The 72,089-nt window shown below is 33.4% G+C and overlaps 3 protein-coding genes across 5 annotated transcripts; 2 read left to right on the forward strand and 1 right to left on the reverse strand.

Annotated features, from left to right (window-relative positions):
* The first annotated feature begins 325 nt into the window (after positions 1-325).
* On the forward strand, positions 326-33,171 carry LOC131951146 (uncharacterized). 3 transcript variants are annotated; one of them, XM_059313441.1, is made up of 7 exons: positions 326-394; positions 869-1,015; positions 2,800-2,902; positions 3,862-3,992; positions 4,616-4,716; positions 5,749-5,803; positions 6,068-6,133. In XM_059313441.1, exons 2-6 carry the CDS (start codon positions 878-880, stop codon positions 5,777-5,779), a joined length of 504 nt encoding a protein of 167 aa, XP_059169424.1. In that variant the 5' UTR covers positions 326-394; positions 869-877; the 3' UTR covers positions 5,780-5,803; positions 6,068-6,133. The 3 variants fall into 3 exon arrangements, with proteins under 3 accessions (XP_059169424.1, XP_059169423.1, XP_059169422.1); XM_059313440.1 differs by lacking the exons at positions 4,616-4,716; positions 5,749-5,803; positions 6,068-6,133 and adding exons at positions 31,350-31,450; positions 33,064-33,171; XM_059313439.1 differs by lacking the exon at positions 6,068-6,133 and having other exon boundaries at positions 5,749-6,014.
* A 4,365-nt stretch (positions 33,172-37,536) lies between these two features.
* LOC131951138 (uncharacterized) lies at positions 37,537-38,174 on the reverse strand. Its single transcript, XM_059313428.1, has 2 exons — positions 38,114-38,174; positions 37,537-37,886 (listed from the first exon to the last, which is right to left on the reverse strand). The coding sequence occupies exons 1-2, from the start codon at positions 38,172-38,174 to the stop codon at positions 37,537-37,539; spliced, it is 411 nt and encodes a 136-aa protein (XP_059169411.1).
* Positions 38,175-64,639: 26,465 nt separating this feature from the next.
* Positions 64,640-65,275, forward strand: LOC131951139 (uncharacterized). Its single transcript, XM_059313429.1, has 2 exons — positions 64,640-64,700; positions 64,926-65,275. Exons 1-2 carry the CDS (start codon positions 64,640-64,642, stop codon positions 65,273-65,275), a joined length of 411 nt encoding a protein of 136 aa, XP_059169412.1.
* The last annotated feature ends 6,814 nt before the right edge of the window (positions 65,276-72,089 follow it).

The raw sequence follows: 72,089 nt of genomic DNA on the forward strand, positions 1-72,089 counted from the left end.
ATATATATATATATATATATATATATATATATATATATATATATATATATATATATATATATATGCATATTCGCTCTTCAAGTCGTATTTAGTGTAGAAAAATGATTGCCTATTGGTAATTGATGACAAAATTCATGCTTAAAACCTCTAAACGTGTTGCTGTTTGTCTTTCTTCCCTGGTGAGGTGTTGTGTGCGCGTGTGGGCAGGTGTTCACGTTCCCAGTACTACAATACCTTACAACGTGTCCCACACACCGTTAATTAGCCACTTACCTTTAATCCGGGTAACACTGAATAGCCTCTAGGCGTATATTATTACAGTTACACGCTGGTATAAATAGAGAAGATTTTCTAGTTATTTCTTCATCCAGAATTTTTTGCTGCGGACAGTAAAGTAAGATTTTTTTTAAATTAAGTATTTTTAAAGCTTTTTTTCAGGTAGGAGTTTTTAATTAAGTATATTTATTTTAATTTTGCTAATATGTAGATTTTATTATCTTTATAAGTAAAATGTTTGGTATGTTATGTCGCATTAAATGCTCATATGAAGTACTATGTTACCGTAGCTTCAATGAAAACTATATTTCTTATTTTGCTTAGCAATTTAAAAAGCAACATTTAAATTAAATATTTTTACCAATCTTAATAATTTAAAAAGCTAATTTATTCATAGCTTTAAATTTTGTTTGTTCAATTATTATGCTTATCAGTGACAGTCAATGTTTTTATATTTATAGTATTAGTAAAGCAGTGTTTTAATTTTTTTTTTTAAATTGCCTTGTCAATTTAATCGTTGTTTCAGCCAGTTTAGCCATTTCTTTTAATTTCATAAGTTGCTGTTCAGACCCTAAGCTTCCCTTTCCTTTAGCCAGCCACCATGCAGTCCATCCAGTTGTTTCTCGCCATGTTAGCTGTGGCCTATGCCGGTGTGTCCGTGCCTCTGACCACAGCCAACATTGACGCGTTTCTAAAATCTCACAACGATGTGAGGGCGGCTCTCAAGATTCCAGCCCTAGTAAGTTGACCGTCTCTTTATATATTTAGTAAGTTGACCGTTTGATATATTAGTAAGTTGACCGTTTGATATATTAGTAAGTTGACCGTCTCTTGATATATTAGTAAATTGACCGTTTCTTAATATAGTAGTAAGTTGACCGTTTCTTGATATATTAGTAAGTTGACCGTTTCTTGATATATTAGTAAGTTGACCGTTTCTTGATATATTAGTAAGTTGACCGTTTCTTGATATATTAGTAAATTGACCGTTTCTTGATATAGTAGTAAGTTGACCATTTCTTGATATATTAATAAGTTGACCGTTTCTTGATATATTAGTAAGTTGACCGTTTCTTGATATATTAGTAAGTTGACCGTTTCTTGATATAGTAGTAATTTGACCGTTTCTTGATATATTAGTAAGTTGACCGTTTCTTGATATATTCAGTAAGTTGACTGTTTCTACATATATTTAGTAAGTTGACCGTTTCTTGATATACTTAGTAAGTTGGCCTTTGTTGATATATTTACTAAGTTGACCGTTTCTTGATAGATGTAGTAAGTTGACAGTTTCTTGATAGATTTAAAACGTTGATCGTTTGTTGATATATTTAATAATGTGGTCGTTTCTTGATACCTTTTGTAAGTTGACCGCAAACATTCCCAGTTAGTTGACAACAAAAAAGAAGAGATCTGTATTGCCAATCATTGTTCATGTGTTTAGTAATCAGACCAAAAACAATGCCAACTTTATTGTTAACTTTATTGATGTGTTAACACTAGATCTAACATCCAGCTTTGCTTGAGTGGTTTCGCTCAGTGTTAAAGCCCTCGGGAAGATGATGCTCGTCAACTAAGGACAGCAATCCATGTAGTAGATAAAAATCAGAAATCAAACAAGAATGAAGCCCTTGGGTGCTAAGGGCAGCAATCCATGTTGTAGATAAAAAGATATCGAACAAGAGAGAAGCCCCTTGGGCTATGCATTTACCAACTGTGGTTTCCTTTTGGGATCTTCTACAACTGCAGTTAATACCGAACGTATTGCTTAGCATTACCTAATTAACACAGAGAGAGTGAGAGAGAGAGATAGAAAGAGAGAGAGAAAGAGAGAGAGAGAGAGAAAACCTCTAATCTCTTCATTCAATGTCCTGTACTCGACCATAGGACATCACTCTTCTGGATGCATCCATTGTCTCCCTACCCTCTACTAAGCCGTATAAAAACTGCTAATAGTGAAACAGACAGAAAAAAATGTATAACATACCATAAACCAGCACTTTTAAAAAATGAATAAATACATTTTAGCTACACCTTGCTTATGTTGAGCGAGGCTTCGCAGTTACCACCAATTTCAGAGTTCCCACGAAATGTATCTAATGTTGAGACTCGCTATTATTCAATTCAAAACACTACACACCGATCTTTTAAGTGCTTTTATTTCTTCCCGTTTCGACACAGTTCACAGTAATGCCCCTTTAATAGTTGCTATAAAAACATTTCCCGAACAATCGTTCACTCTGCTTTTAAAAACCTGTATACACGCGTCGACCTTGGTATACAGATACATAAATACCCCGGGGGTTAACTCAACTAATAAACACGCTATCCCCCGTGTTCTGTATTATTCTAGCTTAACCTCTAAATAACCCGCAACATTTAGCTCATAAAACCACATACACTTGCGTGAATGTTGGTGTTTTATTGAATACAAATTTGTTACGCTGCTTCATACAATAAGGAATGTCTGTCATAGTAGATTTTTGATTGGAAAACTAAGAGCGTATTTTTTTTTCTCACAAGGTATGGAACACCACGTTGGCCAACTACGCCAAAAACTGGACAGCCCAGTGCGCTTTTAAACACAGCTACGGACCGTATGGAGAGAACCTGTACATGTCTTCACGTAAGCCAAAAGTTTTATAACACCGCGTTTACACTTGCGACATGTATACTGTACATGTCTTGTATACATGTTTTCACGTAGGCCAATAGTTCTGTTACACCGCTTTTATACTTGCAACATGTAAACTATACATGTCGAAAAAACCTTACCATTAACAGAGTAGGTCCCCCCTCCCCCCACGTATACATTTAACGTATGTCGACATTTTATTTTCTAGACAGGTATAGCATATATATGTTGAAATGTATGGTGCATGTGGCAAGTGTACACACGTTATTAAAGTTCATTAGCTGGACACGAGTTCATCTTTTACTGTTGCTGTTGGTAAATCAGATTCTAAGCACTATGCTTTGTGAGTTCTTGAGGCGAGAATGTCGTAAACGAATGTAAATCAGTATGTTCGGGCATAGATATATTTGCTATTAGTTCGAAGCTCAAGTTGATTTTAGCACTTAAGTTTTGTTACTGCGTTTTTCAAGCGACCATGCGTAGATTGAGACTTTCGTGCCTTGGAATGTACATAGATGGAAAATTAATAAACCGTTATTTTTATACAATGCTGCAATCTAAAATGTGCCTTATCTATAAAGACACTATAGATGTTGATGCAGTAGATAATAAGGTAAAGTCAATTTAACTAATTATATATGTAGTATATAATGATGTAGAGTGCGTGTAGTAGTGACTATCCGTCAAATTGAACTCAATCATGTAACCAATAACAACCATCAGTCGATTCGCATTCACAAATGTGAGATTTACACGTACCTCGTTTTTTTTTCAAATATCAAATCTGCGTTACAAAATACAGTTATATTTGCAAGTTTACTTTTATTTGTTTTTAATATGATCTTTATTTCTAACCGATCCTGTGTTGTATGATGTGAATTAGCTTTAAGTTTATTTAAACTGCTATTACTAGTGTTGTGTAGGAAATAAGTAAACCTATCTTCTCCCAGCATTGAGCTCAAACGCCACTGCTTTAGCCTACAAGAGCTCTTCTGCCTGGAAAAGTGAACTGGTCAATGTGGTCGACTTCACCAAATGGTCGTGTATTACAACATCACCAACATGTGGTCACTATTCCCAGGTGAGGTTTTGTCTAAATGTATTAATGAGAGATGTCTGAGTATAACGTGGTTTAGTGGTAACGTGCTCAAATGTCTCGAGTGGAATAACTGGTTTGAATCTTTAAGCCCTTTAGTGTTTCAAATGAATATAACTGACGTCAATGGAGGTTTATGTGGCAGGACATCAAGCTGACCCATGATGCCGTAAGATGACCTTTACTTTATCTGTAATAGGGACAGTCAACATTGAAGTGATTGTGTTTGGATACATTTTTAAACAGCATTTAGTAAGAAATCGTTTAAAGAAAAAAAAACAGTAGCAAGACATTTTTAAACATGGGACGGCGTGGTCTAGCGGTAGAGAGCTAGACTGCTAACCTGGGAGTCTCGAGTTCCCTGAGTCCACCCAACTCTTATGGGTACATAACTTATCTTAGGGAAACAAAGGCGGTTCGGGTCAGTGCTTACTCCACTATCCCTTCTTATGCCAAGAAAAAGATACATATGAAATCGACGTCATCTGCGTAATGAATCGTTAGGTCTATAAGAATCCTTTACTTTTCTTTATGCATATATTTTGGTAAAGTTAGATTTATAAAAGTTAAGATGTAATTATATTGATGTAAAATGTTGTTGTTGACAGATGGTGTGGAAAAAATCAACATCGGTGGGCTGTGCCTTCACTCAGTGCGTCAATGTTACTGGAGCCATGCCTAATCTGGTCTCATGTAATTACTACCCACCGTAAGCACACATTTCATTTAGTTTGATACAGTTAATTACAACCCATCGTAAAACACATTTAATTTAGTTTAATAAGGTAATTACTGTCCACTGTAAGTACACATTTCATTTAGTTTGATAAAGTTAATTACAACCCACCGTAAGTACAAATTTTATTTCGTTTGATACAGTTAATTACTACCCACCGTAAGTACACATTTCATTTAGTTTGCTACAGTTAATTACTACCCACCGTAAGTACACATTTCATTTAGTTTGATACAGTTAATTACAACCCACCGTAAGTACACATTTCATTTAGTTTGATACAGTTAAAAACTACCCATCGTAGAACACATTTAATTTAGTTTAATAAGTTAATTACTTCCCACAGTAGCAACACATTTCATTTAGTTTGATATAGTTAAATATATTTTAAAAAAACAATTATTTTTACAATTTCTTTTCGATCAGAAAACAAATTATAAATGTAAACAGTTTTTTGTAAGCGTGTATGTGTGTTTATGCTTGTGTGTGTGTAGGTGTGTGTGTGTGAGTGCGTACGTGCAACCGTCGGCTGAGAGCGTGTGGCGCGTAAACGTCAGCCTAGTGTGAGCACTAACCTGCAAACACACGGTGTCTCCACACACCCCTAACTAGAGCACAACTGGGCAGAAAGGTTTATTTACAGATAGTTGAAGGCTTTTTGGATTCGGTGACTTGCAAGTTTTTGTAAAGACGTTCAATTCTGGTCTTAGAATAATTGGGCCTGTACAAATAGGCTTGTAGCTCGATAAGTAATACAAAACAAACCGTCTCCTGGCTGAATGAATATATATATATATATATATATATATATATATATATATATGAATGTATATATACATTATCAATTTTGATAGCTATTTAAGTATAAACACTTTTATCATAAGTTATATGATAAAAGATAGCAATATTTTTATAAAAAAATTTTTCAAAATATTTAATAAAAAAATAAAAAAATAAAGATTGATATTTTTTTAAACATTTTTCTTTTGGCATAATTTATTACAGGGGAAACTACATTGGACAGCTGCCCTATTAGTTCTGGCACCCATTGTGACAACTGGTGAGGTCCATTGGTACTTTGATGGTCAAGAGGTCGAAAATTTGAAATTAATTGAAAATTCAAACTGAAAAGCACAATTGTTTTATGTTCTTATCATAACAAAATTACCCTGTCAGAACTTCATAATCAATCACAATTAAAGCTAGTACAATTCGACAGCATTTCTTCAAATTTAAAAGAAGAGAAAATCTTAAGCCCAAATGTTGTTTTACCATAATAAAGTGATATTTTAAAATTTAAACGTTTTGTATTTTAAATGTGCAGGTAAAAGATGGCTTATTGAGAAGGTAAACAATGACGCAATGCAGGTATACTTTAGACTTCAAAGAAAATAAAAATGTAATTAACATAACTTGGCTTCTCATTTCGCATTTATTAAAGTTTAGCTCGTTAATATTCGATTGAAGTATTCCATATAGGTTTAAGACATTGAATTATACATAATACCAATGTAGGGTATGTTTATCTTTCTACCTTTTTACGACATCCCATTATTACCATGTATGTAGCTCTAAAATTTTTGTTGAGCACAATGTAAACGATATCGTCGATTTTGGCAACCATTCTTACCATGACGATGGAAAAAAGGTGAATGATGCAGCGTACCTACGTAGATTTGCTAGCTGAAATGGGAGCAAATAATCATGTTAGTACCGAAGTCTTTACTGAAGCAAAATTAATTACTAAATGTTCCTCTTTTAGCGTTGATATTAAATCAAATAAGTAAAAAATCGTATTTAAAAAATAAACCGTGATTAAGAAAAGTATACATTTGTAAAGAATTCTACAGAGCAGTGTTTCTTTCAGACTTTTTTCTCTGGGGGGGGGGGGTTACTTAATATTTTTGGGATGTTGGGAAGGGTGGACAACATTTACCGGCGTCGGACACTGGTAAAGAAACATTTTTCAATATAAATTCCATTTCGTTCGGAAGGGAGGGGTGGGGGGCGGGAGACTTTTGCGAGAGGGGAGGCGGGGGGGGGGGGGGGGGCTCAGAGAGAAATGCCTGGAAGAAACTCTGCAATTAGACTATTTACTTTCTTATTTTAAATCAATCACCAATTAAACTATCTCTTGGCCTTGCAGGAATGAAACGAAGATATTGTTTGCTTTAACCTTCGTTGAGTTTTTCCTTTATATTTTTAATAATGTTTTAAGACTCCAATATATTGCTTATAGCGTTGGATTTCTCTGTCTTCACATACCTTGCCTCCTTTAACAGCGTGCCTATGATCAGTATCGTAGGCGGGGGGGGGGGGGGGGGGTTAGGGGGTTATAACCCCCCCCCCCCCCCATGGACCCCTAAAATGACTACTTTTTTACGTTAAGCTACAGCTATTGACTTGTGTCAATATTATTAAGGGCTAAAACACTAAACACTTTAGCCTGGGAGCTTCTAGAACAATAATGTATATCATTGTGATGAGAATTGTCTGTAGAATTCAGTTATGAATGTTATTATCGCGCTAAAGTAAAGTATAATAATCTGGAATACAGAAGGCCAAGGGAAAGTTGGCCAAGTTTAGATCAGTTAAGGAGTGTCGAAAGGGAGGGGTGGGCTACGTGGTTAGGCCTTTGTTGTCTAATATAATTGTAGTGCAATCGGAAAGCGTCTAGAAATGAAAAACAAACAAAGGAATTGATTATTATTCGCATTGAGGTTCTATAATGTGTATGTTTTTACTACTTCAAACCATTTGAAATTCATTTCACTTAATTTTTTAAAAGATAAGTAAACTGAAAGTGATAAAGATGGCAGAGGGAGGAGTAGGCAGGGGTGATGGGAGGGGGGTAGAACCTTCAAAATGACAATCTTTTACGTTTAGTTACAGCTATTGACGACGATGGACTTGTGTCGCTATCATTCGGTACTTAAACAACAAACACTCAGGGTCGCAATAGGAGAATGGAAAGCTGAACAAGGTTATCAGTTAAGGGGTGTAAAAGGGGGTGAGGGTGGGATGAATATTGGTACGTATCAATTATAAAATACTACCGGACGCACATCTTGCAGGAAGGCGTGGGCTTGACCCACAATTGTTGACACAAAACTTTGTGTTGGTAGGCTATATATTAAATTGGTTAAATATAGATGTAAAGCCAGGAACCTACAGTAGTCAATTTAGACAGATTAGAAGACCAATAATAATTTGCTTTCTTCTTCGAATAGTCGTGTTTTAATGTGTTTCTTTTAACTACTTCAAGCAATTTAAATTCATTTCAATGATGGCGGAAGGAAAAAGGAAATTAAAAACTACTTAATTAACTGATTTCTTTACAAAGAAAAATAAAACTGAAAATGATAAAAATGAAGATGGTACTATTGCTTTTCAAAGTATATTACATCAAGAAATTTCCATAAATTCAGCACCTTCGACTGTTTCTTACGCAAATAATATCGGCAATTTTATCAAAGGAGTTATAACAGAAGATACACGGTTGTATTTATTAGAAAACATCTGGCGTCCTGATGAACTTTTAAAATTTCCAGCAAGCGGACAAAGAAATTTAAAGTTTCAATATTTGTGGCTACTTAGGTGGAACTGGTTGACTTATTCCAAATTACTTGATGGCGCATTTTGCAAATATTGTGTTTTGATTAGTTTGAATTATCGTAGTGTAGGTAGTCAGCCTTCGGATAAGCTATCAAAAAGTTCAAAAAGTTTCAAACTGGAAAAAGGCAACAGACAAGTTTAATGAGCCATGAGCACCAGCAATGTGAGTATCATAAAAGAGCAATTTTACTTTCCCAAAATCGTAAATCGGTGATGGAGAAAATAAACCGGGAGTGATCTCCACTAAACTTTCTCGAATATTCTTATATAAAATAACAGGGGATGGGAACTCGGGCTATAGACATGATTTTTAATCCATTTTAAATACTTAAAGATTTAAAAATAGAATAAAATCTCGTAGACAAATTAATTGCACACCAAGTGAACGCCAAATAAAAAAACGCATAATAGTGCGCAATATTATAAGTACTTTTAAAATTTACATTAGTTTTATGAGAAATCGGAAGTAGCGTAAATTACTACTTCCGGTCAATGGAAATTACTCAAAATTTAATAGAAGGTAGAGAATTAGATTTTTTACTTACATGTGAAATTTCATTTATCTATCTGAAATAGTACTAAAGTTATAGGCTTTTGAAAAATTCAAAGTAAAAAAAGTACCACTTCCGGTTATCGGAAATCGCTCAAAAGTTGATACGGATCTACTATTTTGATAAAATACTTATATATGAAATTTCAGCAATCTAGCTTAAACAGTACTCAAGTAATCGTGTTTAAACACACACAAAGAACGGAAGCGAAATATGACGTCACATTTAGCATAGAGTAGAAAATATTATCAAGCCGGTGAGTGCTCACAGTAATATGACGTCATTGATTCTCGAGCCTCACCCCCGCGTAAGAACGTCTGAGCTCCCCCCCCCCTCCCCAACTCAAAAGAAATTTCTTCATCGATTCTCTATAATAAAATTACCGCCTAATTAATGTGTCTAATCTAAAAAGTGATTTGCTTGCAGTTTCTTTCATGCAATTCTTCGGGTAGTGGCTAAGCGCGACACCAGTGTTTCTTTCAGACCTTTTCCTCACCGGAGGGGGGAATTTTTCTAATCTAAAAAGTGTTTAGCGTGCACAGTTTTTTTCATGCATCTCTTCCGGTTGGGGCGAAGCCCCGCCCAGGTTCTTCCTTTAGTTTGTATGATCTACAAATGCGACCAATGTTTCTTTCAGACTTTTTCCTCCCCGGAGAGGGGTGGGGGTACTTGAAATTTTCGGGGGTGGGGTTAGAATTTTTGGGGAGGGGGCGGACACTGAAAAAAGTATATAATTATTTTTCGTTGTATCTTTCCTCAACGGGCCATTTTTCTCGTATATATATATATATATATATATATATATATATATATATATATATATATATATATATATATATATATATATATATATATATATATATTTATATAATAAATTTTGATAATTATTTAAGTATTTACATTTGATATAAGATAATATTTTTATTAAAGATTTATTTTAAAATAATTAATAAAAATAAAGAAATAAAGATTGATATTTTTGTTTAAAAATTTTCTTTTGAAAATAATTTATTACAGGGGCAACTACATTGGTCAGCTGCCCTATTAGTTCTGGCACCACTTGTAACAACTGATGAGGTCCATTCGTACTTTGATGGTCAAGAAGTCGGAAATGTGAAATAAAGTGTAAATTCAAATTTAAAAAGCCGCATTTTTTTATGTTCGTTAAAAATCCGAACAAATTAACCTGATGGATTTAGAAGATTAAAATTAAATATGTATCAAACGTATCGACACATATAGGATAACTTCAAAATCAATTATAATTAAAGCTAATCCTTTTCGATAGCATTCCATCAAATTTAAAAGAAGAGAAACTATTAAGCTCAAACGTTGCTTTACCATAATAAAGTGGTATTTTAAAATTTAAACGTTTATTTTTAAAATGTGCAGGTAAAAGAGGGCTTGAGAAGGTAAACAATGACGTAATGCAGGTATACTTTAGACTTTAAAGAAAGTTCATTCTTAACCCGAAAATAAAAATGTAATTAACATAAATTGGCTTCTGATTTCGCATTTATTAAAGTTTGGCTCGTTACTAATTCGATTGAAGTATTCCATATAGGTTTATTTAAGACATTGAATTATACCTAATGCCGATGTAGAATATGTTTATCTTTTTACTTTTTCACGACATCCCATCATTACCTGGTAGGTGGCTCTAAAATTCTTGTTGAGCACAATGTAGACGATAAAGTCAGTAGAGCTGTTGGTACAACCCACTATGTTGACAAGTTGATAAAAAAGTTTACCGAAGTTAGAGGGTGCTTCATCAGTCAGAGAGTATGACGCGTATTCGGGGATGTATATCGGCAGTGAGAGAAAGGTTATCGTGAATATGTAGACTGCGCATACAGCTAAGAGCATACGGGGGTTCTGTTGCTATTTTTAGATTTCGAGGTTAGTTTCCTTCGTTTTGTTGATGTTATTTGTATTTTTATTGAGATAACTATACACCCAACATCGGTGAAAATTGGAGGGATGATTATACTAGAATATACTAAAATGTTTTGTATGATTTCGACTGATGGTAGATGTTCGTAGAAAAATGTTGACCTTTTAATAAGACCCACAGAAACGTTTCTGCGTGTATCTGTAGTATAGTCCAGTTCAAACCAAAATGTTGTATAGAAGCAAATGGAGAAGAAATAAGCCTCAAGTGAGATGACAGCTATCCACGTACGTTTAGGTGTTATGACGCGTTTAAAACTTAAAGGAAGAAATATCACAACGAGTCTTTCAATTGTAATCAGCATGGGCAAGACGAGGCTCATCAACCCAACAGAGTAGTCCAGGAAGTTGAAGACGCTGAAGAAGAAGAAGACGACACTCGCCTCTTGGACGTTGAAGCCGAGGACCTCGTGGTCGTTGACCGCCTCGTAGAAGATCTTAGGCACGCTGTTGAAGGAGATGAGGTATGTGATGTCGGAGAAGGCTAAGGCGACTAGTAAAATGTTGGAGCACTTGTGTAAGCCGTGCTTGATGAGGACTGTGATGCTCATGACGTTTCCCGTGATGCCGAATATAGCGATAGTCGGGGTGACGATGAACATGAGGATTCTGATGATGTGACGTGTGAGTTCGTCGCTTATCAGAGGTGGTTCAACGGTGGATACGTTAAGAGATACCATATCCAACAAATCATTGGATACGCATTAACACAGATTACTTGACGTTTGAATTTAGAACGTTGCACTTAAAAATTATTTTCACATACATAAACGTAATACTTAGAGGGACTTTAAAACTGTTGAAACTATTCAACGTGGTTTTATTTAAACAATTTTTTTTTAAATTTTAGTTAAAGATCAAGTTAAAATACCGATGCAGAATTGCTTTTTAACTGCTATAAAATTACAAATTACCCGTCGCCACGTTTTCAATGCACTTCGAATGGTGTTTTTAGAAACCTTTTTTTTTGCCATATATATAAAACCCATCTCAGCAAATAAAACATAATTAAAAGGTCAATGCAAACTCTCAACAGCGTTCAATAGCTAACGTGATCTTCATTTCACTATGCTGGAAACATAGTATTAATTTGCGATCGAAATTATAATTGTCAATAAAATGTTGTAATTAAAATACCTACCTAGTAAAGGAGGCGAAAATTTTAAAATAAAAACAATCGAAATTACAATTACTTCGTATGGTGTTGGTTTAGTTTTTATTCTATCTGCCAAGATAAACAAATAATTTCTGCTCGGTACAAAACATTTCCTTCATCTAATTAAAATTCTGATCTGTAAATTTTCATTTTAAATTATTTGTAATGAGCTTGCTATTTGTAGTTCTGTTTTAACTGAGTAGGAATTTAATGTGTTATATTGAGCTTATTACCAATAGGGAGTGGTTGGTAAAGGATGGAATTTTAAAATTGTATTTGGATAAAGAAAGTGTGTTCATGCGAGTAAATTAATACTACCAAAGCTACTCAACTAGCAGCAAAAAATCAGGAGGCGACAATGTCACAAATACGTGTTCATTCTACTGATAAACAGGTTGAATTATTTTTCTTAACAAAAAATTGATCACATGCATGTAATCAGATGACTACAATGCTTGCAATAATTTAATCTTCAAATATGTGTTCAACATTGTTATTGACACTGCGCTAGCAAACGATAATGTGTCACGGAACGAATTGTAGTCACATTTATTTTCATTTATTTATTTATTCAATTACGGTAACAATAGCAAGCAACGGAGGCCATCTTCACATTTGCTGTTTTAAGATAAACAAATAAAACAACAATTTAATACCAGCATTAAAAAATCCCGTGCTCCAACAAAGTGAATCTTTTGTAAATGTACCAACTCGGGAACAAAACAAAACAAAAAGCAAAAGAAAACACAAACACAATGCAAACACAAACAAAAATACAATCTTTTATTCTTGCTACAGAAAAGGTCCTGCTTCTTTGTGTAAATTTAGCAAATAGCGCTATCTGCATCATACATTTTTTAGGATGCTTTGTGGCTCTTTGGATTATTCTGCGAGCCTTATGGCGCCTAAGTTAGTTTTAAGGAGCCAGGGGCCGTATGCTTCGCTTCTGCTGTTGTGTAATCGTGTGGCCCCCTCTACGTCCCTGACACACGGGCGGTCACCAAAGTGTGTTCTACTTCAATATTTCGATACATAATTAACGTACACTTACGTTTTTAATGTGGTAGTTTCACGATATTTATGATCCAAGTGCAGGCATTCTATACATTTAAATAAGTATGTTTAAAAAAAAAACATATGTCACTAGTCTAAAGTTTGGTAACGCATTAATGAAACTTTTTTAACATATTTCTTTAGACCTTTTATTCCCGCGGAATCTCGTTAAATCATCATGTCTGTCAATTATTAAGATAATAACTTTACTTTTTCGTTTTTCTGCTTTTTTCTTCCAATTAGGATTTACTCATTTTTATTTTCTCGCAAACGAAGTAAAGAGGAAGTGTTGTAATGGCGCAAAAAAAAAAAAATTAGAGATATTTACAAAACCAAGAGACTGAAAAATATAGTTTTGTAATTTTGTTCGTATGTCTGTGTTTGTAAGTGTGTTTGTGTGCATGTGTGTCTTTAAACACGATAACTTAAGTACCGTTACAGCTTCATTGATAAAGTTTCATCTTTACGTATTGTATCAAATGTGTTGATCTATATCAACTTTTCAGCGATTCCCGGTAACCGAAAGTGGAACTTACTCTACTTTAAATTTTTAAAGCCTATAAATTGCGTACTGTTTCAAACAGATACATACATTTTCATACGTAAGTACAATATCTAATCTAAATTCACTGGTTTCTTTAAAATTTGGGTAATTTATGATAACCGGAAGTAGCAATTTATGCTTATTCCGATTACTCCAAAACGCATTTAAATTTATAAAGTTCTAATAATATTCCGCACTATTATATAGAGATTATTTGGCTTTCACTTGGCGCGGAATTATGTTTTCTACGAGATTCTATTCTCTTTTTTAAAAAAAGTTTAAGTAATTAAAAAATGGATTAAAAACCAAGTGTATATCCCAAAGAGCCATCTCCCGTCGTTTTATATAATGCTTGAGACAGTTTAAGGGAGATTACTCCTGGTTTATTTGTAACAAATTCTTGATAGCATGATTATAAACGTTTGTTAATGTTGTCTATCTTATAAATTCTTAAATTTCCAACTGATAAGCTAGTTTAGCTTTGTATAACAAACTTGAAAATTTCAAAAATACTACTTTATGGTACATCTAAACGTGTTGTTAATCTAAATTTAAAATAAAACGTACGTGATCTCCCTTAAACTTTCTGGAATATCTAAAGCTGGCAAATAGCTGTTTACGACAAATTAACGTAAACAATAATGAAAAAAATAGCAACTACAGCAAAATTTAAACAGATATTTTTATTCACTTAGAGCAATTTTTACAATACTTTTTTTTATCAAACATTGTAAATTGCTGATTACTTGACTTTCACTTTGGTAGACGATAACTTATTTTTGGATTCATCTACACCTCAATGGCAACCCAAGTTAGACCTGCATAGTTAAATTGGCTGTCTTCCCAGGTACTACAGACAAGTTCCATTCCAGTTGCTGTGACGTTTCTTGCATAAAACGAATACCTAATTTGTTTGGCGTTCCACATATCTAAACCATTTAAAATCACCGTGACAATAGGTGGATTTTTGAAAGGCTTAGTAAATGTGACTGCCTGGGCATGAAGACGAGCTTTTCCAGATGCTTGGTAGTTATCAGAATTCCCGCAAGAATAAGATCCTTGTTCAAGCAGAGGTGGTTCGAGATCATTGAGCAGAGTTGTGACCAAGCCACACAACTGATTTGAAGCAGACTCCAATCCTAAGACATCACCATAATAAAATAATATTAACTTAGTTATACACAACTGAGTATAATTTGTAATATTTTATTATCTTATATCTTTACAATTTTGTAAAAAAAAAATAATCACTCATGTCGATAAAATTTACATAATAATAAACGTTAACTTTGCTCATTGTTATTAGAAATTCGTTGGATTGTGAAGAGTTTGTGTTTATTTTTCTGTTGACAATTCAATGCTTACCATTACTTGACGATATCAGTGCTAGTAGAGTACACAGAGATATTGTAATTTTGGAGTTCATTCTTGAATTCAATCTACAATGCAACAACACAATAAAAAACTACTTTATTACTTTTTGTTGAATAAAATCTTGATTTTTAAAAGTAACGTAGTTTACATATTAAAAACAGACCCGATAAACTTTATATTGTATATATGTATGTATATATATATATATATATATATATATATATATATATATATATATATATATATATATATATATATATATATATATCTTCTAGTCACCGTTGGGCAAAAATAGTTGCAGATATTAGGGAGTTCGCGAACTGTAGACTAAATCCTCGCAACACTTAGCTTTGTCTAATAATATTATTCAGTGGCTAATGCATATACGACCGTAGATGTTGAAGAACACTTTTTAAATGAAGTTCACCATCGTTTGTTTTTCAAGATGTTGAATAAACAGACAAGTTCGTGTCCGCAATTGCTTGAATTTGTGAAATATATTCATTCATATAGCAAATACGATATTATGGAGAAAACAAATGCGCTTTCTGAAACTGAATGATTAAAATAGGAAAACGGCTATGGTGTTTTTACTGATGGTGCGCCATCTATGTTTGGGTCAAAATCGTGCTTTTAGAATACAGATTTAGCTCCCTAACCAAGGGGAATCAAGTGCATGATTCACCGGTATGCCCTCGCCAGCAAGACTCTTTTGGTTCCATAGTTATTAAAAGTCGTATATAATGTTAAATCTGTCTTTTTAAAGAACTTAGCCAATACATGAATAAGATAAAATATTTTGCTTTTCTACACTGCAGGACGCTGGATGTCAAAAGGAAGTATTGTGATTCAAGTTTTTGAAAGATAAAATCAAGTTGTTCTTGGAAGTGCAAGGGAAAAAAGTCTTTTCGATATACAATAACAAAATGGTATGGTTGAAGAGTATCATACCAAGCAAATATATTTGAACATCAACATGCAAAATGAACGAATATTTTTTCGTTTCATGAAAATCTAGGGTCCTTTTTATCAGAGATACACAATTGACGAAGAAAAATAAATCTTAGAACTTTTCACTTTAAATAACTAGTTCTAATATTTAGAATGCGCTGAATTTCTACATATTATAGTAATTGTGAACGATGCAAATTGCCAAACAAGTAAGTCTATAAATAGTTTTTATTATGTTTAGTTCAAAGTGTTAAAGGTTCCACCAATCACAATCAAGTTTTTTTTTTGTCAACATATCAACGAATTAATCATAAACGTACGTGCTAAAGTACAACATGTTTTTTAGCCTGTTCGCTTGAAAATAAGTGTTTCATTTTTCTTCTGAACTTGCATTTTAGTTTGCATTGTAATACTGTTTCTATTTTCGTTTCTGTTTCCGTTTTGTTTCTGTTTATGTTTCTGTTTCAGTGGCGTAGCTACCGTAAAGCTATCGTAAGCAAGGCATAGGGACCCAAGGCATTTAGGAGCCCCTTTCCCTCTTAAACAATTAAAACTTTTACATTGCAATTTCATTATTTGTTTTGTATAAATAATTTTAAAAAGAAAATGAAAATCCAGTTTCTTTTCTATTATAGAAATGATTAAATGTCCCTATGTTATAGCAATGTGCGAGAATTTTTTATTTTCCTTACGTTATGCGAAAGAGTAAAACCTGTGGCAACTATAACAATTAATCTTTTAAAAACACCGAAAACACCGATTTCGGACTATCCCTTCATATACTGACGTCACAGGTGACCTACTCAACTCTACTTCACCTGCCCAGTGTCCCGCCAAGTCTCAGACATGTTTTTATCGTTTAAAAAACGATTCCAGCCTAGCATGTCTCTGACCACACTATCCTTTCATATGCTTAGGACAAAGAAACAGATGAACTCTACTTCACCTGCCCTGTATCCTGCAAGTTCAGATAGGCAACTTTATCATTCACATCTAAAAAAAAAAATTGAAAAAAAAATATCATTGATATATTGGTCTAGAACAGGGGTCTCCAAACTTTTCAGTCCGAGGGCCGCATTAACTATCAAATTTCAGTTCTGGGGCCAGTTTCTTCTGGGAATGTCTTTAATTTTTCTGAGCAAAGTTCCTCAGCCATCACCAACAAACGTTTTTTCCGTGGACTAAAATATCTCCGCTGGCCGGATGAGAGGACATCGCGGGCCGCATCCGGCCCGCGGGCCGTAGTTTGGAGACCCCTGGTCTAGAACCTGTGCCACCCGCATGAGAGCCGACTACACTACCAACTTAGCTATTTACTCGTGACGTCACAAATGAATTTTTATACTATACTTTGAGTCTCCTTATGCAACTTGATTTACGCGCATAGATCTAGATCTAGATCTAAGTCTAGTAGTAGTAACTTTCAAATTAAATTTTATCTTAAATTAGCCAAACAAAGATTTATATAAAATAATTAAGGCCTGAAATAGATTCTAGATGTATTAAGGCCTGAAATAGATTCTAGATGTAGATTTTACATTAAGTCTAGATCTGCAATTTACATTGAGTCTAGTGACCTAGGTCTAGGCTAGATCTAGATCTAGGCTAGATTCATAACTTTCCTTCGACAGCTGATCTTTAGATCTAGAGAAATTTATTGTAAAACTAAATGAAAAAAGACAGTTGAAAATTGATATAAGTGTTGGAACGTAATAAATACAGCAAACGGACGTATTGTTAAAGTTAAAGCCGACAGAAAATTAGCTTTAGAACGCGTTAAACATTGGAATGGGAACACAATCTTCTTCGATAGGCCGCCATTATCGATGTAAAAAAATAAACACATCATGTGACGTCACTGTTTCCGTCGAGTCTAGTGGCTATTCAAATCTTTTTTAAAAATTGTGGTTAATATACGTATGAATAAATCAATAAATTAATTAACGTCTTTAAATAAATTTGTGATTAACAGTCTGTCTGCATTAAAAAATTATTTTCTACCTACATACTATTTTACAGCTCTCCAGATAGAGTAGAACATATCACAATAGTCAATCAGCCAAACAAACAAACAAACAAACAAAAAAATAAATATTCAAACATGTTAACAAACTTGACTTTTAGTAGTATATATATATATATATATATATATATATATATATATATATATATATATAAATATATATATATATATATATATTAAAAAAACAGAACACCGCCACGTAAAATTATTGGTCTATACTTACATAGTAAAGAAGAACTTTTTACCAACTCTTCAATTATGTTCAATGACAACGACAACTAACATAAAATTGCACACTTTATATACAAACAAAACAAACAAAAAACTGTACCCTAAGTGCTGATTAATTGCACGTCCTTTTAATCTAGCTAACAATCTGGTTTTTAAGTTACCCTCATCCACTTTAGATGAGTCATCAAATGAGCAAACCATTTAATAACAGACGGTGTAGTGTTGAAGCAATTTTTGCAATGTTGCAATTTATAACGAGCAGTTTGCTTTTTTAGTGTTGTTATTTACTGATTTTTTTTAAAAAGCTTTCGTTTATAGTTGCAACTTTTGTAAAGTTCTAATTGTTGTTTCTTATTTTAAAAACTTAAAATCATTTGTTTTTCGCATAACGAACTTCATTTTACTTTGGTTAATATTTGTTGTTCTTCAATATTTACTTCTTGAAGTTGAATAAACATAGTTTTGTAATTTTGTAAACATGTCTCTGTGTGTTTGCGTGTGTGTGTGTACGTGAGTGTGTGTGTATGTCTGTAAACACGATAACTTGAGTACCGTTATAGCTATATGGATAAAATTTTATATAAGAGTTATATATTAAATGTGTAGTTCTGTGTCAACTTTTCAGCTTTTTTTTTTCGGTAACCTGAAGTGGAACTTATTATCCTTTAATTTTTTTTTCAAAAGCTTGAGTATTATTTCATATAGAGAAATGCAATTTCACATTTCACATGCAATTTCTATTTCTCTGCCTTCTGTCGAATTTCCAGTAATTTTTGTTGAACGGAAATAACAATTTACGTTATTTCCATTGTCTCAAAAACGTGAATAAACCATTAAAGAACAACTAATATTTCGTACTCATTGTTTGATGTGTACTTGGAGCAAAATTCTTTTTTTTCTACGAAGTTCGATCTATTTTTAAAAAAGTTTTAAGTAATTATTAAAATAAATTGAAATCAGATCTCTAACGCGTGTCGCCATTTCCTTTTACTACATTTTTTAACTTCATTTTTGTTTTTGAGAAATATATTGTTTAATACAGTGGCGTAGTGTGTGTCACCTGGTGCGGCACTTACTATATATATATATATATATTTATATATATATATATATATATATATATATATATATATATATATATATATATATATATATATATATATAATTTATATATATATATATACATATACATATATATATATATATATATATATATATATATATATATATATATATATATATATATATATATATATATATATATGTATATATACACATATATGTACATACATGTATATATATACACACACAAACATACATATATATATATATATCTATATATATGTCTATATACAAATATATATAAACAAGAATATATATATATATATATATATATATATATATATATATATATATATATATATATATATATATATATAACAAATGTCGATATTCCGCACCAGCAATATGAGGCAGCTGGTACTGAAATAACCCACATGAGTCGGTTACACTTCAACAAGCTCTTCTTTTGATGTCGTTTACACGCAATTCAAAATCTAACTTTAACTATCCATAGTTTCAACATTTGGCGACTGATAAAAAATGCAAGGTAGATGCAAAATTTATTTATGTTAATAGAACCACGTGTCACAATCGGACACGAAAATTTTAGTGCACTATGTCTATGTCTATGTCTATGTCTATGTCTATGTCTATGTCTATGTCTATGTCTATGTCTATGTCTATGTCTATGTCTATGTCTATGTCTATGTCTATGTCTATGTCTATGTCTATGTCTATGTCTATGTCTATGTCTATGTCTATGTCTATGTCTATGTCTATGTCTATGTCTATGTCTATGTCTATGTCTATGTCTATGTCTATGTCTATGTCTATGTCTATGTCTATGTCTATGTCTATGTCTATGTCTATGTCTATGTCTATGTCTATGTCTATGTCTATGTCTATGTCTATGTCTATGTCTATGTCTATGTCTATGTCTATGTCTATGTCTATGTCTATGTCTATGTCTATGTCTATGCCTATGCCTATGCCTATGCCTATGCCTATGCCTATGCCTATGCCTATGCCTATGCCTATGTCTATGTCTATGTCTATGTCTATGTCCTTGTCTATGTCTATGTCTATGTCTATGTCTATGTCTATGTCTATGTCTATGTCTATGTCTATGTCTATGTCTATGTCTATGTCTATGTCTATGTCTATGTCTATGTCTATGTCTATGTCTATGTCTATGTCTATGTCTATGTCTATGTCTATGTCTATGTCTATGTCTATGTCTATGTCTATGTCTATGTCTATGTCTATGTCTATGTCTATGTCTATGTCTATGTCTATGTCTATGTCTATGTCTATGTCTATGTCTATGTCTATGTCTATGTCTATGTCTATGTCTATGTCTATGTCTATGTCTATGTCTATGTCTATGTCTATGTCTATGTCTATGTCTATGTCTATGTCTATGTCTATGTCTATGTCTATGTCTATGTCTATGTCTATGTCTATGTCTATGTCTATGTCTATGTCTATGTCTATGTCTATGTCTATGTCTATGTCTATGTCTATGTCTATGTCTATGTCTATGTCTATGTCTATGTCTATGTCTATGTCTATGTCTATGTCTATGTCTATGTCTATGTCTATGTCTATGTCTATGTCTATGTCTATGTCTATGTCTATGTCTATGTCTATGTCTATGTCTATGTCTATGTCTATGTCTATGTCTATGTCTATGTCTATGTCTATGTCTATGTCTATGTCTATGTCTATGTCTATGTCTATGTCTATGTCTATGTCTATGTCTATGTCTATGTCTATGTCTATGTCTATGTCTATGTCTATGTCTATGTCTATGTCTATGTCTATGTCTATGCCTATGCCTATGCCTATGCCTATGCCTATGCCTATGGCTATGCCTATGCCTATGCCTATGCCTATGCCTATGCCTATGCCTATGTCTATGTCTATGTCTATGTCTATGTCTATGTCTATGTCTATGTCTATGTCTATGTCTATGTCTATGTCTATGTCTATGTCTATGTCTATGTCTATGTCTATGTCTATGTCTATGTCTATGTCTATGTCTATGTCTGTGTCTGTGTCTGTGTCTGTGTCTGTGTCTGTGTCTGTGTCTGTGTCTGTGTCTGTGTCTGTGTCGGTGTCTGTGTCTGTGTCTGTGACTGTGTCTGTGTCTGTGTCTGTGTCTGTGTCTGTGTCTGTGTCTGTGTCTGTGTCTGTGTCTGTGTCTGTGTCTGTGTCTACGTCTACGTCTACGTCTACGTCTACGTCTACGTCTACGTCTACGTGTACGTCTACGTCTACGTCTACGTGTACGTGTACGTGTACGTGTACGTGTACGTGTACGTGTACGTGTACGTGTACGTGTACGTGTACGTGTACGTGTACGTGTACGTGTACGTGTACGTGTACGTGTACGTGTACGTGTACGTGTACGTGTACGTGTACGTGTACGTGTACGTGTACGTGTACGTGTACGTGTACGTGTACGTGTACGTGTACGTGTACGTGTACGTGTACGTGTACGTGTACGTGTACGTGTACGTGTACGTGTACGTGTACGTGTACGTGTACGTGTACGTGTACGTGTACGTGTACGTGTACGTGTATGTGTACGTGTACGTGTACGTGTATGTACTTTGAATAAAATTGTGCTTTTACAATTATAACATATACCATATTATCTTTAACATAAGTCCGTATCAAGTTCTCCATATATCGCTGAACATACTCATATAATAGAACTATGATAGTATTTTGCGAACAAAATGAGAAGTGCGCACATGGTGCTTCCTTCCGACTGTTTTTCTCCCCTTCTAGACCGAAACGAGGGAGCGAATTTTTATAAATAAATTAAAACTATATGAAATTAGTAAGCTTTAGGCCTACTATCCTACTACTCCGCAGTATTATACCCACGTTATCATGTTTATTTGGTGCGAAATAGTTTTAGTCTTGCAACTTTAGTGCATTAAAATTTTAAAGTACGGATAAAAATGTATAAAGTAAACCGAGAGTGATTTTCTTTAAACGTTCTTGAATATTCTTATATTACACTACTGGGGAAGGAAATTAGGGATATAGACATGATTTTGTATCCATTTTTCATTATTTACACTTTCTAAAATATAAGAGAATCGAAGAATTTCCTATGAAATGAATATTATTAGTACTTTATGAATTTATTTTTGTTTTTTTTTTTGCGAAATCGGAAATAGCGTAAATTTCCTTTTCCGTTCAACGGAAATTAATCACAATTTTTGAGAAGGCAGAAACTTTGATCTTTTTCTCATGTGAATTTTCTTTTATGTATTTGAAACAGTACCTGATTTATAGGCTTTTTAAAAACTCAAAGTAGAAAAAGTCCCACTTCCGGTTATTGGAAATCGCCGAAAAGTTGATACTAAAAATTTAATTTAATAATTATATATGAAATCTCATTAACCTAGATAAAAAAGTACTCAAATTATCAGGTTCACAGATACACACAGATACACACACATACATACACACACTAAAATACGGAAATAATTTCAAAACTATGTTGTTCCGACTCAGCGAGTTGTAAAACGTCAAGATTTGTAAAAAATCGCGATTTTGTTTGCATACTTCAGACATTTCAGACATTTAAAATAGAGTAGGCCTATTATGATAGTGGAAGTAGGAACTGCATGTGGTTGGTGGGTTGGACAAAATGATAACGTTTATGCTAATAGTGGTGGTACGATTCATTTGTCTGGAGCCAATATGTCGGGAGTCTATTTGTTGTGAGCCAATATTTTAAGTGTCCATTTAAAGGGAGCCTAAACGTTAGGAGCCCACTTGTCGGGAGCCTAAATTGTTATGAAGCATTTCCTGAATATAGATTGGTGCGAGTGAATAGTGGTGCGCTAGTATGATGAACGAATGGTTGATGTGGCGTATATAGTTTGATATTGACGTGTTTGTGTAGAGACTGGTTACTGTGCATGGAGTGAGAGTGAGTCCTATCTTTATCATCTTAGTGAACGGGACATAAGAAGAGGAAACCTTTATGCATCTAGTTGATTAGTCGTCATCTCTGTTGTCTAGATGAGTAATCGTTTAATGATTGCTCACAGATATAATATATTAATATGGTAGTGGTATTCGCATATGTTATTGAATCAAGCAGCTCAAACCTCTCTAACAGCCACAACCTTTATATAGCCAGTCAATATGACGGGAGCCAATTTGCAGGGAGCCCTTTTGACGGGGTTATTTTGACTGGTTCGTTTTGCCGGGTGTCGTTTTGTGGGGTCCTGTTCTGACCGGGTTGTTTTGTCCTGAGCTGTTTTAACGGTGCACCCCATGCATGCTATGGTCCTTAAAACATATTATTTTTCACCTGACTCATATGTCTTGGGCCTAAACGGGGAAAAATGATATATTTAAAAAGTATATACTTGCTTGAGAGATATATCCTAATATATAAAAGATCAAGTGCGCGATTCTCTCCCTCTCTCTTTCTCCGTCCAAAAACTATATTCACATGCTAAAATATCAGTATCTGCAGCGATATATGGAGAACTTGATACGAACTTTTGTTAAAATAATATGTTAGGTGTTTTAAGTGAATAAACTGAAACTTATATAAGTAAGAAAATAACAAATAAAGACATTCATATGAAGAAAAAAAATTTACTTATGAAACCGGAAAAGTGTTTATAGTTATGACGAGTACGTAAAAAACAATGCCATTTGTAATATGTCAATATTAAAGCTATTTGCTTACCATCCATGGAGTCATGCGAACTACGCACTCACACTCAGTAGTTAGTATTCACTTCAGTCCGTGTATGTTCGCTTCTGTATTAAGGTCGCTTCATTCCAGTCCTGGAAAGGTTGCTTTAACCAGTTTTAGCTAGGTCGCTTTAGTCCAGTCCTGGAAAGGTCGCTTCAGTCCAGCCCTGGTTAGAAAGCTTCAATCCAATGCTTGTTAGGTCGCTTTAGTCCAGACCTGGAAAAGTCGCTTCTGTCCAGTCATGGAAAGGTCGTTTCAATCCAGTCCTGGAAAGGTCGCTTCAGTCCAGTCCTGGAAAGGTCGCTTCTGTCCAGTCCTGGTAAGGTTGCTTCAGTCCACTGCTTGTACGTTCTCCTTAGCCCTAAATAACTTACTCCATTACAGTCGAACATAACACTATCAGTTACATTGCAAGCGTCATCTTAACGGTCCATCAACCACAGTTATGCTACGCACTCAGATGCAGGATCAGAAGCTTTTTATTATGCTGGTACTTTGTTTTAAATCCACAGCAAATATTGATCTACCACTTTTGTGTTCACTTACATGAAAGAGAGAAACAACAACAGCTTTATTGTGCTGCAGAGTATTTGAATAAGTGAATGGGGGAATCTAAAACTTTGCCTACGTTGAATCACCATCGCAAAGTCTCTTCACGTGCAAATACTACAAGCTTATTTCCACATCTAGCTGTATAGTTTTAACCTGCACCTAACACTACACAAACTCTCCTGTACGTTAGCCTTTACTCTATCACATAAAGTCTTTTTCAATGTAGCCGTTAACTGTCTCCTACTAAGTTACTCAATAGCTCCTACTGACTATCCTTAATTGAAAAATCCATTTGCTTACTTCAGTCAAGTAAATCGAACAACCCAATTATTACAATTTATTTCATAAACCGAATTGTTTCTCGGTGAATGGCGATGATTAAATGGTCCATTGGCAACAAACATAATGTAATGGGTCGTCGAAGGAAATACGATATAAAGATTTTGGAATCAGGGATTGGACGAAAAAATGTCGACTTTTTGTGTTACATAACAAATTCTCAATGCCTAAAGGATTAACTAACCATCTCTACTGTGGCGTCTAAACTACCCACCAAACACTTTTTACATATAGCAATAAATACACTTTCAGTTATGGAAAGACCAAAACAACCACCAGTTTGAGGACCGTTTATTGTTCAGCGTGTGGGTTGCATCTATTAAATAAACGTTAATTGAAATGATCGAACGCCTACTCGGCTGTTTCGCCCGCACCGCCCAAGTGTACATAACATAGAGAAAGCATTGACGTAACTTGGAGATGCGACAGACAGACAGACAGACAGACAGACGGTCAGATCAACAGAGAGGCAGGCAGGCAGGCAGGCAGGCTGGCTGGCTGGCTGGCTGGTTAGCTGGCTGGCTAGCTAGCTTGCTGGATGGATGGATGAATGTATGGCTGACTGACTCACTGAGTCATTGACTGACTGACTGACTGACTGACTGACTGACTGACTGACTGACTGACTGACTGACTGACTGACTGACTGACTGACTGACTGACTGACTGACCAACTGACTAACTGACTGACTGACTGACTGACTTACTAACTCACTAAGTAATTGACTACCTGATTGACTGACTGACTGACTGACTGACCTTCTGACTGTCTGACTGACTTACTGACTTACTGACTGACAAACTGACAGACTGACTGACTGACTGACTGACTAACTGACTGACTGACTGACTGACTGACTGACTGACTGACTGACTGACTGACTGACTGACTGACCCTCTGACTGACTGACTGCCAGACTGACTGACTGACTGACTGACTGACTGACTGACTGACTGACTGACTGACTGACTGACTGACTGACTGACTGACTGACTGACTGGCTAAATGATTGACTGACTGACTGACTGACTTACTGACCGTCTGACTGACTGACTTACATCTGTTATATAAATTATAAACCTCACACTAATATATGTGTATAATAAATATTTAAACTTAGCTTTACCAATCATGAAGGCAATCCTGTTCTCTTTGGTGTCGCTTTCTATTGTCCAGGCAAGCCGCACTGTGACCCTGTTGAATGACGACATCAACGCTTCTCTGAAGGCTCACAATAATGCTCGAGTAGTTGCCAGGGCACCAGCTCTGGTAAATTAACGACTTTGTGTTTGGTGTATTGACAGCGATTGTATGATGCCCCATCTTTAGATTGTCTGTTAACAGCCCTAGTGGCTTCAAAGGCTCCAGCTTTGGTAAACTTAAAACTTTGTGAAAAATTAATAAGTTTGCCATGATTTTGTTTGTGTATTGCCAGTCCTTGAAATTTGTATATGGTTTTATTAAAGTATTCGAAGCCACAGCGTGTACAACTAGTATTTACTTGTATGTTGCAAGCCATAGCAAGTTGGCCATGGTCTTTTTATGCTAACTACGGTATGTCGCGAATTCGCGACATCATACACTATTGGACCAATTTTTAAAAAGTGTAGTTCGTGTCCTTTTACTATTTTTACGGACACAATTTTCTGTAGATATCCATGCATTCAATAGAATATCGCAAACCAAACTTAACAAATGACCATGCAAGGAGATGTAGACTCGCTTGTAAAATTCAGGAAAACTACAGTTTTAGTTGTTCAGGCATAGAGTTATATTACCCTACTGTAGCTGTTCACTGTATAATTTGTATACATGGGTACTTTTAAGCATTGCTGTCAAAAAGTTTTCGATGCGTTTGAGTCAAGAGAGTGTGACGTCATAGATGTCGACTTAACAAAGTAACTTTTGGTATGGATATGACCGTCTGGATGTACCCAATACACTATGATTGGTAGTAGTAAGGCAAATAAACCTGTGTGCATATGCTAAGCGCCAAATTGGTATGTCACGTTTTAGTAAAAGTCAGTGTAAAAGGGCTAACTAGTGTTTCAAACCCGATAAGTTCAACCTGCGTTTTTACCGTGCTTAATGTCTTTAAAAAGTAACAAGCGCAAACGTAGACGTAAATGTTAACGTAAACATTAACGTAAACTTAAACGTAAACGTAAACGAAACGAAAACAAAAACGCTATCTCGAACTCAAACGAAAACTCAAATTCAAACTTAAACATTGTTTTTTAATTAAAAATTTGCCATTGTGAAATATTACTTACAATTAATGCTAGCCATAACACACTATGAAGATTTAAAAAAAAATTCAGTAGTGTATTTAAAACAAACACTAGTCATTTGCTTCTATTATTGTAAATAAAAGAAGGATCAAAGCTTACATTGAAAAGGCATGACTCAAAATATTCACATCGTTTGATAGTAGGCTGTGTCCGGCCATCTCGTCTGGCGGGCTTTTATATTATTGTCTTTAGAAGGTTTTTTTTGTACCTAGCCACTGTTTGTCATTTGACATTTTACGAGTCATATATTTAAAGAATAGTTGTAGGCAGCCGTACGTAAATTTTTATTATATGTAAGGAAATTATCTTTGCAAAATCGCATTGTTTTAACCTTATTTAAAACTATTTTCTTAACAGCAATGGGACAAAACACAAGCTATCTTTGCAGAACAATATGCAAGAAGTTGAGTACGTTTTCTTTGAACATTAATAATATCAAGCGAGAACTGATTTATTTCTCCAGGTTAATTAAAAAAACAAAGCTGAGTGATATCCCTGAAACTACATTTTCTCTCAATCTCTATTTTTAATCAAATTTTTTTTACCAAATTATGAGATCAATATTTTTGGAAATATGTTCAGAACTTTAATCGTAAACGAATAGTTCAAGCTGTACAAAAGAAAAACCGAAAACATAAGTTTAAACAACACCGAAATTTTAACCCAAAAAAATGAAACATTACCCATACACTGCATCCTAACTAGAGGTTAAATTAAATTAAAAACGGAAATTTATTTGGTGACGGAAATTTAATTGTAATGAAAAAGGCAATTTAAAGTTGTTAGGGAATAAATCCTTAACAGTACTTAATAAAAAAAATTAAACCCGAAATTGAACTAAGAAAGGAAATTAACCAGAACCGGAAATTTAACCAAAAAAGAATTTTAACGGAAAATGGAACTGCATCCTGACCTATAATTTCACTAACTCTGGAAATTAAAACAAAATTTTAAAGGAAAGTAAACTTTATCGAGAGATGGAAATTTGACTGGACAATAGACATAAGTAGAATTGTCTATTTAAAAAAATCAGCTTTAAAATTATTTAATATAGCTTAAATTTAAAAAAAAAGGTTGCAATAATATTATACGTTGCCATTAGATACGCTTAATATATCCTTCAATTTTAGAATAGGAAGATAAAAAAACTATTTCATGAATATATTTTATTAATGTTTTTATTTAATTATTTAATAATATATTTGTTCATTTAATAGTAGTATTGTGTAAATTAACCCTATACTACATACCGTTGCAGTTTTGCGACAATACTTTAGAAGTAACTTATTACTATCTAATTTAATCTTACTTATTTTCTTCGTTATATTTATAAGGTTTCATGATTTGCTGTTCAGAGCTTAAGCTTCCCTTTCCTTTAGCCAGCCACCATGAAGTCCATCCAGTTGTTTCTCGCTATGTTAGCTGTGGCCTATGCCGGTGTGTCCGTGCCTCTGACCACAGCCAACATTGACGCGTTTCTAAAATCTCACAACGATGTGAGGGCGGCTGTCAAGATTCCAGCCCTAGTAAGTTGACCGTTTCTTGATATATTAGTACGTTGACCGTTTTTTGATATGTTAGTAGGTTGGATATACTTAATAAGTTGATCTCTGATGATATATTTAGTAATTTGACCTTTTCCTGAAATATTTAGTTAGATAAACGTTTCTTGAAATACTTAGTAAGTTGACCGTTTCTTGATATACTAAGTTAGATGGCCTTTCATGATATATTTAGTAAGTTGACCGTTTCTTGATATATTTAGTAAAATTACCGTGCGTTGAAATATTTAGTATGTTAACCGTTTGCTAATATATTTAGGAAGTTGATTGTTTGTTGATATATTTAGTAAATTCACCGTTTGTTGATATATTAAGTAAGTTGACCGTTTCTGGATAGATTTAGTAAATTGACCGTTTCTTGATAGATTTAGTAACTTGACCGTTTCTTGATAGATTTAGTACGTTCATCGTTTGTTGATGTATTTATAAAAATTTGATCGTTTCGTGATACCTTTTAAGTTGACCGCAAACATTCCCAGTTACTTGACAACCAAAAAGAAGAGAGCTGTATTGCCAATCATTGTTGACGTGTTTAGAAATCACACAAAAAACAATGCTAGTTTATTGTTAACTTTATTGATGTGTTATCACTAGACCTAACATCTAGTTATGCTCGAGTGGTTTCGCTCAGTGTTAACACAACATTCCCCGGTTCAAGCCCTCGGGCTGTTGAGGCTCGTCAACTAAGGACAGCAATCCATGTAATAGATAAAAATCAGAAATCAAACAAGAGTAAAGCCCCTTGGGTGCTAAGGACAGCAATCTATGTCGTATATCAAAAGATATCGAACAAGAGTGAAGCCCCTTGGGCAATACATTTACCAACTGTGGTTTCCAGTTCACAGTGATCCCCCTTTGCTAGTTGCTATAAAAACATTCCCTGAACAGTCGTTAACTCTGCTTTTAAAACTTGTATACACGCGTCGACCTTGGTATACAAATACATAATCACCCTGGGGGTTAACTCAACTAATAAACACGCTATCCCCCGTGTTCTAGATTATTCTAGCTTAACCTCTAAATGACCCGCAACATTTAGCTCATAAAATCTCTTACACTTGCGTGAATGTTAGTGTTTTATTAAATACAAATTTGTTACGCTGCTTCATACAATAAGGAATGTCTGCCAGAGTAGGATTTTGATTGGAAAACTAAGAGCGTAATTTTTTTTCTCACAAGGTATGGAACACCACGTTGGCCAACTACGCCAAAAACTGGACAGCCCAGTGCGCTTTTAAACACAGCTACGGACCGTATGGAGAGAACCTATACATGTCTTCACGTAAGCCAAAAGTTTTGTAACACCGCGTTTACACTTGCAACATGTATACTGTACATGTCTTGTATACATGTTTTCACGTAAGCCAAAAGTTCTGTTACACCGCTTTTATACTTGCAACATGTAAACTATACATGTCGAAAAAAACCTTACCATTAACAAGTAGGTCCCCTCCCCATTTATACATTTAACGTATGACGAAATATTTTTTTTCTAGACATGTATAGTATATATGTTGCAATGTATAGTACATGTGGCAAGTGTACACACGGTATTAAAGTTCATTAGCTGGACACGAGTTCATCTTTTACTGTCACTATTGGTAGATGAGTGTATATGCTATATGCTTTATGCGTACTTTAAGCGAGGATATCGTAAACCAATGTAAATCAGTATGTTCGTACATTGTTGTATTTACTATTCGTGATCTTTGTAACAAGACTTGTCCGAAGCTTAAGTCGATTTTAGCACTAAAGTTTTGTTACTGCGTTTTTCACTCGACCATACGTAGACCGAGACGTTCGTGACTTGGAACGTACATAGCCTTTATGATACAATGATAAACCGTTATTTTAAAATATTGCTGCAATATAAAATATGTCTTATCTATAAAGGCACTATATATATATTAAAATGCAGTAGATAATAGGGTAAAAATCACTTAAACTAATTGTGTATGTCGTATCGAATGATGTACAGAATGGAGTAATGACTATTCATCAAATTGAACTCATTAATGTAACCAATAGCAACCATCAGTCGATTCGCATGCACAAATGTGAATTGTACACGTACCTAGTTGTTTTTTAAATATCAAATCTTCGTTACAAAATACAGTTATATTCGCAAGTTTGCTTTTATTTGTTTTTAATATGATTTTATTTCTAACCGATCCTGTGATGTATGATTTGACTGTACTTAAACTTTTTAAAACTGCTAGTACTAGTTTTATGTAAGGAATAAGTAAACCTATCTGCTTCCAGCTATCAGCATTCCAGTCGTTTAAAGAAAGAAATATTCAAAAAACATGGGACGGTGTGGTCTAGCGGTAGATAGCTAGACTGCTAAACCGGGAGTCTCGAGTTCCCTGAGTCCACCCAACTCTGGTGGGTACCTAACTTACGTTAGGGAAATAAAGGCGGCTGGGCATAGTGCTGACCACACTATCCCTTCGTATGTCGAGAAAAGGAACGTATGAAATCTACTCCATCTGCCCCAACCATCGTTAGGTCTAAAAAGGCTTCTTTACTTTTCTTTATAAATATATTTTGGTACAGTTAGTTTTATAAAAGTTAAGATGTAACCATACTGATGTACAATTGTGTTGTTGGCAGATGGTGTGGAAAAAATCAACATCGGTGGGTTGTGCCTTCACTCAGTGCGTCAATGTAACCGGGGCCATGCCCAATCTGGTCTCATGTAATTACTACCCACCGTAAGTACACATTTCATTTAGTTTGATACAGTTATTTACTTCACACCGTACGTACGCATTTCATTTAGTTTGATACAGTTAACTACTACCCACCGTAAGTACGCATTTCATTTAGTTTGATACAGTTAATTACTACCTACAGTAAGTACAAATTTAATTTAGTTCAATACAATTAATTAATACCCACCGTAAGTCAGTAGCGAAGCGAGGGGGGGGGGGGGCGGGGGGAACATATGTCCCCTGGCGCCGACCTTAGGGGGCGCCAAAATGGGTTGGAAAAATAAATTGAAAGGTTGAGGGGGTGGGGGGTGCAAATCGAAATCTCGAGGGGGGGTGCAAATCGAAAAGTTTGTCCCCGGACGCCGGAAAGGGTCGCTACGCCTCTGCCGTAAGTATACATTCCATTACGTTTGATACAGTTAATTATTATCCACCGTAAGTACACATTTCATTTAGTTTGATACAGTTAATTACTATCCACCGTAAGTACACATTTCATTTAGTTTGATACAGTTAATTACTATCCACGCAGTTAATTCATTTTGATAAGTTAAACTTATAAAATCTAATGTTTTCAATAGTTGTCTTGGATTAGAAGACAATAAATGTAAACAGTTTCAGTAAGTGTGTGTGTGTGTGTGTGCATATGCGTGAGTGCGAGTGTGCGCGTGTGTGTGCGTGTGTATGCGTGTGTACGTGTGACTGTCGGCTGAGAGTGTGTGGCCTGTAAACGTGAGCCTAGTGTGAGCACTAACCTGTGAACACACGGTGTCTCACACACCCCTAACTAGGGCACAACTGGGCAGAAAGAAAACGTTTATTTATAGATAGTTGAAAGCTGTTTGGATTCAGCGACTTAACATGTTTTTGTAAAGACGTTCGATTCTGGTCTTAGAATACGTGTGCCTATAAAAAAAGGCTTGTAACTCGATAAGTAAAACAGAACAAACCATCTCTTGGTTGCATAAATATATATATATATATATATATATATATATATATGTATATATATATATATATATATATATATATATATATATATATATATATATATATATATATATGTAGGCCTCGGGTAAAAAAATAACTTTTATATATATATATATATATATATATATATATATATATATATATATATATATATATATATATATATATATATATATATATATATATATATATATGTAGGCCTCGGGTAAAAAAAATAACAAACCATCTCTTGGTTGCATAAATATATATATATATATATATATATATATATATATATATATATATATATATATATATATATATATATATATATATATATATGTAGGCCTCGGGTAAAAAAATAACTTTTATATATATATATATATATATATATATGTAGGCCTCGGGTAAAAAAATAACTTTTATATATATATATATATATATATATATATATATATATATATATATATATATATATATATATATATATATAATCAATTTTTATAGTTATTTAAGTATTTACATTTGATAAAAGATAGCAATATTTTTATTAAAAATAATTATTTCAAAATATTTGATAAAAATAAAGAAATAAAGATTTATATTTTTATTTAACATTTTTGTTTTGGCATGATTTATTACAGGGGCAACTACATTGGTCAGCTGCCCTATTAGTTCTGGCACTACATGTAACAACTGGTGAGGCCCATTGGTACTTTGATGGTCAAGAAGTCGGAAATTTGAAATAAAGTGTAAATTCAAATTTTAAAACAGTATTGTTTGGTGTTCTTTAAAATCCTAACAAAATTACCCAGATGGATTTAGAAGATTGAAATCGAATATGTATTAAACGTATCGACACATATTGGATAACTTCATAATCAATCATAATTAATTCTAATCCCTTTCGAGAGCATTCCTTCTAATTGAAAAGAAGAGAAACTCATAAGCTCAAACGTTGTTTTACCATAATAAAGCGATGTTTTAAAATTTAAACGTTTATTTTTTAAAATGTGCAGGTAAAATATGTCTAATTGAGAAGGTAAACAATGACGTAATGCAGGTATACTTTAGACTTTAAAGGAAGTTCATTCTTAACCCGAAAATAAAAATGTAATTAACATAAATTGGCTTCTGATTTCGCATTTATTAAAGTTTGGCTCGTTACTAATTCGATTGAAGTATTCCATATAGGTTTTTTCAGACATTGAATTATACCTCATGCCGATGTAGAATATGTTTATCTTTTTACTTTTTCACGACATCCCATCATTACCTGGTAGGTGGCTCTAAAATTCTTGTTGAGCACAATGTAGACGATAAAGTCAGTAGAGCTGTTGATACAACCCACTATGTTGACAAGTTGATAAAACAGTTTACCGACGTTAGAGGGCGCTTCATCGGTAAGAGAGTATGACGCGTATTCGGGAATGTATATCGGCAGTGAGAGAAAGGTTATCGTGAATATGTAGACTGCGCATACAGCTAAGAGCATGCGCGTTGTTCTGTTGCTATTTTTAGATTTCGATGTTAGTTTCCTTCGTTTTGTTGATGTTATCTGTATTTTTATTGAGATTATTATACAACCAACAGCGGTAAAAATTGGAGGGATGATTATACTAGAATAAACTAAAATATTTTGGATTATTTCGACTGATGGTAGATGATCGTAGAAAAATGTTGACCTTTTAATAAGACCTACAGAAACGTCTCTGCGTGTGTCTGTAGTATAGTCAAGTTCAAACCAAAATGTTGTATAAAGGCAAATTGAGAAGAAATACGCCTCAAGTGAGATAACAGCAATCCAGGTTCGTTTAGGTGTGATGACGCGTTTAAAACTTAAAGGAAGAAATATCACAACAAGTCTTTCAATTGTTATCAACATAGGCAAGACGAGGCTCATCAACCCAACAGAGTAGTCCAGGAAGTTGAAGACGCTGAAGAAGAAGAAGACGACACTCGCCTCTTGGACGTTGAAGCCGAGGAACTCGTGGTCGTTGACCGCCTCGTAGAAGATCTTAGGCACGCTGTTGAAGGAGATGAGGTACGTGATGTCGGAGAAGGCTAGGGAGACCAGTAAAATGTTGGAACACTTGTGCAAGCCGTGCTTGATGAGGACTGTGATGCTCATGACGTTTCCCGTGATGCCGAATATAGCGATAGTCGGGGTGACGATGAGCATAAGGATTCTGAAGATGTGACGTGTTAGTTCGTCGCTTATCAGAGGTGGTTCAACGGTGGATACGTTAAGATACTATATCCAACAAAGCATTGGAAACGCATTAACACAGATTACTTGACGTTTGAATTTAGAACGTTGCACTTAAAAATTATTTTCACATACATAAACGTAATACTTAGAGGGACTTTAAAACTGTTGAAACTATTCAACGTGGTTTTATTTAAACAATTATTTTTTAATTTTAGTTAAAGATCAAGTTAAAATACCGATGCAGAATTGCTTTTTAACTGCTATAAAATTACAAATTTCCCGTCGCCACGTTTTCAATGCACTTCGAATGGTGTTTTTAGAAACCTTTTTTTTTGCCATATATATAAAACCCATCTCAGCAAATAAAACATAATTAAAAGTTCAATGCAAACTCTCAACAGCGTTCAATAGCTAACGTGATCTTCATTTCACTATGCTGGAAACAAAGTATTAATTGGCGATCGAAATTATAATTGTCAATAAAATGTTGTAATTAAAATACCTACCTAGTAAAGGAGGCGAAATTTTTAAAATAAAAACAATCGAAATTACAATTACTTCGTATGGTGTTGGTTTAGTTTTTATTCTATCTGCCAAGATAAACAAATAATTTCTGCTCGGTACAAAACATTTCCTTCATCTAATTAAAATTCTGATCTGTAAATTTTCATTTTAAATTATTTGTAATGAGCTTGCTATTTGTAGTTCTGTTTTAACTGAGTAGGAATTTAATGTGTTATATTGAGCTTATTACCAATAGGGAGTGGTTGGTAAAGGATGGAATTTTAAAATTGTATTTGGATAAAGAAAGTGTGTTCATGCGAGTAAATTAATACTACCAAAGCTACTCAACTAGCAGCAAAAAATCAGGAGGCGACAATGTCACAAATACGTGTTCATTCTACTGATAAACAGGTTGAATTATTTTTCCTGAAAAAAAAATTGACCACATGCATGTAATCAGATGACTACAATGCTTGCAATAATTTAATCTTCAAATATGTGTTCAACATTGTTATTGACACTGCGCTAGCAAACGATAATGTGTCACGGAACGAATTGTAGTCACATTTATTTTCATTTATTTATTTATTCAATTACGGTAACAATAGTAGGCACGGAGGCCATCTTCACATTTGCCGTTTTAAGATAAACAAATAAAACAACAATTTAATACCAGCATTAAAAAATCCCGTGCTCCAACAAAGTGAATCTTTTGTAAATGTACCAACTCGGGAACAAAACAAAACAAAAAGCAAAAGAAAACACAAACACAATGCAAACACAAACAAAAATACAATCTTTTATTCTTGCTACAGAAAAGGTCCTGCTTCTTTGTGTAAATTTAGCAAATAGCGCTATCTGCATCATAAATTTTTTAGGATGCTTTGTGGCTCTTTGGATTATTCTGCGAGCCTTATGGCGCCTAAGTTAGTTTTAAGGAGCCAGGGGCCTTATGCTTCGCTTCTGCTGTTGTGTAATCGTGTGGTCCCTTCTACGTCCCTGACACACGGGCGGTCACCAAAGTGTGTTCTACTTCATTATTTCGATACATAATTAACGTACACTTACGTTTTTAATGTGGTAGTTTCACGATATTTATGATCCAAGTGCAGGCATTCTATACATTTAAATAACTCTGTTTAAAAAAAAAACATATGTCACTAGTCTAAAGTTTGGTAACGCATTAATGAAACTTTTTTAACATATTTCTTTAGACCTTTTATTCCCGCGGAATCTCGTTAAATCATCATGTCTGTCAATTATTAAGATAATAACTTTACTTTTTCGTTTTTCTGCTTTTTTCTTCCAATTAGGTTTTACTCATTTTTATTTTCTCGCAAACGAAGTAAAGAGGAAGTGTTGTAATGGCGCAAAAAAAAAAAATAGAGATATTTACAAAACCAAGAGACTGAAAAATATAGTTTTGTAATTTTGTTCGTATGTCTGTGTTTGTAAGTGTGTTTGTGTGTATGTGTGTCTTTAAACACGATAACTTAAGTACCGTTACAGCTTCATTGATAAAGTTTCGTTTTTACGTATTGTATCAAATGTGTTGATCTATATCAACTTTTCAGCGATTCCCGGTAACCGAAAGTGGAACTTACTCTACTTTAAATTTTTAAAGCCTATAAATTGCGTACTGTTTCAAACAGATACATACATTTTCATACGTAAGTACAATATCTAATCTAAATTCACTGGTTTCTTTAAAATTTGGGTAATTTATGATAACCGGAAGTAGCAATTTATGCTTATTCCGATTACTCCAAAACGCATTTAAATTTATAAAGTTCTAATAATATTCCGCACTATTATATAGAGATTATTTGGCTTTCACTTGGCGCGGAATTATGTTTTCTACGAGATTCTATTCTCTTTTTTAAAAAAAGTTTAAGTAATTAAAAAATGGATTAAAAACCAAGTGTATATCCCAAAGAGCCATCTCCCGTCGTTTTATATAATGCTTGAGACAGTTTAAGGGAGATTACTCCTGGTTTATTTGTAACAAATTCTTGATAGCATAATTATAAACGTTTGTTAATGTTGTCTATCTTATAAATTCTTAAATTTCCAACTGATAAGCTAGTTTAGCTTTGTATAACAAACTTGAAAATTTCAAAAATACTACTTTATGGTACATCTAAACGTGTTGTTAATCTAAATTTAAAATAAAACGTACGTGATCTCCCTTAAACTTTCTGGAATATCTAAAGCTGGCAAATAGCTGTTTACGACAAATTAACGTAAACAATAATGAAAAAAATAGCAACTACAGCAAAATTTAAACAGATATTTTTATTCACTTAGAGCAATTTTTACAATACTTTTTTTTATCAAACATTGTAAATTGCTGATTACTTGACTTTCACTTTGGTAGACGATAACTTATTTTTGGATTCATCTACACCTCAATGGCAACCCAAGTTAGACCTGCATAGTTAAATTGGCTGTCTTCCCAGGTACTACAGACAAGTTCCATTCCAGTTGCTGTGACGTTTCTTGCATAAAACGAATACCTAATTTGTTTGGCGTTCCACATATCTAAACCATTTAAAATCACCGTGACAATAGGTGGATTTTTGAAAGGCTTAGTAAATGTGACTGCCTGGGCATGAAGACGAGCTTTTCCAGATGCTTGGTAGTTATCAGAATTCCCGCAAGAATAAGATCCTTGTTCAAGCAGAGGTGGTTCGAGATCATTGAGCAGAGTTGTGACCAAGCCACACAACTGATTTGAAGCAGACTCCAATCCTAAGACATCACCATAATAAAATAATATTAACTTAGTTATACACAACTGAGTATAATTTGTAATATTTTATTATCTTATAACTTTACAATTTTGTAAAAAAAAAAATAATCACTCATGTCGATAAAATTTACATAATAATAAACGTTAACTTTGCTCATTGTTATTAGAAATTCGTTGGATTGTGAAGAGTTTGTGTTTATTTTTCTGTTGACAATTCAATGCTTACCATTACTTGACGATATCAGTGCTAGTAGAGTACACAGAGATATTGTAATTTTGGAGTTCATTCTTGAATTCAATCTACAATGCAACAACACAATAAAAAACTACTTTATTACTTTTTGTTGAATAAAATCTTGATTTTTAAAAGTAACGTAGTTTACATATTAAAAACAGACCCAATAAACTTTATATTGTATATATGTATATATATATATATATATATATATATATATATATATATATATATATATATATATATATATATCTTCTAGTCACCGTTGGGCAAAAATAGTTGCAGATATTAGGGAGTTCGCGAACTGTAGACTAAATCCTCGCAACACTTAGCTTTGTCTAATAATACTATTCAGTGGCTAATGCATATACGACCGTAGATGTTGAAGAACACTTTTTAAATGAAGTTAAACTTCACCATCGTTTGTTTTTCAAGATGCTGAATAAACAGACAAGTTCGTGTCCGCAATTGCTTGAATTTGTGAAATATATTCATTCATATAGCAAAAACGAGAAAACAAATGCGCTTTCTGAAACTGAATGATTAAAATAGGAAAACGGCTATGGTGTTTTTACTGATGGTGCACCATCTATGTTAGGGTCAAAATCGTGCTTTTAGAATACAGATTTAGCTCCCTAACCAAGGGGAATCAAGTTCATGATTCACCGCTATGCCCTCGCCAGCAAGACTCTTTTGGTTCTATAGTTATTAAAAGTCGTATATAATGTTAAATCTGTCTTTTTAAAGAACTTAGCCAATACATGAATAAGATAAAATATTTTGCTTTTCTACACTGCAGGACGCTGGATGTCAAAAGGAAGTATTGTGATTCATGTTTTTGAAAGATAAAATCAAGTTGTTCTTGGAAGTGCAAGGGAAAAAAGTCTTTTCGATATACAATAACAAAATGGTATGGTTGAAGAGTATCATACCAAGCAAATATATTTGAACATCAACATGCAAAATGAACGAATATTTTTTCGTTTCATGAAAATCTAGGGTCCTTTTTATCAGAGATACACAATTGACGAAGAAAAATAAATCTTAGAACTTTTCACTTTAAATAACTAGTTCTAATATTTAGAATGCGCTGAATTTCTACATATTATAGTAATTGTGAACGATGCAAATTGCCAAACAAGTAAGTCTATAAATAGTTTTTATTATGTTTAGTTCAAAGTGTTAAAGGTTCCACCAATCACAATCAAGTTTTTTTTTTGTCAACATATCAACGAATTAATCATAAACGTACGTGCTAAAGTACAACATGTTTTTTAGCCTGTTCGCTTGAAAATAAGTGTTTCATTTTTCTTCTGAACTTGCATTTTAGTTTGCATTGTAATACTGTTTCTATTTTCGTTTCTGTTTCCGTTTTGTTTCTGTTTATGTTTCTGTTTCAGTGGCGTAGCTACCGTAAAGCTAGCGTAAGAAAGGCATAGGGACCCAAGGCATTTAGGAGCCCCTTTCCCTCTTAAACAATTAAAACTTTTACATTGCAATTTCATTATTTGTTTTGTATAAATAATTTAAAAAAGAAAATGAAAATCCAGTTTCTTTTCTATTATAGAAATGATTAAATGTCCCTATGTTATAGCAATGGGCGAGAATTTTTTATTTTCCTTACGTTATGCGAAAGAGTAAAACCTGTGGCAACTATAACAATTAATCTTTTAAAAACACCGAAAACACCGATTTCGGACTATCCCTTCATATACTGACGTCACAGGTGACCTACTCAACTCTACTTCACCTGCCCAGTGTCCCGCCAAGTCTCAGACATGTTTTTATCGTTTAAAAAACGATTCCAGCCTAGCATGTCTCTGACCACACTATCCTTTCATATGCTTAGGACAAAGAAACAGATGAACTCTACTTCACCTGCCCTGTATCCTGCAAGTTCAGATAGGCAACTTTATCATTCACATCTAAAAAAAAAAATTGAAAAAAAAATATCATTGATATATTGGTCTAGAACAGGGGTCTCCAAACTTTTCAGTCCGAGGGCCGCATTAACTATCAAATTTCAGTTCGGGGGCCAGTTTCTTCTGGGAATGTCTTTAATTTTTCTGAGCAAAGTTCCTCAGCCATCACCAACAAACGTTTTTTCCGTGGACTAAAATATCTCCGCGGGCCGGATGAGAGGACATCGCGGGCCGTAGTTTGGAGACCCCTGGTCTAGAACCTGTGCCACCCGCATGAGAGCCGACTACACTACCAACTTAGCTATTTACTCGTGACGTCACAAATGAATTTTTATACTATACTTTGAGTCTCCTTATGCAACTTGATTTACGCGCATAGATCTAGATCTAGATCTAAGTCTAGTAGTAGTAACTTTCAAATTAAATTTTATCTTAAATTAGCCAAACAAAGATTTATATAAAATAATTAAGGCCTGAAATAGATTCTAGATGTATTAAGGCCTGAAATAGATTCTAGATGTAGATTTTACATTAAGTCTAGATCTGCAATTTACATTGAGTCTAGTGACCTAGGTCTAGGCTAGATCTAGATCTAGGCTAGATTCATAACTTTCCTTCGACAGCTGATCTTTAGATCTAGAGAAATTTATTGTAAAACTAAATGAAAAAAGACAGTTGAAAATTGATATAAGTGTTGGAACGTAATAAATACAGCAAACGGACGTATTGTTAAAGTTAAAGCCGACAGAAAATTAGCTTTAGAACGCGTTAAACATTGGAATGGGAACACAATCTTCTTCGATAGGCCGCCATTATCGATGTAAAAAAATAAACACATCATGTGACGTCACTGTTTCCGTCGAGTCTAGTGGCTATTCAAATCTTTTTTAAAAATTGTGGTTAATATACGTATGAATAAATCAATAAATTAATTAACGTCTTTAAATAAATTTGTGATTAACAGTCTGTCTGCATTAAAAAATTATTTTCTACCTACATACTATTTTACAGCTCTCCAGATAGAGTAGAACATATCATATTAGTCAATCAGCCAAACAAACAAACAAACAAACAAAAAAAAATATTCAAACATGTAAACAAACTTGACTTTTAGTAGTATATATATATATATATATATATATATATATATATATATATATATATATATATATATATATATATATATATATATATATATATATATATATATATATATATATATATATTAAAAAAACAGAACACCGCCACGTAAAATTATTGGTCTACACTTACATAGTAAAGAAGAACTTTGTACCACAACTTCAATTATGTTCAATGACAACGACAACTAACATAAAATTGCACACTTTATATACAAACAAAACAAACAAAAAACTGTACCCTAAGTGCTGATTAATTGCACGTCCTTTTAATCTAGCTAACAATCTGGTTTTTAAGTTACCCTCATCCACTTTAGATGAGTCATCAAATGAGCAAACCATTTAATAACAGACGGTGTAGTGTTGAAGCAATTTTTGCAATGTTGCAATTTATAACGAGCAGTTTGCTTTTTTAGTGTTGTTATTTACTGATTTTTTTTAAAAAGCTTTCGTTTATAGTTGCAACTTTTGTAAAGTTCTAATTGTTGTTTCTTATTTTAAAAACTTAAAATCATTTGTTTTTCGCATAACGAACTTCATTTTACTTTGGTTAATATTTGTTGTTCTTCAATATTTACTTCTTGAAGTTGAATAAACATAGTTTTGTAATTTTGTAAACATGTCTCTGTGTGTTTGCGTGTGTGTGTGTACGTGAGTGTGTTTGTATGTCTGTAAACACGATAACTTGAGTACCGTTATAGCTATATGGATAAAATTTTATATAAGAGTTATATATTAAATGTGTAGTTCTGTGTCAACTTTTCAGCTTTTTTTTTTCGGTAACCTGAAGTGGAACTTATTGTCCTTTAATTTTTTTTTCAAAAGCTTGAGTATTATTTCATATAGAGAAATGCAATTTCACATTTCACATGCAATTTCTATTTCTCTGCCTTCTGTCGAATTTCCAGTAATTTTTGTTGAACGGAAATAACAATTTACGTTATTTCCATTGTCTCAAAAACGTGAATAAACCAATAAAAAACAACTAATATTTCGTACTCATTGTTTGATGTGTAATTGGAGCAAAATTCGTTTTTTTTCTACGAAGTTCGATCTATTTTTAAAAAAGTTTAAGTAATTATTAAAATAAATTGAAATCAGATCTCTAACGCGTGTCGCCATTTCCTTTTACTACATTTTTTAACTTAATTTTTGTTTTTGAGAAATATATTGTTTAATACAGTGGCGTAGTGTGTGTCACCTGGTGCGGCACTTAATATATATATATATATATATATATATATATATATATATATATATATATATATATATATATATATATATATATATATATATATATATATATATATATATATATATATTTATATATATGTATATATACACATATATGTACATACATGTATATATATACACACACAAACATATGTATATATATATATATATATATATATATATATATATATATATATATATACATATATATATATATATATATGTCTATATACAAATATATTAAAACAAGAATATATATATATATATATATATATATATATATATATATATATATATATATATATATATAACAAATGTCGATATTCCGCACCAGCAATATGAGGCAGCTGGTACTGAAATAACCCACATGAGTCGGTTACACTTCAACAAGCTCTTCTTTTGATGTCGTTTACACGCAATTCAAAATCTAACTTTAATTATCCATAGTTTCAACATTTGGCGACTGATAAAAAATGCAACTATGTCTATGTCTATGTCTATGTCTATGTCTATGTCTATGTCTATGTCTATGTCTATGTCTATGTCTATGTCTATGTCTATGTCTATGTCTATGTCTATGTCTATGTCTATGTCTATGTCTATGTCTATGTCTATGTCTATGTCTATGTCTATGTCTATGTCTATGTCTATGTCTATGTTTATGTCTATGTCTATGTCTATGTCTATGTCTATGTCTATGTCTATGTCTATGTCTATGTCTATGTCTATGTCTATGTCTATGTCTATGTCTATGTCTATGTCTATGTCTATGTCTATGTCTATGTCTATGTCTATGTCTATGTCTATGTCTATGTCTATGTCTATGTCTATGTCTATGTCTATGTCTATGTCTATGTCTATGTCTATGTCTATGTCTATGTCTATGTCTATGTCTATGTCTATGTCTATGTCTATGTCTATGTCTATGTCTATGTCTATGTCTATGTCTATGTCTATGTCTATGTCTATGTCTATGTCTATGTCTATGTCTATGTCTATGTCTATGTCTATGTCTATGTCTATGTCTATGTCTATGTCTATGTCTATGTCTATGTCTATGTCTATGTCTATGTCTATGTCTATGTCTATGTCTATGTCTATGTCTATGTCTATGTCTATGTCTATGTCTATGTCTATGTCTATGTCTATGTCTATGTCTATGTCTATGTCTATGTCTATGTCTATGTCTATGTCTATGTCTATGTCTATGTCTATGTCTATGTCTATGTCTATGTCTATGTCTATGTCTATGTCTATGTCTATGTCTATGTCTATGTCTATGTCTATGTCTATGTCTATGTCTATGTCTATGTCTATGTCTATGTCTATGTCTATGTCTATGTCTATGTCTATGTCTATGTCTATGTCTATGTCTATGTCTATGTCTATGTCTATGTCTATGTCTATGTCTATGTCTATGTCTATGTCTATGTCTATGTCTATGTCTATGTCTATGTCTATGTCTATGTCTATGTCTATGTCTATGTCTATGTCTATGTCTATGTCTATGTCTATGTCTATGTCTATGTCTATGTCTATGTCTATGTCTATGTCTATGTCTATGTCTATGTCTATGTCTATGTCTATGTCTATGTCTATGTCTATGTCTATGTCTATGTCTATGTCTATGTCTATGTCTATGTCTATGTCTATGTCTATGTCTATGTCTATGTCTATGTCTATGTCTATGTCTATGTCTATGTCTATGTCTATGTCTATGTCTATGTCTATGTCTATGTCTATGTCTATGTCTATGTCTATGTCTATGTCTATGTCTATGTCTATGTCTATGTCTATGTCTATGTCTATGTCTATGTCTATGTCTATGTCTATGTCTATGTCTATGTCTATGTCTATGTCTATGTCTATGTCTATGTCTATGTCTATGTCTATGTCTATGTCTATGTCTATGTCTATGTCTATGTCTATGTCTATGTCTATGTCTATGTCTATGTCTATGTCTATGTCTATGTCTATGTCTATGTCTATGTCTATGTCTATGTCTATGTCTATGTCTATGTCTATGTCTATGTCTATGTCTATGTCTATGTCTATGGCTATGGCTATGGCTATGGCTATGGCTATGGCTATGGCTATGGCTATGGCTATGGCTATGTCTATGTCTATGTCTATGTCTATGTCTATGTCTATGTCTATGTCTATGTCTATGTCTATGTCTATGTCTATGTCTATGTCTATGTCTATGTCTATGTCTATGTCTATGTCTATGTCTATGTCTATGTCTATGTCTATGTCTATGTCTATGTCTATGTCTATGTCTATGTCTATGTCTATGTCTATGTCTGTGTCTGTGTCTGTGTCTGTGTCTGTGTCTGCGTCTGCGTCTGCGTCTGCATCTCCGTCTGCGTCTCCGTCTGCGTCTACGTCTACGTCTACGTCTACGTCTACGTCTACGTGGACGTGGACGTGGACGTGTACGTGTACGTGTACGTGTACGTGTACGTGTACGTGTACGTGTACGTGTACGTGTACGTGTACGTGTACGTGTACGTGTACGTGTACGTGTACGTGTACGTGTACGTGTACGTGTACGTGTACGTGTACGTGTACGTGTACGTGTACGTGTACGTGTACGTGTACGTGTACGTGTACGTGTACGTGTACGTGTACGTGTATGTGTATGTACTTTGAATAAAATTGTGCTTTTACAATTATAACATATACCATATTATCTTTAACATAAGTCCGTATCAAGTTCTCCATATATCGCTGAACATACTCATATAATAGAACTATGATAGTATTTTGCGAACAGAATGAGAAGTGCGCACATGGTGCTTCCTTCCGACTGTTTTTCTCCCCTTCTAGATCGAAACGAGGGAGCGAATTTTTATAAATAAATTAAAACTATATGAAATTAGTAAGCTTTAGGCCTACTATCCTACTACTCCGCAGTATTATACCCACGTTATCATGTTTATTTGGTGCGAAATAGTTTTAGTCTTTCAACTTTAGTGCATTAAAATTTTAAAGTACGGATAAAAATGTATAACGTAAACCGAGAGTGATTTTCTTTAAACGTTCTTGAATATTCTTATATTACACTACTGGGGAAGGAAATTAGGGATATAGACATGATTTTGTATCCATTTTTCATTATTTACACTTTCTAAAATATAAGAGAATCGAAGAATTTCCTATGAAATGAATATTATTAGTACTTTGTGAATTTATTTTCGTTTTTTTGCGAAATCGGAAATAGCGTAAATTTCCTTTTCCGTTCAACGGAAATTAATCACAATTTTTGAGAAGGCAGAAACTTTGATCTTTTTCTCATGTGAATTTTCTTTTATGTATTTGAAACAGTACCTGATTTATAGGCTTTTTAAAAACTCAAAGTAGAAAAAGTCCCACTTCCGGTTATTGGAAATCGCCGAAAAGTTGATACTAAAAATTTAATTTAATAATTATATATGAAATCTCATTAACCTAGATAAAAAAGTACTCAAATTATCAGGTTCACAGATACACACACATACACACACATACATACACACACTAAAATACGGAAACAATTTCAAAACTATGTTGTTCCGACTCAGCGAGTTGTAAAACGTCAAGATTTGTAAAAAATCGCGATTTTGTTTGCATACTTCAGACATTTCAGACATTTAAAATAGAGTAGGCCTATTATGATAGTGGAAGTAGGAACTGCATGTGGTTGGTGGGTTGGACAAAATGATAACGTTTATGCTAATAGTGGTGGTATGATTCATTTGTCTGGAGCCAATATGTCGGGAGTCTATTTGTTGTGAGCCAATATTTTAAGTGTCCATTTTAAGGGAGCCTAAATGTTAGGAGCCCACTTGTCGGGAGCCTAAATTGTTATGAAGCATTTCCTGAATATAGATTGGTGCGAGTGAATAGTGGTGCGCTCGTATGATGAACGAATGGTTGATGTGGCGTATATAGTTTGATATTGACGTGTTTGTGTAGAGACTGGTTACTGTGCATGGAGTGAGAGTGAGTCCTATCTTTATCATCTTAGTGAACGGGACATATGAGTCCAGTGTCAGAATAATGATAAGAAGAGGAAACCTTTATGCATCTAGTTGATTAGTCGTCATCTCTGTTGTCTAGATCAGGGGTCTCCAAACTACGGCCCGCGGGCCAAATGCGGCCCGCGAAGTCCTCTCATCCGGCCCGCGGAGATCTTTTTGTCCAAGGAACAATCGTTTGTTGTTGATGGCTGAGAAACTTTGCCCAGAAAATTCAAAGACATGCCTGGAAGAAACTGGCCCCCGAACTGAAATTTGATATTTAATGCGGCCCTCGGACTGAAAAGTTTGGAGACCCCTGACATACACATACACATACACATACACATACACATACACATACACATACACATACACATACACATACACATACACATACACATACACATACACATACACATACACATACACATACACATACACATACACATACACATACACATACACATACACATACACATACACATACACATACACATACACATACACATACACATACACATACACATACACATGCACATACACATACACATACACATACACATACACATACACATACACATACACATACACATACACATACACATACACATACACATACACATACACATACACATACACATACACATACACATACACATACACATACACATACACATACACATACACATACACATACACATAAGTAGTATATTAGGTCCCTTTTGGAGCGAATTCTTGGCGGAGGAGCTGGTGGGGATGCGCAAAGACATATAGTAAAATACTCGGGAGCAGGATGCGCGGGTGGCGCAATGACATATAGTAAAATACTCCACCAGCTGCCGCAGGGTGGTGGAGCAGGATGCGCGGGTGGCGCAATGACATATAGTAAAATACTACGCCAACTGGGGTTGGCGGAGGTGGAGGTGTGACGTAATCTCCGTTGACATTGTGACGTAATCAGCGATATTATGACGTAATTATTGACCTTGTGACGTCATCATTGACCTAGTTACGTAATTTTTATACATTTTTTAATGAGTTTTAATGAGTTTTTTAAATTTTTAATTAATTTTTTATTCAAGAGTTACGTAATTTGATTATTTGTTTACTTTTTAATTAATTTTTATTGACTAGTTACGTAATGTGATTTTAATTACTTTGTTTATATTGTGTAATTTTTTATTGACCTAGTTACGTAATTGGATTTTAATGAGTTTTAATGAGTTTTTTAAATTTTTAATCAATTTTTATTGACTAGTTACGTAATTTGATTATTTGTTTACTTTTTAATTAATTTTTATTGACTAGTTATGTAATTTAATTACTTTGATTGTTTAATTAGTTTGTTTACTTGTTGTTTAATTTAATTACTTTGTTTATATTGTGTAATTTTTATTAACGAGTTACGTAATTTGCTTATTTGTTTGAAATTCATTTTAATTAATTTGATTTTAATTACTTTGTTTATATTGTGTAATTTTTATTAACGAGTTACGTAATTTGATTATTTGTTTACTTTTTAATTATTTTTATTTTGTTTATTTTTAATTTTATTTTATTTTATAATTAGTTAAATTATTATTAACTTGTTACGTAATTTGATTTTAATTACTTTTGTTTATTTATTTATTTGATATATTTCTTTTCTTTGTTGTTTAATTTGTTGGTTTGTTTATTTACTTGTATGTATGTTTAATAGTAAACGGATAGGAGTGTTGGTGGATGAGAGGGGGAGTAATGATGGGGTTTGAGGGTAGGGGTGCGTTAGCGTGTACTTTGTGAATAACATACATTAACAACACCTGTTACTCGCTAATGGCACCCGGCACGTAGCGATTCACCAGCAAAGTTTTTCTTTTTGTGAGGGACCGTACATTGTCCGAGTTAATTTTGGTCACACCCATTGGACCATCATCAACTTGATAGCCCACCTAATTAAATTTTTTGACACCCGTCATTGATTTATGTGGGTTCGCGAAGCGATCCCACCGGGAGGTATGGTAATTAACGCGAAGCCAGCGTTAAGTGTGGGAACATCTGTTACCACGTTAATCGATTTTACCGATCGCGTTGTTAGCTCCGCGAAGTACATAGGTCATTATGCAACAGCTGTTGTGCGACAGCTGGTGGTGTAATTAGGCCGATCAACCGGACATTACCTTGTTGGTTTTCTAGTACGCGTATGCTACACGTATATACACACACACAAACACACACACACACACACACACACACTAAAATTAGAACAAAAGTCTTCTTATATTTTATTTGTTTATTAACGTTTTTCCAATTCATCAAAGGCTTTTAAAATTTCATCCTGTAAACTTAATAGGCGCTCAAAGCAGACGCGACTCATACTAACACCAGAATTTGTAGGAAAATTAAGATCGGTCCCATCTATAAGCTCTCTAAGATTTAAAGTGTTTTTGTTCATGAATTGGCTGACAATCGCCAATTTAAATCCGGTGTGATTCATCGTTCGTATTTCCGTCACTTTATTGTTACCTCTGGCCACAAGTATCCAATCTTCATTAGACATCTTGAAATAATCTTTTATAATTAGTTCCAATAATTTGAAGTGTTAAACGTAATATAATACGATCATTAATATATTGACGATTCGCTAACGCCGAAAAGGGTTGTAATATAACTTTTAAATTTGCACCGCGCGTTTAATCGAAAGAGCTAAGTAGTTAACCGCAAAGCTACCGTTAAGTGTGGCGACAGATGTTACCAAGCGGGTGGTGGTAAGGTGGTGGTAAGGTGGTGGTGGTGGTGGTGGTGGTGGTGGTGGTGGTAAGGTGGTTGATTTTTTAATTAGTTTAATTTTTTAAATTTTAATTATTTTAATTTATTATTTGTTTGAAATTGAGATACATGTACACACACACACACACACATACGCGCGCGCGCGCGAAATTCATACTAGGTCGATAAAGGCGGAGAGAACTTATAGGTATTCATTATCATGGTGACAACAAAAGCGATCCTTATTTTATTTACATGAAAGCGTGTTTTCCAAAAAGTGTCGCCATACCGTTGTCATTTTCGCAGCGGGGTTTATTTTAAGTGCACCTCGTGCACGTTTGTTTACATTTTAAAAGACGTGTCCCGTGTCTTCCCCACATGTCTTCCCTAACAGAGAAACGAGAGGAAAGACAACTGTTCTAAAATTAGAACAGCCTTGTTTACAGCCACGAGTAGCGTCCCTTGTGAAAAAACTCGCGTCAGAATCCTTAACTAAACATTCAATTTCTTTAACAAGTTAAAAAATAATTTAGGAAGACAAGGGTTAACAACATTAGACGCCACCGTTTTTGTTTCCTGTGACGACAAGGCACAATACACTTTTGTATTTTATGTCTCAAGTAGAGGGGTGGGATATTTTTTCTTTGTAAGAGTCTTGTAAACAATAGGTAGAGGAAGCGATTACTAGGTAAGAGGGGAGAGATCGTGACTTGCATCGCGATATTTGAAAACATGGCGATGTTTAACCTCAATCAAAAAAGGCAATGAACCTAGAAGGAAGACGAATATATATCTTAGTCTTGCAGCAGATTACCTTCCCATGTTCGCTTTAGTATTACACTTTTCATCAAACTTCTTTTTGACTTGAACGTCTTTAATTTTTAAGAAAGTTTACTTATACATAATTCATTACGTCTAATGACAATTTTTTATTTTTACCACTCAATGTATTTTGTTTTTCTATATCTTACATTGTCATCTTAATTTTTGATCACCTTAGTAAAAATTTGCTTAAGATTATAAACTTCAAGTTTTAAAAAAAAAAACAACAACGTCGTGTCAAATGACACACCGTTTAAAATGTCTACATTTAAAGTTCACCAAAATAATGACGTAAAAACTAAATATGATATGACATTAGCATACATATCATTCAATCTAATCACTCTAAAGTACAAATCAATAATTTTTATTGATTAAGGGGCTGGGTGAGGGGCTGGGTGAGTTATTTTTATCACTATTTGCCCTTCCCCTTCTGTTTGTCCTCAACCCTTTTCCCCTTCTCCCATCCAACCTTGCGTCATCACACTAACCTCAATACCAACCGCTAGATACACAGACCATAACACTACCCATTCTATTCCATTTAAGAGACAAAGGCTGTATGACAATCCTAAAGACAAATATTTATTCAACTAATATCACAACCCCTAGACACTACTCCAACAGACTGGGCTATGTAACTTGTAGACGCCACTCCTCGTTGAATATCTCTTGCACCCTACCTACATCGACAACTTTGTCCGCCGCCCTCACCCCCGTCCCTAAACACCCGCTTGATAAACAGACCGTACCTCTACCCACACTATTACTTGTACAGACAAAGTAACAGACAAACATTTATCCCCCTTCGTTTACTGTCACAAGTGACAACGTTCCCATCCAACTCCGAAACATACTTCGCCGAATTTCGAAACCAGCCTCGTTGAAAACTCCCCTGACCCTAGTTTAACTTTGCCTCACCAATTCCAAAACAGTCCTGTACCAAACATCAATGTACCAATTTTGTTGAAAACAAAGACCGTCCCACTCTAGTGTAAACTCTACCCCGACCAACTCCGAAACAGAGATGGTCCCCGTTTGAAACCTGCCTCGGTGAAAACAAAAACCATCCCACCGTAGTATTGACTCGGCCACTAACACTTCCAAAACATGCCTGTACTAACTTTGAAACCACCCTCGGTGAAAACTTCACCGACCCTAGTATGGACTCTACGCCTACCGATTCCAAAACATGCATGTTCCGAGTTCAAAACCAACCTTCACCGACACTAGTATGAACTCGGCTACCAACAATTCCAAAACATGCATGTTCCGAGTTCAAAACCAACCTTCACCGACACTAGTATGAACTCGGCTACCAACAATTCCCAAACATGCATGTACCAACTTTCCAACCTGCCTCAGTGCTAACAAAATTCCCCGACCCTAGTATGAACTCGACTGCCAACAATTCCTAAACATCCCTGTACCAACTTTGTAACCTGCCTCGGTGAAAACTTCACCGACCTTAGTATGGACTCTACGCCTACCGATTCCAAAACATGCATGTTCCGAGTTCAAAACCAACCTTCACCGACACTAGTATGAACACGGCCCCTAACAATTCCAAGGATGCATGTACGAACTTTGAAACCACCCTCGGTGTAACCAAAACACATCCGTCCCTAGTGTAAACTCTACCACATCCAACTCCTAAACATGCATGGTCCGAGTTCAAAACCCAACCTTCACCGACACTAGTATGAACTCGGTTACCATCAATTCTAAAACATGCATGTATCAACATCACTCTGTGTTAACAAAACTCCCCCGACCCTACTATAGACTGGACCCCTAACAATTCTAAAACATACATGGACTAGCCTCGAACCCTGGCTCGGTGAAAACGTCACCGACTCGTGTATAAAATCTGTCCCAACCAACTCCAAACTTTCCCTGCGCACCCGAATAAAAATAACTCACCCAGCCCCTTAATCAATAAAAATTATTGATTTGTACTTTAGAGTGATTAGATTGAATGATATGTATGCTAATGTCATATCATATTTAGTTTTTACGTCATTATTTTGGTGAACTTTAAATGTAGACATTTTAAACGGTGTGTCATTTGACACGACGTTGTTGTTTTTTTTTTTAAAACTTGAAGTTTATAATCTTAAGCAAATTTTTACTAAGGTGATCAAAAATTAAGATGACAATGTAAGATATAGAAAAACAAAATACATTGAGTGGTAAAAATAAAAAATTGTCATTAGACGTAATGAATTATGTATAAGTAAACTTTCTTAAAAATTAAAGACGTTCAAGTCAAAAAGAAGTTTGATGAAAAGTGTAATACTAAAGCGAACATGGGAAGGTAATCTGCTGCAAGACTAAGATATATATTCGTCTTCCTTCTAGGTTCATTGCCTTTTTTGATTGAGGTTAAACATCGCCATGTTTTCAAATATCGCGATGCAAGTCACGATCTCTCCCCTCTTACCTAGTAATCGCTTCCTCTACCTATTGTTTACAAGACTCTTACAAAGAAAAAATATCCCACCCCTCTACTTGAGACATAAAATACAAAAGTGTATTGTGCCTTGTCGTCACAGGAAACAAAAACGGTGGCGTCTAATGTTGTTAACCCTTGTCTTCCTAAATTATTTTTTAACTTGTTAAAGAAATTGAATGTTTAGTTAAGGATTCTGACGCGAGTTTTTTCACAAGGGACGCTACTCGTGGCTGTAAACAAGGCTGTTCTAATTTTAGAACAGTTGTCTTTCCTCTCGTTTCTCTGTTAGGGAAGACATGTGGGGAAGACACGGGACACGTCTTTTAAAATGTAAACAAACGTGCACGAGGTGCACTTAAAATAAACCCCGCTGCGAAAATGACAACGGTATGGCGACACTTTTTGGAAAACACGCTTTCATGTAAATAAAATAAGGATCGCTTTTGTTGTCACCATGATAATGAATACCTATAAGTTCTCTCCGCCTTTATCGACCTAGTATGAATTTCGCGCGCGCGCGCGTATGTGTGTGTGTGTGTGTGTACATGTATCTCAATTTCAAACAAATAATAAATTAAAATAATTAAAATTTAAAAAATTAAACTAATTAAAAAATCAACCACCTTACCACCACCACCACCACCACCACCACCACCACCACCTTACCACCACCTTACCACCACCCGCTTGGTAACATCTGTCGCCACACTTAACGGTAGCTTTGCGGTTAACTACTTAGCTCTTTCGATTAAACGCGCGGTGCAAATTTAAAAGTTATATTACAACCCTTTTCGGCGTTAGCGAATCGTCAATATATTAATGATCGTATTATATTACGTTTAACACTTCAAATTATTGGAACTAATTATAAAAGATTATTTCAAGATGTCTAATGAAGATTGGATACTTGTGGCCAGAGGTAACAATAAAGTGACGGAAATACGAACGATGAATCACACCGGATTTAAATTGGCGATTGTCAGCCAATTCATGAACAAAAACACTTTAAATCTTAGAGAGCTTATAGATGGGACCGATCTTAATTTTCCTACAAATTCTGGTGTTAGTATGAGTCGCGTCTGCTTTGAGCGCCTATTAAGTTTACAGGATGAAATTTTAAAAGCCTTTGATGAATTGGAAAAACGTTAATAAACAAATAAAATATAAGAAGACTTTTGTTCTAATTTTAGTGTGTGTGTGTGTGTGTGTGTGTGTTTGTGTGTGTGTATATACGTGTAGCATACGCGTACTAGAAAACCAACAAGGTAATGTCCGGTTGATCGGCCTAATTACACCACCAGCTGTCGCACAACAGCTGTTGCATAATGACCTATGTACTTCGCGGAGCTAACAACGCGATCGGTAAAATCGATTAACGTGGTAACAGATGTTCCCACACTTAACGCTGGCTTCGCGTTAATTACCATACCTCCCGGTGGGATCGCTTCGCGAACCCACATAAATCAATGACGGGTGTCAAAAAATTTAATTAGGTGGGCTATCAAGTTGATGATGGTCCAATGGGTGTGACCAAAATTAACTCGGACAGTGTACGGTCCCTCACAAAAAGAAAAACTTTGCTGGTGAATCGCTACGTGCCGGGTGCCATTAGCGAGTAACAGGTGTTGTTAATGTATGTTATTCACAAAGTACACGCTAACGCACCCCTACCCTCAAACCCCATCATTACTCCCCCTCTCATCCACCAACACTCCTATCCGTTTACTATTAAACATACATACAAGTAAATAAACAAACCAACAAATTAAACAACAAAGAAAAGAAATATATCAAATAAATAAATAAACAAAAGTAATTAAAATCAAATTACGTAACAAGTTAATAATAATTTAACTAATTATAAAATAAAATAAAATTAAAAATAAACAAAATAAAAATAATTAAAAAGTAAACAAATAATCAAATTACGTAACTCGTTAATAAAAATTACACAATATAAACAAAGTAATTAAAATCAAATTAATTAAAATGAATTTCAAACAAATAAGCAAATTACGTAACTCGTTAATAAAAATTACACAATATAAACAAAGTAATTAAATTAAACAACAAGTAAACAAACTAATTAAACAATCAAAGTAATTAAATTACATAACTAGTCAATAAAAATTAATTAAAAAGTAAACAAATAATCAAATTACGTAACTAGTCAATAAAAATTGATTAAAAATTTAAAAAACTCATTAAAACTCATTAAAATCCAATTACGTAACTAGGTCAATAAAAAATTACACAATATAAACAAAGTAATTAAAATCACATTACGTAACTAGTCAATAAAAATTAACAAATAATCAAATTACGTAACTCTTGAATAAAAAATTAATTAAAAATTTAAAAAACTCATTAAAACTCATTAAAAAATGTATAAAAATTACGTAACTAGGTCAATGATGACGTCACAAGGTCAATAATTACGTCATAATATCGCTGATTACGTCACAATGTCAACGGAGATTACGTCACACCTCCACCTCCGCCAACCCCAGTTGGCGTAGTATTTTACTATATGTCATTGCGCCACCCGCGCATCCTGCTCCACCACCCTGCGGCAGCTGGTGGAGTATTTTACTATATGTCATTGCGCCACCCGCGCATCCTGCTCCCGAGTATTTTACTATATGTCTTTGCGCATCCCCACCAGCTCCTCCGCCAAGAATTCGCTCCAAAAGGGACCTAATATACTACTCACATACACATACACATACACATACACATACACATACACATACACATACACATACACATACACATACACATACACATACACATACCTAGACCTAGACCTAGACCTAGACCTAGACCTAGACCTAGACCTAGACCTAGACCTAGACCTAGACCTAAACCTAGACCTAGACCTAGACCTAGACCTAGACCTAGACCTAGACCTAGACCTAGACCTAGACCTAGACCTAGACCTAGACCTAGACCTAGACCTAGACCTAGACCTAGACCTAGACCTAGACCTAGACCTAGACCTAGACCTAGACCTAGACCTAGACCTAGACCTAGACCTAGACCTAGACCTAGACCTAGACCTAGACCTAGACCTAGACCTAGACCTAGACCTAGACCTAGACCTAGACCTAGACTAGACCTAGACCTAGCCCTAGACCTAGACCTAGACCTAGACCTAGACCTAGACCTCGACCTAGACCTAGACCTAGACCTAGACCTAGACCTAGACCTAGACCTAGACCTAGACCTAGACCTAGACCTAGACCTAGACCTAGACCTAGACCTAGACCTAGACCTAGACCTAGACCTAGACCTAGACCTAGACCTAGACCTAGACCTAGACCTAGACCTAGACCTAGACCTAGACCTAGACCTAGACCTAGACCTAGACCTAGACCTAGACCTAGACCTAGACCTAGACCTAGACCTAGACCTAGACCTAGACCTAGACCTAGACCTAGACCTAGACCTAGACCTAGACCTAGACCTAGACCTAGACCTAGACCTAGACCTAGACCTAGACCTAGACCTAGACCTAGACCTAGACCTAGACCTAGACCTAGACCTAGACCTAGACCTAGACCTAGACCTAGACCTAGACCTAGACCTAGACCTAGACCTAGACCTAGACCTAGACCTAGACCTAGACCTAGACCTAGACCTAGACCTAGACCTAGACCTAGACCTAGACCTATACCTATACCTATACCTATACCTATACCTATACCTATACCTATACCTATACCTATACCTATACCTATACCTATACCTATACCTATACCTATACCTATACCTATACCTATACCTATACCTATGCCTATGCCTATGCCTATGCCTATGCCTATACCTATACCTATACCTATACCTATACCTATACCTATACCTATACCTATACCTATACCTATACCTATACCTATACCTATACCTATACCTATACCTATACCTATACCTATACCTATACCTATACCTATACCTATACCTATACCTATACCTATACCTATACCTATACCTATACCTATACCTATACCTATACCTATACCTATACCTATACCTATACCTATACCTATACCTATACCTATACCTATACCTATACCTATGCATTTATCTATACCTGTCCGTTTGTGACAGGTGGTTCTATTAGCATAAATACATTTTGCATCTACCTTGCATTTTTTTACAACTCGCCAAATGTTTCAGCTATGGATAATTAAAGTTAGATTTAGAATTGCGTTTAAACGACATCAAAAGAAGGGCTTGTTGAAGTGTAACCACGCATGTGGGTTATTTCAGTACCAGCTGCTTCATATTGCTGGTGCGGAATTTCGACATTTGTTATATATATATATATATAAATAAATAAATATATATATATATATATATATATATAAATATATGGTTTGAATGGGAAAATTTATATATATATATATATATATATATATATTTATATATATATATATATATATATATATATATATATATATATATATATATATATATATATATATATATATATATATATATATATATATATATATATATATATATATATATATATATATATATATATATATATATATATATATATATATACATATGTATGTATGTATATATATATACTTTTTTACGGGGGGGGGGGGGTGGCAATATTAAGTGCCGCGCCAGGTGACATACACTACGCCACTGTATTAAAATATATCATTCTCAAAATTAGAGATCTGATTTCAATGCATTTTAATTACTTAAATTTTTTTAAAAATAGATAGAACTTCGTAGAATAAAGAATTTTGCACCAAGTAAACACAAAACAATGAGTGCGAAATATTTTTTGGAATTTATTGGTTCATTCACGTCTTTGAGACAATGGAAATAACGTTCAACAGAAATTACTGGAAATTCGACAGTTGGCAGATAAATAGAAATTGCATGTGAAATGTGAAATTGCATTTCTCTATCTATATGAAATGATACTCAAGTTATAGGCTTTTGAAACAAAATTGAAGAAAAATAAGTTCCACTTCAGGTTACAGAAAAAAAACAACTGAAAACTTGACACAGAACTACAAATTTAATATAAAACTGTTATATAATACATATGTATGTATGTATATATATATACTTTTTTACGGGGGGGGGGGGGGGTGGCAATATTAAGTGCCGCGCCAGGTGACATACACTACGCCACTGTATTAAAATATATCATTCTCAAAATTAGAGATCTGATTTCAATGCATTTTAATTACTTAAATTTTTTTAAAAATAGATAGAACTGCGTAGAATAAAGAATTTTGCACCAAGTAAACACAAAACAATGAGTGCGAAATATTTTTTGGAATTTATTGGTTCATTCACGTCTTTGAGACAATGGAAATAACGTTCAACAGAAATTACTGGAAATTCGACAGTTGGCAGATAAATAGAAATTGCATGTGAAATGTGAAATTGCGTTTCTCTATCTATATGAAATGATACTCAAGTTATAGGCTTTTGAAACAAAATTGAAGAAAAATAAGTTCCACTTCAGGTTACAGAAAAAAAACAACTGAAAACTTGACACAGAACTACAAATTTAATATAAAACTGTTATATGAAAGTTTATCCATGTAGCTATAACAGTATTCAAGTTATTGTGTTTACAGACATACCCACACACTCACGTACATACACTCACAGAGACATATGGACAAAATTACAATACTATGTATTCAACTTCAAGAAAGTAAATATTGAAGAAAAACAATTATTAACCAAGGTTAAATGAAATTCTTTATGCGAAAATCAAATGATTTTACGTTTTTAAAATAAGAAACAACGATTAGAACTTTACAAAACTTGCAACTATAAACGAAAGCTTATAAAAAATCAGTAAAGAACACCACTAAAAAAGCAAACCGCTCCTTATAAATTGCACCATTGCAAAAATTGCTTCAACACCAGACCGTCTGTTATTATATTCTTTGCTCATTTGATGACTCATCTAAAGTAAATGAGGGTAACTTAAAAACCAGATTGTTAGCTAGATTAAAAGAACGTGCAATTAATCAGCACTTAGTGTACTTTTTTTTGTTTATTTTGTTTGTATATAAAGTGTGCAATTTTATGTCAGTTGTCGTTGTCATTGAACATAATTGAAGTTGTGGTAAAAAGTTCTTCTTTACTATGTAAGTATAGACCAATTATTTTACGTGGCGATGTTCTGATTTTTTGTAATAATATATATATATATATATATATATATATATATATATATATATATATATATATATATATATATATATATATATATATAATTTGTCGTCGCTGAAGTTGTCGCTTTAGGACCTACATTCATACTATATTCATACTATGATTTAAGACATTCTATCACTCACTGTGATATATATATATATATATATATATATATATATATATATATATATATATATATATATGTGTGTGTGTGTGTGTGTGTGTACACTGCAAACTCAACGCGCAAAAGTAAATACAAGAAAAAAAAATCATACAAAACACGTTTAAATAACCAGCTTTTATGATGATATTGCACTAAAAATAAAAAAATAAATTATACAATACTTTTGAATAACTATAAAGAAAAGAGTGGGTCACTTAAATATCTATTGAATACTATTACTAATATTTAGAAAGAGACTCACGACTTTCTTTATAGTTATTTAAAATAGTAGTTATTGATTTATTTTCTAATGTTTAGTGCATTATTACACAAAAGCTTGTTATTAAAAAGATTTTTAAAAACTTTTTTATTTTCAGTATTTATTTAACATTCTAAATATCTTTAATATAAGGCTGGTGGTAGTGTGGTAGTCCATCCTTCCTTTATTCTTTTTTCCGCTATACTTTTGGGAACCATAAAAGTAATATACAAAAGTAAACATTACACCATTTTGTGCTTTTAAATTGTAATCCATTGTCTTATTGTCTTATTATGATTAAAAGATTAGGGTAATTGTATATATTTACTTAATTAAATTTTTATAGTTGCCACAGGTTTTACTCTTTCGCATAACGTAAGGAAAATATAAAATTCTCGCACATTGCTATAACATAGCTAGTTGCACAAGTAAATAGAATTTGACGTAAAAGGCTCTGAGCCTTTCGTGCACAAGAAACCTAAGTCAAATGTAGTCGTTCGCATTGCTATGTTAACCGTTTAAAAAAACGATACAACGCAATTAAAATTACAATTATATATGCCCTCCTTCAAATTAGCAGCGGTAATTGATAGTTACTGCAAATTAGCAGCGGTAATTGATAGTTACTGCAGTATACTTCTTATTTCTACTTTTTACTTGTTTTTGTTAATCCCATATTGAGTTTAATGGTGACTTTTCAAAAATTTACTTAAAATAGTAAATTATTGAGACTAACTCGGTTTTTAGTCGGAATATCTTCATTATTTATTTGACTTTCTAGCAAGCATATTTATTTTAGGTTCATCCGTTTAGCAGACTGTGCAAAATGTCTCATAAACTAGGTACCATATTAGCGGTATCGATACCGGATTTTCATGTTTCGTTCTTTTATAGGAATTATGAACAGTAACAGTAACAGTAACAGTAACAGTAACAGTAACAGTAACAGTAACAGTAACAGTAACAGTAACAGTAACAGTAAAAGTAAAAGTAAAAGTAAAAGTAACAGTAACAGTAACAGTAACAGTAACAGTAACAGTAACAGTAACAGTAACAGTAACAGTAACAGTAACAGTAACAGTAACAGTAACAGTAACAGTAACAGTAACAGTAACAGTAACAGTAACAGTAACAGTAACAGTAACAGTAACAGTAACAGTAACAGTAACAGTAACAGCAACAGCAACAGCAACATGAACATGAACATGAACATGAACATGAACATGAACATGAACATGAACATGAACATAAACATGAACATGAACATGAACATGAACATGAACATGAACATGAACATGAACATGAACATGAACATGAACATGAACATGAACATGAACATGAACATGAACATGAACATGAACATGAACATGAACATGAACATGAACATGAACATGAACATGAACATGAACATGAACATGAACATGAACATGAACATTAACATTAACATTAACATTAACATTAACATTAACATTAACATTAACATTAACATTAACATTAACATTAACATTAACATTAACATTAACATTAACATTAACATTAACATTAACATTAACATTAACATTAACATTAACATTAACATTAACATTAACATTAACATTAACATTAACATTAACATTAACATTAACATTAACATTAACATTAACATTAACATTAACATTAACATTAACATTAACATTAACATTAACATTAACATTAACATTAACATTAACATTAACATTAACATTAACATTAACATTAACATTAACAACATAAACATGAACATGAACATGAACATGAACATGAACATGAACATGAACATGAACATGAACATGAACATAAACATGCATGAACATGAACATGAACATGAACATGAACAGTAACATGAACATGAACATGAACATGAACATTAACATTAACATGAACATGAACATTAACATTAACAGTAACATTAACAGTAACAGTAACATTAACATTAACATTAACATTAACATTAACATTAACATTAACATTAACATTAACATTAACATTAACATTAACATTAACATTAACATTAACATTAACATTAACATTAACATTAACATTAACATTAACATTAACATTAACATTAACATTAACATTAACTTAACATTAACATTAACATTAACATTAACATTAACATTAACATTAACATTAATACATTAACATTAACATTAACATTAACATTAACATTAACATTAACATTAACATTAACATTAACATTAACATTAACATTAACATTAACATTAACATTAACATTAAACATTAACATTAACATTAACATTAACATTAACATTAACATTAACATTAACATTAACATTAACATTAACATTAACATTAACATTAACATTAACATTAACATTAACATTAACATTAACATTAACATTAACATTAACATTAACATTAACATTAACATTAACATTAACATTAACATTAACATTAACATTAACATTAACATTAACATTAACATTAACATTAACATTAACATTAACATTAACATTAACATTAACATTAACATTAACATTAACATTAACATTAACATTAACATTAACATTAACATTAACATTAACATTAACATTAACATTAACATTAACATTAACATTAACATTAACATTAACATTAACATTAACATTAACATTAACATTAACATTAACATTAACATTAACATTAACATTAACATTAACATTAACATTAACATTAACATTAACATTAACATTAACATTAACATTAACATTAACATTAACATTAACATTAACATTAACATTAACATTAACATTAACATTAACATTAACATTAACATTAACATTAACATTAACATTAACATTAACATTAACATTAACATTAACATTAACATTAACATTAACATTAACATTAACATTAACATTAACATTAACATTAACATTAACATTAACATTAACATTAACATTAACATTAACATTAACATTAACATTAACATTAACATTAACATTAACATTAACATTAACATTAACATTAACATTAACATTAACATTAACATTAACATTAACATTAACATTAACATTAACATTAACATTAACATTAACATTAACATTAACATTAACATTAACATTAACATTAACATTAACATTAAAGGATTTTAATTAATATAAATATTATGTACATTTCATATTGTATACGATATTATTATGTATTTTTTAAACATGTTACATGCTTTCAGTTAATTTGTTTTTTAAAGTAATCAAATACAGTAGCGTGATTTAAGACTGGGGCAGACTTGCGGTCTGCATTTGATGACAACATTTATGCCTAACATTTTGACACATCATTATAAAATTTATTGTCAAAGCTGTGTTGTATCCAGCTAAAATAATTAAAGATTAATGAGAGTGGGGGGAAATGCAAAACCAAACACTTTTTTTTAAAATTGCTCATGATTTATTGAGATCTGTTTTTTTTCATACTTTTAAATTTGTTAACTGATTAATACGTTTATTGCGATCTGTATGTTTGATGTTTAGAATGGCCAAGCTACTGACCGAATGGGCTTATCTACAATTTGTTTCATAATAAATAACATCATTCTCTGTAATAGTGAGGTTGAATACTTTTCGACGACCGCCTCGGTGTCAGGGGCGGCGCGGGAGTGACTGGTTACCAGATGCAACATCTAATTAGTTTTACTAATCAAACGTAGAGGCCCACCGTGTCCCTAATGTAGAATACTCGTGTAATTGGTGTCATGCGTACGCCGAGGGCGTCGAAAGCCGCCCATGTTGCAGTTTGACCATTGAATCAAGTAGTACCTTGCAGAATGCCCAATCTACGGATCTCGTGTACACTGGTAGCCGGTGGGTAACTCGGGGCATCCATCCGTTACAACTGCTGATGCGCTGGAGGACACCCCTTATTCGATTAAGTTATCAGTTTTAGTATTTCAACGTATTCCTAGTGTATGGCGCTCATTAAAACAATAACGGGCTCCGTAGTGCTCATGGGGGAGCCCGGGACGCACAGGGTTACACCACCGAAGGGTGCCGGACACCCAATCAACGGACCCCATGTGAAAAAATAACCGCTGGGGAACTATGGATGGCAAACTGCACCACCTTACTGATGGGGCGTCGCCCTCAGAAATTTCCCTTGCACTTCCAAGAACAACTTGATTTTATCTTTCAAAAACACGAATCACAATACTCCCTTTTGACATCCAGCGTCCTGCAGTGTAGAAAAGCAAAATATTGTATCTTATTCATGTATTGGCTAAGTTCTTTAAAAAGACAGATTTAACATTATATACGACTTTTAATAGCTATGGAACCAAAAGAGTCTTGCTGGCGAGGGCATACCAGTGAATCATGCACTTGATTCCCCTTGGTTATTGAGCTAAATCTTTTACTGTATTCTAAAAGCATGATTTTGACCCAAACATAGATGGCGCACCATCAGTAAAAACAGCATAGCCGTTTTCCTATTTTAATCATTCCGTTTCAGAAAGCGCATTTGTTTTCTCCATAATATCTTCTTTGCTATATGAATGAATATATTTCACAAAAACTTCACAAAAAACGTTTTAATAACAAGCTTTTATGTACTAATACACTAAAAAGTAGAAAATAAATTATAGACTACTATTTAAATAACTAGAAAGAAAAGCGTGGGTCACTTTAGTATCTATTGGATACCTTCACTAATATTTAGGAAGAGACCCACGCTTTTCTTTCTAGTTATTAAAATGGTAGTCTATAATTTATGTTCTACTTTTTAGTGCATTAGTACATAAAAGCTTGATATTAAAACGTTTTTTATGAAGTTTTTTTAGTACTTTACATGTTTTTATTTACACTAGAGTTACATGACTAAAAACCATTGCGCGCCGATTGAAACGTGATGGCGCAGCTATTGAACGTGATGACGCGTGTGGTGTGGTTGGATAGACATGCCTACTAATTCGGTCCAAATTTTTATTAATTCATAAAAAATTAAATAGGCATCCAATTAAGTCAAACTTAATGTCACTATGCATTGTCTTTATGTCTTGACCCACGTGCCAACTGTGAATCGTATCGGTCAAGCAGAAGTGTCCGAATTTTCACTCCTGCGTTTCGATCTAGACTGACGACAGACTGACGACAGAGGAAGTGAGTTAAATAAAAGTTTGTAAAAACAAGCAATTGCGAACACGAACTTCTCTGTTTATTCAGCATCTTGAAAAACAAAAGATGGTGAAGTTTAACTTCATTTAAACAGTGTTCTTGAACATCTACGGACATATCTGCATTAGCCGCTGAATAGTATTATTAGACAAAGATAAGTGTTGCAAGGATTTAGTCTACAGTTCGCGAACTCCCTAATATCTGCAACTATTTTTGCCCAACGGTGACAACTAGAAGATATATATATATATATATATATATATATATATATATATATATATATATATATATATATATATATATATATATATATATAATATAAAGTTTATCGGGTGTGTTTTTAAATATGTAAATTACGTTACTTTTAAAAATCAAGATTTTATTCAACAAAAAGTAAATAAAGTAGTTTTTTATTGTGTTGTTGCATTGTAGATTGAATTCAAGAATGAACTCCAAAATTACAATATCTCTGTGTACTCTACTAGCACTGATATCGTCAAGTAATGGTAAGCATTGAATTGTCAACAGAAAAATAAACACAAACTCTTCACAATCCAACGAATTTCTAATAACAATGAGCAAAGTTAACGTTTATTACTATGTAAATTTTATCGACATGAGTGATTATTTTTTTTTACAAAATTGTAAAGTTATAAGATAATAAAATATTACAAATTATACTCAGTTGTGTATAACTAAGTTAATATTATTTTATTATGGTGATGTCTTAGGATTGGAGTCTGCTTCAAATCAGTTGTGTGGCTTGGTCACAACTCTGCTCAATGATCTCGAACCACCTCTGCTTGAACAAGGATCTTATTCTTGCGGGAATTCTGATAACTACCAAGCATCTGGAAAAGCTCGTCTTCATGCCCAGGCAGTCACATTTACTAAGCCTTTCAAAAATCCACCTATTGTCACGGTGATTTTAAATGGTTTAGATATGTGGAACGCCAAACAAATTAGGTATTCGTTTTATGCAAGAAACGTCACAGCAACTGGAATGGAACTTGTCTGTAGTACCTGGGAAGACAGCCAATTTAACTATGCAGGTCTAACTTGGGTTGCCATTGAGGTGTAGATGAATCCAAAAATAAGTTATCGTCTACCAAAGGGAAAGTCCAGTAATCAGCAATTTACAATGTTCGATAAAAAAAAGTATTGTAAAAATTGCTCTAAGTGATAAAAATTTCTGTTTAGATTTAGTTGTAGTTGCTATTTTTTTCATTATTGTTTACGTTAATTTGTCGTAAACAGCTATTTGCCAGCTTTAGATGTTCCAGAAGGTTTAAGGGAGATCACGTACGGTTTATTTTAAATTAAGATTAACAACACGTTTAAATGTAGCTTAAATTAGTATTTTAAAATGTTTAAGTTTGTTATACAAATCTAAACTTGCTTATCAGTTGAAAATTTAAGAATTTATAAGATAGACAACATTAACATACGTTTATAATAATTGCTATCAAGAATTTGTTAAAAATAAACCAGGAGCTATCTCCCTTAAACTGTCTCAAGCATTATATAAAGATGAGAGAGATGGCTCTTTGTGATATACACTTGATTTTTAATCCATTTTTTTTTTTTTAAACTTTTTAAAAATAGAATAGAATCTCGTAGAAAAAATAATTCCGCGCCAAGGGAAAGCCAAATAATCTCTATATAATAGTTCGGAATATTATTAGAACTTTATAAATGTAAATGCGTTTTGGAGTAGGCCTAATTGGAATAAGCATAAATTGCTATATTTTTCAGTCTCTTGGTTTTGTAAATATCTCTAATTTTTTTTTTTGCGCCATTACAACACACACATTTGATACAATACGTAAAGATGAAACTTTATCAATGAAGCTGTAACGGTACTTAAGTTATCGTGTTTAAAGACACACATACACACAAACACAATTACACACACAGACATACGAAAAAAATTTCAAAACTATATTTTTCAGACTCTGTGTTATGTCTATATCTCTAATTTTTTTAGCGCAATTTCCATTCTGGAGAATTGCGTTTATTAACTCGTCATTTCTGGGAATCTATGGATGGATGGATCTATGGATGGATGTCCGCAGCTTTAAGTCGCTTTAAGTCGTATCTCCTCCTCAACGAAGCAATATCGAGGACTAGTTTTTGCACCATTACAACACTTCCTCTTTACTTCGTTAGCGAGAAAATAAAAATGAATAAAACCTAATTGGAAGAAAAACGCAGAAAAACGAAAAAGTAAATTTATTATCTTAATAATTGACAGACATGATGATTTAACGAGATTCTTATTAATTACTAGGTAACCGTTCCCGCGCGTTGCCGCGGGAATAGAAGAAATATAGTAATATGTAACAAAAAGTTTTATTAATGCGTTACCAAACCTATGTTCTTAGACTAGTGACATATGATTTTTTTTTAAACAGAGTTATTTAAATGTATAGAATGCCTGCACTTGGGTCATAAATAATATCGTGAAACTACCGCATTAAAAAGGTAAGTGTACGTTAATTATGTATCGAAATAATGAAGTAGAACACACTTTGGTGACCGCCCGTGTGTCAGGAACGTAGAAAGGACCACACAATTACACAACAGCAGAAGCGAAGCATAAGGCTCCTGGCTCCTTAAAACTAACTTAGGCGCCATAAGGCTCGCAGAATAATCCAAAGAGCCACAAAGCATCCTAAAAAAATTATGATGCTGATAGCGCTATTTGCTAAATTTACACAAAGAAGCAAGACCTTTTCTGTAAGCAAGAATAAAAGACTGTTTGTTGTTGTTGTTTGTGTTTGCATTGTGTTTGTGTTTTCTTTTGCTTTTTGTTTTGTTTTGCTCCCAAGTTGGTACATTTACAAAAGATTCACTTTGTTGGAGCACGGGATTTTTAATGCTGTTATTAAATTGTTGTTTTATTTTTTTTATCTTAAAACGGCAAATGTGAAAAAGGCCTCCGTGCCTACTATTGTTACCGTAATTGAATAAATAAATAAATGAAAATAAATGTGACTAGAATTCGTTCAGTGACACATTATCGTTTGCTAGCGCAGTGTCAATGACAATGTTGAACACATATTTGAAGATTAAATTATTGCAAGCATTGTAGTCATCTGATTACATGTATGTGGTCAATTTTTTTTCAGGAAAAATAATTCAACCTGTTTATCAGTAGAATGAACACGTATTTGTGACATTGTCGCCTCCTGATTTTTTGCTGCTAGTTGAGTACCTTTGGTAGTATTAATTCGCATGAACACACTTTCTTTATCCAAATACAATTTTAAAATTCCATCCCCTACCAACCACTCCCTATCCGGAATAGGCTCAATATAACACATTAAATTCCTACTCAGTTAAAACAGAACTACAAATAGCAAGCTCATTACAAATAATTTAAAATGAAAATTTACAGATCAGAATTTTAATTAGATGAAGGAAATGTTTTGTACCGAGCAGAAATTATTTGTTTATCCTGGCAGATAGAATAAAAACTAAACCAACACCATACGAAGTAATTGTAATTTCGATTGTTTTTATTTTAAAAATTTCGCCTCCTTTACTAGGTAGGTATTTTAATTACAACATTTTATTGACAATTATAATTTCGATCGCCAATTAATACTATGTTTCCAGCATAGTGAAATGGAGATAACGTTAGCTATTGAACGCTGTTGAGAGTTTGCATTGAACTTTTAATTATGTTTTATTTGCTGAGATGGGTTTTATATATATGGCAAAAAAAAAAAAAGGTTTCTAAAAACACCATTCGAAGTGCATTGAAAACGTGGCGACGGGTAGTTTGTAATTTTATAGCAGTTAAAAAGCAATTCTGCATCGGTATTTTAACTTGATCTTGAACTAAAATGTAAAAAAAAATTGTTTAAATAAAACCACGTTGAATAGTTTCAACAGTTTTAAAGTCCCTCTAAGTATTACGTTTATGTATGTGAAAATAATTTCTAAGTGCAACGTTCTAAATTCAAACGTCAAGTAATCTGTGTTAATGCGTATCCAATGATTTGTTGGATATGGTATCTCTTAACGTATCCACCGTTGAACCACCTCTGATAAGCGACGACCTCACACGTTACATCATCAGAATCCTCATGTTCATCGTCACCCCGACTATCGCTATATTCGGCATCACGGGAAACGTCATGAGCATCATAGTCCTCATCAAGCACGGCTTGCACAAGTGCTCCAACATTTTGCTGATCGCTTTAGCCTTCTCCGACATCACATACCTCATCTCCTTCAACAGCGTGCCTAAGATCTTCTACGAGGCGGTCCACGACCACGAGTTCCTCGGCTTCAACGTCCAAGAGGCGAGCGTCGTCTTCTTCTTCTTCAGCGTCTTCAACTTCCTGGACTATTCTGTTGGGTTGATGAGTCTTGTCTTGCCCACGCTGATAACGATTGAAAGACTCGTTGTGATATTTCTTCCTTTAAGTTTTAAACGCGTCATAACACCTAAACGAACGTGGATAGCGTCATCTCACTTGAGGCGTATTTCTTCTCCATTTGCCTCTATACAACATTTTGGTTTGAACTGGACTATACTACAGACACACGCAGAAACGTTTCTGTAGGTCTTATTAAAAGGTCAACATCTTTCTACGAACATCTACCATCAGTATAATCATCCCTCCGATTTTCGCCGCTGTTGGATTGTATAATAATCTCAATAACAATACAAATAACATCAACAAAACGAAGGAAACTGACTTCGAAATCTAAAAATAGCAACAGAACCACGCGCATGCTCTTAGCTGTATGCGCAGTCTACATATTCACGATAACTTTTCTCTCACTGCCGATATACATTCCCGAATACGCGCCATACTCTCAAACTGATGAAGCGCCCTCTAACGTCGGTAAACTGTTTTATCAACTTGTCAACATAGTCGGTTGTATCAATAGCTCTACCGACTTTATCGTTTACATTGTGCTCAACAAAAATTTTAGAGCCACCTACAAGGTAATGATGGGATGTCGTTAAAAAATCAAAAGACAAACACAAATCTCAAAATGTAAATTTATCCTACATTTCGATAAATAATAAAAAATTTTTTTTAAATTTTAGAGTAGTTTTGTTTTATTTTTTAAAATACCCCCAATGTGGCTTTCAGTTTGACTTTTCGCTTCATTTCGCTTTTCCGACCAAAACCTCATGCGTGACTTGATCAGCAAACTGGCAAAAGACACCGCTAGTGGTTACAGGCAGTGCAAAAATTACTAAAGCAGCCTACTAATGTCATTTTTGCTTCTGCAACGAGTAATTACAATAGAAAGTACGAACACAAACTAACAATAGTTTTTTATTTTTATGTCCTATTTTAAAATGCTTAATTAGAATAAAGTGGATATATTGTTGCACAAAACTTCGGAAGATGGAAAATCGGGATAAAGACATGATTTTTTAAATCAATTTTTTTAAATACTTAAAATAGACTAGAATCTAGTAGAAAAAAAAAGAATTGCGCGCCATCTGAACACCAAAAAATGTGTATATTATAGTGCAGATTAGTAGTACTTGATAAATCCACTTGCGATTTTTTAAGAAATCAGAATTAACGTAAAGTACTACTTCCGGTCACCAGAAATTACTCAAAGTTTGACAAAAAACAGACAATTAGATTTTTTTTACTTATGTAAAAAGTCGTCTATTGGAAACAATACTCAAGCTACTGTTTTTTGAAAAACCGAAAATAGATTAAGTTCCACATCGAATTACTAGAAACGGCTGAAAAGTTGATACAGAACTAAACATTTAATATTAAACTATATATGAAATTTCATCAACCTAGCTCTAACGGTCTTCAAGTTATCGTGTTCACAGACAGACAGACGCACACAAATATACACACAGACACACACACATACGTACACACACATATATATACACACAATACATAGGGATACATAGGGACATATTGCAAAACAAAGTTTTTCAGCCTCAAGGAAGTATAACACGTCGTGATTAAAATTTGTTAAAATCTTGATTTAAAAAAAAACAATTCCTTTTTAGTTCATTTGTATTAAGACCATTTGGTTTTGATTGGATCTTTTGTATTGGATTTTATGTTATATGCTATTACACTGGGAATGGTGTGTTCTAGTGGTGAATTACGCGCTTGTTAACCCGACTGATCCGACACTAATTTTATTCACTCCATAGGCAGGAAATCTCTGTGGAGCTTATGCATTGAGTAGCTGCCTTAATGGGACTGTTTCTAGTCTATAGTCTGTCTGTGTGTTTATAGAATGTCTAGTTCAGTCTATAGTCTGTCTGGTTCAGTCTATAGTCTGTCGGGTTCAGTCAATATTCTGTCTAGTTTAGTCTATATTGAAGGACTGAGGTGTAAAATGGTGAAAACTGTCAAAATTTCATGTGATTTTTGTGCAAGATTACAATACTTTCTCTATACTTTGCATACGAGAAACTAAAAATTCGTGGGAAAATCCTGACAACTACTACAAAAGCGGCCATTTTTAAAAGTTAACCTTTTTGTAGGATTTCCACTATTCATTAAATATTATATGTTAACAATAAATGCATAATCTTCTACCTTATTTTGGGGTACTCAGCTAAACCTTTTAAGTGTATACCTACAAACTGATTTATTATGAATTTTCTAACTTTACTTTCGTTAAAAACGCTAAAATTTTGAGAATATTGGGGCATTAAATTTAGTGTTTTTAACGGCCCAACATTAAAAATAAATAAAAAATTAGTTTGTATATCTGCACTTAGTCCGCCCAGTTAATGTGTTCCACGATCACTTTTGGGAAAGAAAAGACATCAGGACATATTGGTAATCTCATTATCTCTACATATGTCACGGGAACTCTGCTTCACCTGCCTCATGGTCAGTACTGTTCCACTGTGTAATTATTTATTTAAGTAAAGACTTTCCCTTAAAACCAGTCTGTTTTATTTTAAAGTACCTCAATGATAAAAGATTTTATAAATATTTTTTTAAATTTTATTTTAATAGTGCAACTAGCGAACCCGTCTTCCCGTGTTGCCCCGGACCTAGTAGCAAATCTGACGAAATATATTATTAGGGTTTCATAAATACAATACCAATACTATATTCTTAGACCCTTGACATTGTTTTATAAATATGAGCTATAATATAGCTTTATAACAGTAATAATAAAATAAAAAAATAAAAACTGAGATATATGCCGTTTTTTTTTTTTAATTTTTACAATCTAAGATCGGAAGGCCTTTTGAATACTTTTACCATGTTTGGTACATGACAGTAAGAATTAAACAGCAAAATAAAAAGGGTTAAAAACAATTTTTGTTGTCATGGAAACCCAAAAAATCTCCATCATTTTGAGTTTTTTGGTACTTTTAAAAATGCTAAGGCTTCTTTAGCAATCAAATTTAAACTGCTTATATTTCAATCTATCTAATTACTACTAAAACTCAAGTTTGTTTACATGTTTGAATATTTTTTTGTTTGTCTGTTTGCTTATGAGAGAGAATCTGCACTATGTGTAGAGCTGTAAAATTTGTATTTGGTAGAGAATAATGCTCTTTTTACCAAACTTTTCATCACAAATTAGTTTAAAGACGTTAATTAATGTATTGATATATTCATTGGAAGTTTAACCACTTTAATTATAAAAGTTCAGAACAATGACCATGCTTACGCATTACGTTATTAAATAACGCACTACGAAGCTAATTTTCTGTCGACTATAACCTGTTTCCTATTTTTATTACGTTCCAATACTATTTTTTTTCAACAGTTCTTCTAATTTGAGTAAACAATAAATTTCTCTAGATCTAAAGATCAGCTGTCGAACGAAGAGAGATTCACTACAATCTAGAATTTAGGTCAAACCAAAATTAATTAGTTAAAAATTAAATCAATTACAAAATCACAATAAAT

The sequence above is a fragment of the Physella acuta genome, unplaced genomic scaffold, assembly GCF_028476545.2.
Source record: "Physella acuta isolate Inbredline_101_S28 unplaced genomic scaffold, ASM2847654v3 ptg000801l, whole genome shotgun sequence".
NCBI classification, from domain to species: domain Eukaryota; kingdom Metazoa; phylum Mollusca; class Gastropoda; family Physidae; genus Physella; species Physella acuta.

What these genes read in the sequence shown, in the direction of transcription:
- LOC131951146 (XM_059313440.1), top strand. Translation starts at nt 878, where the DNA reads ATGCAGTCCATCCAGTTGTTTCTCGCCATGTTAGCTGTGGCCTATGCC. An exon ending in CTCTCAAGATTCCAGCCCTA is followed by an intron (nt 1,016 to 2,799) that starts GTAAGTTGACCG and finishes TTTTCTCACAAG; the next exon opens with GTATGGAACACCACGTTGGC. An exon ending in CATGTGGTCACTATTCCCAG is followed by an intron (nt 3,993 to 31,349) that starts GTGAGGTTTTGT and finishes TGTTGTTGGCAG; the next exon opens with ATGGTGTGGAAAAAATCAAC.
- LOC131951138 (XM_059313428.1), bottom strand. Translation starts at nt 38,174, where the DNA reads ATGAACTCCAAAATTACAATATCTCTGTGTACTCTACTAGCACTGATA. An exon ending in ACTGATATCGTCAAGTAATG is followed by an intron (nt 37,887 to 38,113) that starts GTAAGCATTGAA and finishes GTGATGTCTTAG; the next exon opens with GATTGGAGTCTGCTTCAAAT.
- LOC131951139 (XM_059313429.1), top strand. Translation starts at nt 64,640, where the DNA reads ATGAACTCCAAAATTACAATATCTCTGTGTACTCTACTAGCACTGATA. An exon ending in ACTGATATCGTCAAGTAATG is followed by an intron (nt 64,701 to 64,925) that starts GTAAGCATTGAA and finishes GTGATGTCTTAG; the next exon opens with GATTGGAGTCTGCTTCAAAT.